We start from the raw sequence: 72,089 nt of genomic DNA on the forward strand, positions 1-72,089 counted from the left end.
GTATTTAAATATAAAGTTCGAAGTGAATTTATTTTTTTGTTTGATGCACATGTGACATACTCCACCGTGTATTCTGTCAAAATGTTTGATAATTTTATCTAATAATTAATAATCTTTTCTATAAATATTCCGATAAACACGTTCCATGCTGTCTTGCACCTCTGTGCTCTTTTAATTCAAATGGTTCAAATGGCTCTGAGCACTATGGGACTCAACTGCTGTGGTCATCAGTCCCCTAGAACGTAGAACTACTTAAACCTAACTAATCTAAGGACATCACACACATCCATGCCCGAGGCAGGATTCGAACCTGCGACCGTAGCAGTCGCACGGTTCCGGACTGCGCGCCTAGAACCGCGAGACCACCGCGCTCTTTTAATTGCTGTTATATTTTTACACAGCATTTCAACGTGAAATTAATAAGAATGTACTTCATTATGAATGATAGTCAACTGTAAAAAAGAATAGTGAAGAAGCGGAGAACTAATTTAAAAAAGGACTATATCTTCCGTAAATATTTCGAAGGGCGACTTTTTCATCAGACGGTACTTTTGTACATTGCTGCTCGGGCGCTCATTACTTCAGCTTTAAATGTAATACATTTTGCAGTAACTGTAGCTCGTAACACGCAAATATATAGACAGATACCAAAGGTTCCTAATTCTGATTCTCTTAAGACTTAAATAAACTTCCTGCCTACATTATTCTTTCACATCCATACTGCTCAACCCAATGAATGCGGCCACTGTAACAGTTTCCAGTTTTATTTCGTTAAGCTCATTGCGGTAATACAGAGAAACAGACTTGTCCTTAAGATAACTATGGTCAAATGGTGGTTACCTGAAGCACACGCATCACTTTTTAAAAACTGTGGTTTGCTGTCAAGCGTTACATTCTTTCACATGAAATTAGTATGCCTATTCCAAATGGACTATTTCTCTTACTTTCAATCTTGTAATATTTGCACCTCTAATATTTATTAACATTAAAATAATATTGCTTGCATTTATCCATGTTCCTGCACACGTAACGTCCAATCATACCTAAAATAGTTACCTATCCTTTCCATAATACGACATTGAATGAAGGAACAATTTACTGAAACTCAACGGCTGTTGGTAGTTATACTTGTGATCACTCTCATAAATTATGCCCACTATAATGGAACAGAACCATAAAAACTTAAACTCACAACATTCAGAATTTTTCCCTCGTTACGAGACATAGCGTCTCAGTCACACATTTAAATAAGTTTAATTTGGTTTAATCGTCATCCTAAGTAAGCATCTTTAACTTGCTTGCTTCATCTGTTTGCAACTGTACATAGTACGAATGTCTTTCTAGCAGTTATGAATTTGAAAAGTACATTAAGGACACTTTTCGATATCAATAGTGCGTCGGAATAGGGGATGGTCAGCCCGACTTCTGCTCGATTTAGTTCTGGATAAAGTGATTAGACAAATGATAAAATGAGTTAAAGCATATAGCTGTTGGTGGATGACTGAAAAACAAAATTCACCTTCATGGCGTAGCTTTTGCTATTGACATTGTACCCTCTACAATAAGACAAGAAGAAACTTCTGTCGAGAAACTTCATGAAATAGCGAAAAAAAAAGCTACACCTAATTTCATATGAGAAGAAGCAGTGCATGGAAGGAACTAAATCGGAATTCAACAGTTAGCCTTTAGTTACTGATTCGGGAAAAACTTTCAAGTAGTCGAATTCAAACACAATGGGAGGTAATTGAGCCGACAGGGCTAAATTGGGACGCTGAAAAAGAACTGAAAAGCTGCAATAAACAGAGTTGAAACAGATATAGTAAAAATAATTTAGGAAATTTATTTCACCTCATAATAAAAGTATCTGCAGCAAAAGACAAAATTACGTCACTATAACACAATGTTTAAAACAGAACTACATAGCGCGTCCGAAACTATGATAAAACAGTTCTCAGACAAAAAAAGTCGAGAAAGTAAAACTGTGAGGAAAACCCTAGGATCAGAATGCAAAAATGCAACTTCAATGAAGAAAAAGTGAAAGGAAATTTATCGAGTTGCACAAAAAAATCACAGATACAAGCACGAAACGGTGATCATCATTTTATTGACATCTGCGTACAATGAATAACAGCAGGCTCACAAAAGAAAATTCTGAGGGAGCTTTATCGATGGAGAGCCGAAACAGCTGGCTAACGGATATTCATGAAGACGTATAGGATGTTGTTATAAATGGAGAAATCTTTCAAGATAGATCAAAATTCATAACCGTAGTTAACTGTCACATATTTGCTGAGAAGTCCCGTCCACAAGATTCTGGACAGTCAGAAGAATAGAATAAGAAGTATTGGGAGGAAAATAAGAAAATAAATACTGCGTAATTTCAGACGGGCACAATGAATTAAAAATGATGAGAGGGTTTATTACTTAACTGCTCACTGAAGCGAATCGGCAACTGATCTCTTCCAGGTTAGAAAGCACAAATACTTCCGATATTAACAATTTTGCTAGCGTAGCTTGTTCATTATGAGACTGAAGTGTTCACATCACTTAGTTCATAAAGAACAGAGGGGAAATTTCGTCGCGAATGTGTGTCAATGTTTTGTACGCTCATCTTTCAATATGAGACCGTATGAGAGAAAACACAAAAATCGTCAGGTAACAAAAAAATACCTACACATCATTCTAATTATGTAAAAAATAAGACGTGAACTGTTTTAAATATATGGTTAACACATGTAATAACTGAAGTGTACACTATCCCAGAACATCCACCGAAGACGACTTTTCTATGAAAGGAGAAACGCATCTGCGAAATGAAATACCAGTATTGCTGCACAAAAAGGCGCTTGTTTTTAAACGATCTGTGGCAGCAAATACTGGAGACTCATGTTCTTTTCGCTAGTAGTTCTTGTGTGCGGCACATTGTTTGTCTTCCGTCCATGAAGCAGGGCGGAACCGTACACACAGTCGATAAACATGCTGGCAGATACTGCTGTACCGAGAAGACGCCCGTTTCCCAAAAGAAGTCCAATAGTAAACCGAGTATTTCCCACAGAATTGTACAATACACGATAGCTGAGCTCTGGGTGCTTTTCTCCTTTACCTCTGGGGTGTAACGTTGTAATTGTATGCCACAGAGGAGAGCGATTCGCATACAGAGTATCTCGTGGAATACAAAAGTGGCATTTTTTCCCTCTAGAATTTCAAAAGACGCGCTCGCATTCAGAAAAGAACTACCTGTCCAGGATGTTGTCATCCCTAAAGAACTGCAGAAAACAAAGGAACGACAAATGCTTACAAACAGAGAGCGCAAATCGAGAAATAAATTTCATTCAAAAGAGTGGGATTTTTTTGCCGACCTCGGGATGCATACTGAGTAACAGGAACCATCAACATCCTGAGAAGAAGGATGAAAAGCCTAATGTATTATAACTTTATTTACTCCTGCTTGGAAGAATGGGGGCTAAGTTGGCTTTTGTCGACTTTCCGCATTGGGTCCTAAATGGCTTATTCTTATGTTCTCGAGCAGTGCGCCGCCTCATCTTGAACGTACTTACGACGCTGGAGAGCGGACTTAACTTTATGTGGCTTTCAGATTGAAATCTCGCAACAGATGCTCTCTTGTGCTAAGTCAGGGTCTACTTTCCATTCTTCTCTTCCCCTTTCTACGCACGTATCCGGTTTCGTCGTGGCCGAAGGAAACTCGGCGATATTTTGAGGTGGGGTTTCTCGTTTATTTGTCATTATTGACTGAAAAGGAACGACAAATAGTAGCAAATGAACGAAGATTGTTTAGAAATACGTAAGCATAGAAAACCTGATGATTTCTAACATACAGAATTTACTTATTGATTCAGTATCCTCTAGTTGTTTTCGTCTGGTTTATTAACCGGCGCTTCATCTACTTCCACTTGTAAATTATGCACTGCGCTTGCTGTACGGCGATCAATATGCGTCGTAAACTTACTATTCATTTCTTTTACTCGATTCGGTATATTCGTTATGATAACACAACTTCATATGAAGAGATTGTAGGTTCTGTTTCACTAGCAATGGAAAATTAATTAAAGCGGGCCACAACTTATTAAATAATCTGGGTATACTGAATACTGAAACATATTTTAGTAACAAGAATATTTATTACACATACTTCTGCTGATGCCCCATCTGAAATAATTTAACTGGCGTAACTGTTTAGAAACTAAAACTTGATCGTGAATTTTAGCGCGGAGACGTTGGCAATTGCCCGTTGGTCCCAGTCCGGCTCAATAAATTGCACGAAGTGCTGCAGCCGCTAGACCATTAGAGAAACAAAGGCTGAGGGGCGTGAAAGTTGTGAGCAAAAGGAATGATTGGTGTCAAGATGTCAACTCAAGTCAAAGAAGCAAAATTCCTTCGCAACGAGGCTACTTTACGTCAACCCCTTTTGTTTCAATTAAGTTCAGATTTCTTGTAGCGGCGAATCTGAATTGTGGGGCTCGAAGACGCGAGCTTGTTAATGAGCGACACTTCTACATTTACATTACATAGGAACGGGTAATTATAGAACATTTCTCGTGACAGCCAAACTGATGCATTACACTACTCTGCGAATGTACTTCAATAAAAGCACTTGAAAAAAGATATATTCGCACTGGCCAAGAAAAGTTATTTTCGGTGTATCACTGGCGTTTCATAAAAGCTTATTATTTCTGGTCTCTGCTGTCGTAGATGTTTTACCATGTTAAATATTTTTGCATCTTTCCGAATTTAAGTTATTGTGATCCATTATTATGGTTCTTCTGTCTTAAGCGCACAACAAATTGGGAGACTCTTCGACGAAACTCGTTTTGCTTTTATTTGTAAATCATCGTCAGTGCTAACGCCGTAAATATTAAAAATGTACAACACTTTCTGACCTTTCAGTCACCGTAGACTTTAGTATGTTTCCGCTCAAGGATGAGACACTTAAGTTACCTCGAAGCGTTTATTGCTCCTTTTAACGTGGAGTGTTGTTAACGGGCATTTCTTTTTTTCGTAGAAGGAGCTGTATCCGAACAAGGACAGAAAAGTGTTTTTCGTTAATCTTCGACTAAATTATACATTTCTTTGGCTTCCGACAATATACCTAGTTTTAAAGCTCAACTCCATGTAACATCTCCAAAGAAATCGTCACAGAACTAATTGCTGAAACTCTGCTTTCCACATCAAAATGATAAAATTACATTTTATTTCGCTTTGGTTGCCTTAGTGACTAATTGATCCCCATATATTTTCGGATCACAGGTCACAATTAATTGAGACAGAATCGACAATGACAAACATACATAATTATACAATCTAATCCAAATCCTAAGAGAATTTCATTATGATCTCTCATACCACTCAACAAAGTCACATACTCCTTTTGCTCTCTTAGCATGCGGGCACGACAAGTTCCGAAAAATACTTACGATGGACGAAATCTATTACTCTTAAAATTTACACCACTGATTTCTCTGAGGTGTGTAGTTTCATATTAACACATTCAGACGCCGAATTCAAAGAAACATTTCGTTACAACCAAAAGTCGACCGAATCATGTCTTACTGTACATCTTAGTTATTAAAACTCAGTTTGTTCAGCTTTTAATAAATCTCAAATAATAAGCAGGGACTAACACAAAATAAATACATTTATCCCATTAGAAGGGAATCGAGTAATGAAAGTGATGTAATTCGTGACGTACTTGTTTCTGTAATGCCCCCAATTTCCATGCCCATTTCGTGTAGGTAGCATGATATCGTGGGAATCAATATTGACGTGATCAGTGCGGAACGATACGGCATCTAAGACTGCTCTGCATCGCGTGATCTAACCCGTTACACCAGCTTCTACAAGAAAACCCACTCGACACTGCCTCTCTTACGTTCCTTGCTGTCTTTAGACTTCTGCACTCACCCAGCCCTTTACTATGGAAATGATAGCTCGCAAGATGAATGCATCGCCATTGATCACAGCACTTTCGTATAGCAAAATGTGGTAAGCTTATCTTCGGAAATTCGAAGCCTTTGTTTATTACTTCCCAGTAGTGCTAGGACCTGTGCTTCCTGCAGAGCATGTCGGTGGACATGTAAAAATGCGAAGATGGTGATTTCTGAGAGAATATTCTTTGCGATACCGATGACAATGGTAGCTATTACTATAGTTTATGGTGTTGTGTTTGTTGTGATCGTCTCGCCATTAGAGGCGAAGAATTTCTGCTTAGGTTAGATGAGACCCTGGAGAAGAAAACAATAACTGCCTTCACGCAAGAGCCACGTGACACTTGTTGGGATTAGACATACAAATTAAGTCACATGTGACTCAAGATTGACTAGCTATATAGCCGTATGCGACTCCGATTACAAAGTCCTTACAGGTGCAGAAAAGAATACAGCGCTCACATCTTTATCTACCGCTAGTTATTTCATTCAAAGCATAAAATATTTCAGAAAACCATCCAGTGGTTCGTATATATCATTGCGAAGAAATTTTCCTGACATTACTGTTCCATCTAACGAGATAATCAGACAGGCTGTCTGACAATCGAACCAGGATCCTTCTAGATGCCAAACCATCCACGACGTCAGATTGCCCAATACGTTTTAAACGAGAATTGAAAGAAGCGACAGACTGATTTTATCTCCAACAGAATACTATGCGAATACAGTAAGTGCAAGAATATTGTTTTCGATGAAAGTGTGTGAGACTTTCTATGAACAAACTAGAGTTCGGTCCATCATCAGAATATGTGTTATCTTTGTTCACGGAACTGCAGATCAACACAGTCGCCTTCGAATTCCAGAGCCGTGAGGTGTCCCTTTAGAGGAGAACACAATATTCTTTCTCAAACATGAGCTTCCTCAGTATCTCTTCTTGCGTGTACTGTGTCGCTCCCAGCCGGTCGTAGTGGCCGAGCGGTTCTAGGCGCTACAGTCTGGAACCACGCGACCGCTGCGGTCGCAGGTTCGAATCCTGCCTCGGGCATGGATGTGTGATGTCCTTAGGTTAGTTAGGTTTAAGTAGTTCTAAGTTCTAGGGGACTGATGACCTCGGAAGTTTAGTCCCATAGTGCTCAGAGCCATTTGTGTCGCTCCCACATGCGTGCTCTCTATCTCTCTCCCTCCATCTCGCCTCCTCCCCTTCCTCCGTCTCTCCCTCTCGCTCTCTACCTCTACCTCTCTCACACTCCCTCTAGTTAACAAATGAGGCCAGACGAACATGCAGGTGCATGGCCCACACACTTGCGTATGAATAACTGAGCGTGCCTCTTATAAAGACAACATGAAATCTCCAAAATTAAAATAAATGCAAGATTAATTGTTTCCTGCAGAATTTCCAGCTGCGTATTTATTATTTACATAAGTCATCAGGTTTTATTATGTTTTGATTAAATCGGTACATGGAATTGTCGGGTCGCCTCTAGGCCGAGTTTTGGATTAATTGAGTAGTCGGAAACAATATAAACAACAACAGCCAAAGCTATTTGGGCTGGAGTTTGTAATTACGAAGAGTTAGTCACATGAAATTTTTTTGGCCTTCGAAATTTAAAATTAATGAAGATACGGTTTGTTTAATATTCATCTGTTGTATCAGTACGCAAACCGACGTGCACGCCAAATTTCGTTAATTTCTGTTCGTACAGAAAGTTGTAAACAACAACTGTGGAGCTGATGAAACTTGGAACGCTTTACTAATATTTCAGCCGGTGTATGTTCGGTCAGATAACGTACATATGGCGTTCTTAATTACAGCGTTTCATGTAAGTATTCATTTCGTCGGTTGCCGTCTCATACAGCTGCAGTACATTCGTAGCTCTGACTCTCAGTTTTCAATCTTACTGAGTTTACATGCACGTTTTATGGACTGCTCCCGCTATTATGCATTTAAATTAGAATAGACGAACACCACGCAACCAGTCAGTAAAATCTGTTACTTCAGTTACGACACGTTTCAGAGTATTTGCACCAAAATTGCCACTAAGTGATGGAGCAAATCCTGAAAATCGCGTTGTAATTGAAGATTTACAGTTCCTTTACAGCTTACCAAGTTTATCTCCAAAGATGGTAGATAACTGAAGCACCAGTTGGTAGTTCCCCATGTGTATTGTTTTGCTAACTACAATGTATAGCTAAAAACAACAGTTAATTCTCCAAAAGTCGTTGTGTTTATCGTGGTAGTTGTATATTGTAATTTGCGGTCACCCATATTCATACAGCTTTCCCTATACGGAATGGTTATCTTCGAAAGAGGAAGGCGAGAAGATATTGGTTCGACGCCCTGTCGATGACGAAGTCACTGGAGACGGCGTAAAAGCTCACCTGCGAAAAGGATGGTGCCTTTTTTCATGGATACATCGAGGTATGTGACTGCAATGACTAGGGAAACTGCGGAAAGCCAAAATCACAATGACTGGAAGGGGGTCTGAACCAAGACGACTGCAGCGCATTAAACATCAACCCCTCCCCCCCTCCTCCCCTCTCCCACACAACTCGCTCGTAGATCGAAGAACATCAGCCACAAGAAGAGAAACTGTGCTTAAATATCACAATCGTTAATAGCGTGTGGAGTTCTGGCAGTGAGCGGAATCACAACTGTTTACTTATACAGAGAATAGGCATACGACGACTTGAGAGACAAAGATACTTTTTCATGACTGCACTTGAGGCTATTCTTTAGAAAACGTATAACATTTTCTCTCGAATTGCAGGTTGTCTTTTTCCTGCTATTGACAGGCTCCTTTTATCTCTAAAGGCCTCTTTTTTTCTTCAAATTTTCTCACGGCTCTTGTCATTCCTCAACCTACTGTGCAGCAGTGCAGAGAGATTGTGTACGTATAGGACGGAGATGGTTGCAGATGTTATTTAGCGCAGACACTGGTAGCCGTGCGCTGCGTTTGTTTTACGACACGGGGTGTCTGCAGCAAGTCGTTGGTCGAAGCGCCCTCTTCTTCGCCGATCCAGCCAGCTTCCCAACTTTTCCACATTCGGCTGAAGTATATGTCTCATAAAGTTTTACCATTCGACATGTCTCCTTTTCCTTTTCGCTTCCCACGGCAACAGCAACAGAATCTGTACTGTCACTTTAAATCAAGTGTAGCAACCTGTTCCTGCTTCTAACCCGTTTAACGCGATTTGTTCAGAAGAACTTCGATTTCTTTCTTTGCTATTCTGTTAAAGTTAAACCCGAAGGAGAAAACTGGATGCGAAAACCAATAAGACGCACAGCTGAGCTATACGCAACACTACAACAGTCGATCGTCGACGAGTTACTTTGACACCCCAATTCTCCCTGGTTGATGACGACAATAGCTCACAGCTAATACAATTCAATATCCAGATTTTTAGTAAAAATAAGAAAGGTGTTTCTTTTCATTCAAACGTCATATTCAGTGGCTATGTTTGTAGAAAAATTGACATTGGTTAGACAGAATTCTCATGCGAGTGCGGAACTGGATGGATGTTGGTTAGAGCGCGCATTAATGCGGTAATTAGACACACACACACACACACACACACACACACACACACGCACACACACACACACACCACCTTGTGAATTTTTCTGTGTCAGGTAGCTAAAGTGTTCGCTGTTTCAAGCGGACTTCATCGAAGATTTCTACGGTTTAAAGGGAAAGCGAAGAAACGTCATCCTTTAAGTCACAACGCGGACGAAACTGTGTTGAATAATTGTGACAGTCATTGAAGAGAATTGTGACGGAAAGTAAGCGGTCTCACTGCAGAACTGAATATCGCACTCGCGAACTCTGTCAGCACCAAAACAAAGCTCCAGAAGCAGGGAATTGCAGGATGAGCTGGAATTCCGAAACCACTTATCAGTGATGAAATTCCCGTAACGGGAAACCTTGATGGCGAAGCCATAAAACCTGGACTATGGAGCAATGGAAGAAAGTCATATGGTAGGATGAATCTTGTTGCACATTGTTTCAAACTTCTGACCGAGTTTATGTCCCAAGAATGAGACATGGCGGGGGTTCGGTGATCATTTGGGCAGTCATATCGTGGTATTCCACGGTCCCCATGGTCGCGCTGCTGCCAAGGATTATGTAACCATTCGACAGAACATGTCCATCCCATAGGACAATATTTGTTCCCCAATGGTGATGCTGAGTTCCAAGACGTCAGGGGCTGGTGTCGTCAAGGGCTGGTTTTTTGTACAGAGTATGAACTGTCGCATTTTCCCTGGCCACCACAGTCACCAGATCTCAACATTATTGAGCCTTTGTGGTCTGCTTTGAAAAGGAGGCTGCGTGATCTCTATCCACTTCCATCATAATTACCCGAACGTGTCACTATTTTGCAGGAATAATTGTATAATTTTCCCTTGCAACAATATGCATATTTTTGGCCACCCCCTGTATTTCTGGCAGACGAGGTGGCGTTGTCACCTGATTCGTATTCAGAAAGAGCGTTCATCTAGATTAAAATTTCGCGTGGTTTCCTTATATCGCTCCGAGAGAATGCCAGGATCAGTTCTTCACAGTCGATGTTATCCGTCAGCTTTAACCTGCTAACCCATCTCGAATCATCACGCTGTCGATGGGACGTTATAAATTAACGAAATTAAAAATTAAAAGCGCTGAATCCAGCGATGATTTTGCCCTAGCTGATTGATTTGGAGCTCGGCTTTGGAAAAGAAAGAAAGTAAAACTGGGCCACGGCTGTGAAGGGCGGCTGCCTCAGTCGGTAAGAGCATTATCCGCGGAACGCAAGGTTTTGGGTTCGATTAACGGCCTGACAAACGGTTCTAAACTGTTTCACTTCCACGCAAGTCAAATACTTTCTGAAAATACTTCTCATTCCCCTCACCATTTTGCCCAATCTGAGGTTGTACCCCGATTCTGGTGACCTTGTCTTGAAATGGACATTAAACGCTCCGTTCTCTATTTCTCATGTTGAGGTTGGAACTCACACTTGCGCCTGTGTTTGCTTACAAATAAATTTGTTTTTGGATAGTTTCCGCCTTGAGCAAACACAGTTTTTCTTCTTTTCTACTTATAGAATTTTAAGTGACGCTTTCACAAATTTGAAAACCGACGGTGTTTTCTATATGTCTTGTTAATACGTTGCGGTTGTTGTGGCTTTCTGTATTTTTTTCTGTTATTTGATAGAACGGAAATTAAAAAATCGTCGATGATGCTGCAACTTCAGCGAAAAATGTCTCAATACAAAAGAAGAAAACATTGTGTTTCCTCGAGGCTGAACCTATCCAAAAATAAATTGCCTGCTTCTAATTTCATTCACATAGGGCGTAAAATGTGACTACTCCCCCCACATCTCGAACTGTTAACTGCGCGAAAGGCAAGAATTCATTAGTCCTCAGCACATGGAAAGTGGGTGAAAATTGTGATCCCAGATGAACTGCATATATTGCCATGCGCCCTCAAGTCAGTCGAATTCACAATAGGAGAGAAAATGACCATCGTCTGGTTGCAAGAGCGCCATACAACGCCTTCAACGGCACCTTACAGGAAGAGCGCCGTGTGCCATTTTTCCACTTCCGCAAGAATATGGCTGCAGCGAATTAATTGCCTAATGACTTCCTCCAACCTGTCGTCACCGGGTCTGCAAATATTTCTATTACTCTCTCTTATGACTAGAATTGTGAAACTACCGTAGCCTATCAAATGGTTCAAATGGCTCTGAGCACTATGGGACTCAACTGCTGTGGTTATCAGTCCCCTAGAACTTAGAACTACTTAAACCTAACTAACCTAAGTACATCACACACACCCATGCCCGAGGCAGGATTCGAACCTGCGACCGTAGCAGCAGCGCGGCTCCGGACTGGAGTGCCTAGAACCGCACGGCCACCGCGGCCGGCGTAGCCTATCATAAGCCAGCATATACTATGGTAGTTTTTCTAGTAGCTTTGGTCAGTTGAGATCGTAACAGCGTTACGTGGATGTTAGGTGCATTGCATACCTATCGGCCGTTACCTCGTTCGATCGCTTTCGTCTAGGCCAGCAGCAGCGAACCTTTTAGAAACTGAGTCAGGATATAAATTGATGAAAAAAAATCGCAACACCAAAAAATTATTAATGGAGAATAATGAAATTTCGGGAATATATTTGTCTAGGTAACATATTTCAGTGATTAACATTGCAAGATCACAGGTTAATTAAGCACGAGAAAGCCATTACAAATGTGGACTGCTGGTCCATTAATAACAGGTGTTATCGCCAGAATATTGAATGCAAGCATGCAAACGTTCATGCATTGTGTTGCACAGTTGCCAGACATCAGTTTGTGGGATTGAGTACGATGCCTGTTGCACTTGGTCGGTCAATACAACAACGATTAATACTGTTTCTGGATGACGCAGGAGTTGTCGTCCGATAATGTCCCATATGTGCTCGACTGGAGACAGATCTGGTGATCGATCAGGCGAAGGCGACATGTTGTGCAGGACGTTGGGTTACAACAGCGATATGTGGGCGAGCGTTGTCCTGTTGGAAAACACCTCCTGGGATGCTGTTCACAACAGGTCGAGTCACCAGATTGACGTACAAATTTGCAGTCAGAGTGCGTGGAATAACCACTCGAGTGCTTCTGCTGCCCTACGAAACCATACCCCAGACCATAAGTTCAGGTGTAGGTCCAGTGTGTCCAGCACGCATACAGATTGGTTGCAGGTCCCAATTGGCCTCCTTCTAACCAACACACGGCCGTCACTGGCACCGAGGCAGAGCCAGCTTTCATCAGAAAACACAACAGACCTCCATCCTCCCCTACAATGAACTCTCGCTTGATATCACTGAAGTCGCAAATGGCGGTGGTTTACGGTAGGTGGAATGCACGCTATATGGCGTCTGGCTCGAACCTGTCCTTCAAGTAACCAATTTGTAACGGTTCGTTGTGTCACTGCGGTGCCAACTGATGTTTAGATTGCTCCTGCAGATGTCGTACGATGCACCACAGCTATACTCCAAACACTATGGTTTTGTCTTTCGATAGTGCCACTTGGCCGTCCGGAATCCGGTCTTCTTGCAACCGTACTTTCTCGTGACCACCGCTGCGGCAACCATATACTGTGGCTACGTTGCTACCAAGTCTTTCTGCAGTATCGAAAAATGCAAGATCCAGTTTCTCGTATCTCTATTACACGACCTCGTTCAAACTCAGTGAGCTGATGAACATGGTCTCTTTGTCGCCTAACTGCATTCTTGACTATATCAACCGACCACGCCCAATCTGAACGGCAGCTGACGCTCACGGCCGTTACAGCGCGTATTTAAAACAAACCTGATTTGCATCCTCATAGTGGCGCTACTGGCGCCGCCACTCTTATGCAACTGGCGTCAAATTTGAACAGACATCATTTTTCAGAAGTAGAAACACATCTGCCAACTTAACTCCTCCTTAGCGTTGGGATTCTTTTTCTTGTCATTGTATAAAGGGCGTGTAACTTATGGAAAATGTTCGCTCTAAGTACTAATCCTCCTGTCTGTTAGTTAAAAATAAACAGTATTAATAGCTAAATTGAAATTGTCAACGTTCAATTCTGTTTATATTCGAAAATTGTTGATTTGTAACGTGAAAGAGAGGGTGGTTGTAGTAAAAATAAAAATAATTCTGATTTGTTATATAGCGCTAGAAAATGGAATTTCCTAAACAAAATAAATAAATAAATAAAATAAAAACTAGAAAATGGAAACATATTAAACATCGCTATAGTACTTCGTCGAACTTATATAAAACATGTTTCTCTGATTCATAAACATCTTCCTCACTTATCAATAACAACAGGAAACTCTTGCCTTTGTTCATGATGAAGAACGTTGTATTGAGTACAAAATACCAACAATAATTATATAGTTTGCTTTATATTGTGCATGTAAACTGTACTTGCATCAAAAGTAACTGTTTTGGTTACATAAAAGCGCAGAAATTACGCGATCAACTAGTTTTAGTACTTATAACAGGTAATTTTAATTTTTTAACGAAACAAATACTCAATGGACCAACACTAAAAGATATGCAGCTCTAATTATGTACAAAACAAGCAAACAAACAGAAAAATACAGAGAAGTCGTCGGCTCCGAGTCCTCGCTCACACATTCTTTTATGTTTCTTTCCCTACCAATGCTACCAATACTACCGGTCTTGAAACAGTGGTTCCTTTTGGGTGGCAGAGGGGTGAGGTGGACTGAGGTAGTCGTCGTGGGGTTGTGGACCACTGCGGCTGCGGCGGGGACGGAGCCTCTCCGTCGTTTGTAAGCCCTCGGTTAATATACAATACAATACAATACTACCGGTAAAATACCATTTACTATGTCACGTACGTACGGTACCAGAACTACCGAACCGTAGTTTTGGTAGAGCGCAACTGTGCTTATTAGTGATACGCAGCGACTTCTTTGGTCAGCGTAAATCGTGTACAACCAATAAAAATTTGTACAGTTTTTGTCTGATTAGTCAAGCATAAATCGCTCTCCGGGATATGAGAACGCACATTTAATGTCCTTACTCTGAAGTTGAAACATCATCTTCTGTCAGAGGAAGAACAGAAAGTTAGCATTTCGCTGTCGCTCGGTCGACGTCGTAAAGACAGTTGAGTCTGTTGCACGCATTCTCCGGTACACAGCCAATCGCTTATGGAGAGCCTCGATATCGAGTCACGGAACGCAGTAAATAATTATAGTGTTTGTTTTACTTCTTTTTAAATACCACTGGCAAGCTAAGTTGGGGAATTTCTTCGCAACAACTTTTATTGGAGTATTTTGACAGTAATGGCTAATAAAAACTTTCATAAAAATCGACCGCGCTGCTTTACGACCCCGGAATGCGAGAAAACAAATGGAAACTGCAACACGACGGCTAAGGCTTTTTGCGCTTCCTTGGCCTCGGTACGACCGTCGCACGCGCGGCTCGCGCTGAGGAGCGGAGATAGCGCGGTTAACTCCTCCACACGTGGCTCGCTGCTGAATCTGCAGTCTCCCCGTTACGCACACTCCTCTACGTGCCTCCCCGCCCCCATTTCCTACACAGTCTGACCCCTGCTCTTTGTTACCACGTATAAATCCTCTTCTTCTCTTTTTCACCAGTCGTCGTAGGATTGCCAGTGAATTTCGTCTCCGTAGTTACGTTCGCAGCAAATACAATTACGTGAATGTGCGACGAACGTGGAATAAATATTCCACTTCAGCGTTAAATCGTAACTGACATGAATAAAAAACTCTTTTCATTTCGATAGAAATAATCTATTATTCGTAATTAAATCTTTCAACACAGTCACAACGTAACCAGTCCATCGCGGAGAGTGACAGTCATTTCGCTACTTTGTTGCACATAAAAATATATTCATCGACTCTGCACCTACATCTGCACTCAGCAAACTTTTGTACAATAGCATACCTGTGTCGACCCCCCCCCCCCACCCCTCATTTTCCATTCGCGGATAGTACGGGGGGAAGAAAGACTAACGGCACCCTTTTGTAAGAGCCCAAATTTGTCTGTCTTTAACGTTGTGGTCATTAAGCGACTCTATGTTAAAGGAGGTAGTATGTTGGAGCCCGGTGTCTTAGAATGCGACGCGCATCGTCTCTCTTGTAACGTTCTCCACTGCATTTCCGTAACACTTTCTCGATTACTTTACATAACTGTGACGAACTGTGCAGTTATCTCTCTCTTCTCTTAACAGAACATGGTAGGGGTTACAGACTGGGGGAAATACTCGAGAATTGATCTGACGGATATTTTGTAAGCGACCGCTTTCGTGCATGAATTATACCTTCTCAGGAATCTTCCATTAAATCTAACATCTTCCTTCCCCACGGATAAGTCTGTGTGTTCGTGCCACCTATAATCACTCTGGATAGTAATTCCAGTGATTCCAGTGATTGATCACCAATCACGTAGTCGTACGATACCGGATCGTTCCGTCTGTTTACTCGTGCCATATTATTTGAACTTGTGATACAAGATACATGCATCTCATTCACATCTTCAATCTACTTTATTTCATTACCTTTGTTTGAATATCAAGTTGAAACCTACTCCTTGTCGGTGCATTTAAACATGTGTTTGAAAAAATTAGCGCTTTTTACAGCGAAAACGAGATGGCGATGTTATCATCGAAAGTTTCAGTATTGCTACACGATAATGAGGTTTCAAATAGCCATAAAAATCATATTAACAAACTGTCCACTGCAGATGAAATTACAGTTCCTAGATAATAAAGCAAGTAAATATGGCTCTGAGCACTATGGGACTCAACTGCTGAGGTCATTAGTCCCCTAGAACTTAGAACTAGTTAAACCTAACTAACCTAAAGACATCACAAACATCCATGCCCGAGGCAGGATTCGAACCTGCGACCGTAGCGGTGTTGCGGTTCCAGACTGCAGCGCCTTTAACCGCACGGCCACTTCGGCCGGCTGCAAGTAAATACCTACGAGATGAGTGTCACATGATTTATGTATCATTCTACGATTTTTCAGAGTAGATGGTACATGATTTATTTTATATTCTGTAGTTTTTCAGGGTACATTTAGATTTTACCATAACTAGCTTGACACTGAGGAAAGGAAAATACTGTCAGAAACCTGAGGTAGGTGGTATTTAGAACAAAAGTACCTACAAATGTGAAGCAGTAGCTAAAGCACTAGATAAGTATACAGCATCAAGAGGATTCAAATGCCCCTCCAGTCAGTCTGATTTAAATGTACTGCGGATGCCCTTAAGCACAGCGGGCGAATGGTGTGGTGATTTCTCTCCCTTAATTTTGGAAAAAAAATTCTTTATACAGTTCTGTACAACAACCAGAATTTCAATAAATAATATATTACGTGAACAGGGGTAACTAAATAGGGTTGAATGTCAAATTTTTTGGGTATGCATACTGAAGAAAACTTGTACTGGGAGAAACATATTACTGAGCCATCCAAACAGATGATTTCAGCAATTTTGCTCCTGGTATGGACGCTTGCATGTCAATATATTATGTCTTAGGGCATAATTTTATATCGTAAGTCATCACTTACAGAGAAGTTATTAACTGCATATATGCGAGCAGTGAAATAATACGCTGTGATCGACTATAATCTTTTTGTAGATATCTTTTTAAGAAGTTAGGTTTATGAAACGCTCCTTCACAATATGTACATTTGAGAATGAAATTCTTTGTAAACAATCCATTGCAATTTGAGGAGAAGTGTGATGTGCAGAATTACGACACTAAAATAATAAATTATCCTTACTGGTAACATTACTAAAGCTGTTGGTTATTCAGAAAGAAGTTCAATATGCAGCCTTAAAATCCTTTCATCATTGGTCCAGTAACATAAAATATCTGACACGTACGAAATAATGTATTAAATGCAAGCTGAAATAATTTCTTTCGGATAACTCCTATTCAAAAGATAAATTTTAAATTAATAACTGGCAGTAACTGTAGTTAAACAAAATAGGTTTATCATTACTTAAATATATAATACTAAAGGCTAATATGGTAATTCTTTAATGAATTTTTCTCTGTGTAGCGGAGTGAGCGCTGATATGAAACCTTGTGGAATATTAAAACTGTACACCGGAGTGGGACTCGAAGACCGGACTTTAGCCTTTCACGGGCGTGTGCTCTACCAAGCGAACTACTCATCCTCTCAGCTTTACTTTCGTCATTACCTTTGCCGACGAAACGAGCTCCTAGGTTCGAGTCCTGGTCCGGCACAGAGTTTTAATCTGCTAGGATGTGCACACTCCACTGCAGAGTGAAAAATTCATTCTGGGAACGTCCCTCAGGCCGTGGCTAAGCCATTTCTCGGCAATGTGCTTTCTTCCAGGAATGCTAATCCCGCAAGTTTCGCAGGAGAGCATCTGTAAAGTTTGGAAAGTAGGACATATGCTCGCGGAACTAAAGCAGTGAGGACGGGGCGTGAGTAGTGGTTGGGTAGCTTCGTTGTTAGAGCACTTGCACGTGAAAGGCAAACGTCCCGGGTTCGAATCCCAGTCCGTCACACACTTTGATATGCGAGGGAAGTTTAATGCTAATTTTTATTAAATTCAAGCCAATGTACCACTTAGCAACTTGCAAATAGCCATCATATAGCCATACACTCAAACAAATTAGGTATAGTTAATTGACTCGTTCAACACAATTACGATAAAAATCCTGCAAGTGATGTATGGAACATGTAACTAACATACTCACTCACTCTCTCTACTGGGCTATTGGGCTTCCCTGCTCCATACAACGGCTTTAAATATCTCGATGCTGACTCATTGTTGAGCTCAGAAGTTATTTCCTTCATTGCATTGCAAAAGAAAAGTGGGATATCTAAAGTGATTAGTATATAAGCAAACATTAGCCGTACAGAACTTAGCAAGTTTAATTGAAAACGGTCGAGGATATACTCTAGACTCTTATTCAGGAGGTCCGATGTTTAAATTGGTCTGCACATTTTAATACAGGATTTTATTCTACCACGTGCGGCGCGTGCCGGAACAGTTTCTACGGCTTCTTCAACATCTATACTCCTCAAGTCACGGTGTGTGGCGGAGGGTACTTTCCGTACCACTGTCGCTTCCCCCTTTTCCTGTTCAGGTTGCAAATGGTTCGCGGAAAGAACGATTGCCGGTAGGCGCCGGGGGAGTTCGTATCTCCGTAATTTTGTCGTCATGCTCTTTTCGCGAGATATACGTAGAAGGAACGCTATACTGGTTGGCTCGTCTAGGAACGTTCGCTTTCGAAAATTTAACAGTAAGTCACATCATTATGCAACACACCTCCCTTCCAGCGTTTGCCACTGCTGTTGGCTGGCATCTCCGCGACACTTCCGCGCTTACTAAATGTGCCTGTAACGAAACGTGCTGCTCTTCTTTGCATCTTCTCTATTTTCTGAATCATTCCTATATGGTACGGATCCCATACTGACGAGCAATATTCAAGTATCGGTCGAACGAGGATTTTGTAAGCTACCGCCTTTGTGGGTGGACTACATTTCCTGAGCTTTCTTCCAATGAATCTGTCTCACATTTGCCATACCAGTGATTAGTGTTTTGTGATCATTCAACTTTAAATCCCTGTGCCTCATACTCCTAGATATTTTATGGGTGTGGCTGCTTTCAGTGATTGTCCTGCATTCATGTAACCGTCTTTCTGTCTATTTATGCGCAAGTACTTGACTTGTTTATGTTGACGGTCAGTAGCCAATTCCCGCGCCAAGCATCAATCTCTACAGGGCTTCCTGCGTTTCACTACAATTTTTTAGCGTTGAGACATCTCTGCATATAACAACTTCATCCGCGAAAAACCTCACAGTAATTTCCGCCGTTATCTTCTAGGTTATTTACATGTATTGTGAAAATGGTCCAGTAACACTCCTTTAGCGTGCGCCCGAAATTATTTTACGTCTGACGGTTTCTGTCCTTTTGAGAATGACATTCTGTGTTCTTCTTGCTAGAAACCCTTCAACCCAGTCACGCAGCTGGTCCGATTGCCGAATGCTTGTATTTTGTGCATTAGGCGACAGTGCAGAACTGTATCTAACGCCTTCCGGAACTTAAGGAACACTACATAAACCTGGACTTAAGGAACACAGCATCAACCTGGGCACCGGTATCTATTTCTTTCCGGGTCTCAGAGATAAAACCTAACGTTTGTTCGTCTGGTCAACGAGCCTTCTTCAAAACTGGAATGAACTATGATTTTTTCCAGTCACTAGGGACTCTTCGGCCCTGCAGTGACCCACGAAACGATGCTGTTAGATGTGGAGCAAGTTCTTTCGCTTATTTTATGTAGGATCGTATTGATATTTGATCAAGTCCAGTGGCCTTACCTCTGTTGTGCGATTTCAGTTGCTTTCCTGTCCTGTGGTCACATACTTCGATAGCTGTCATTTTGAAGTTCGCGCGACTGTTTAAAGAAGGAACCACAGTGCTATCTTCCTCAGTGAAACAGTTTTGGCAAAAGCTTTTAGTTTTTCACCCTCTTCGTTCCGATACCATTGTGGTCACAGATCATGTGGCTGGAAAGATGGCTTCAATCCGTTTACTGATTTAACATAAGACCAAATGTTTTTAGGATTTTGTGTATCGTATTTGTTGTACGCTTCACGCATATGTCTCCTTACACTAACCTTGAATTAGTTCAGTGTTTCTTTGTCTGTGAGACTTTGGTTACGTTTAAATCTATAATGAAGCTCTATTTGCTATCGTAGCGGCTTTTTAACATGGATGTGGAATCAGAGGGTCTCTCCCATCCCTCACAACTTTGCTCGCCACATACCTGTCCAAGGCGTACTCTACAATACCCTTCAACTTCGGCCAAAGATGCTCAACATTTTCAATGCTGAAGTTGAAATTTTCGTATTGGCCGCTCAAGTAATCAGAAATTTGTTTCTTGTCGCTCTGGATAAGCAGAAAATTGTCCTACCTTTCTCTATTTTCTTATTTACATCCGTAATCTGGATGCTGATGATCATTGAGTCCCTGTTCTACGCAAACCAAGTCGAGTAGCTCGGGTCTGTTGGTAACCAGGAGATGTAATGTGTGATTTTCACGAGTCGGTTCTCTGATTAGCTGCTCGATTTAATTTTATGCTAAGGTATTTAGGGTAATTTCACCTGATTTCCCGTCTCCGCGATCCGCCATAATCACCTGAGTTTCCCAGTCTATAGCTGCTAAGTTGAAATCTTCACCTAATACTATAACATGAACAGAAAATTTACGCGAGATATTCGTCCAAGTTTTCTTTAAGACTTTTCGCTATTACGGCTCCTGAGGCATGGGGTCTCAAAAATGGCTTGAGCACTATGGGACTCAACTTCTGAGGTCATTAGTCCCCTAGAACTTAGAACTAGTTAAACCTAACTAACCTAAGGACATCACACACATCCATGCCCGAGGCAGGATTCGAACCTGCGACCGTAGCGGTCTCGCGGTTCCAGACTGCAGCGCCTAGAACCGCACGGCCACTTCGGCCGGCGCAAGGGGTCTAAAAAGCTTACGATGTCCATGTTTGATCCACGTTAAACACTTACGTTCACCCTAATTATTTCGCGTTCTGAAACTGTACATATTATCGATTTTTTACGGCTATAAACACGTTTCCACCACGGGCATTCAAAAATGGAGTTTAATATCGCGTCGACAGCGCGGGCATAAGATATGGAGCTCAAAGGATGGTACAGGAAATCAGACGTGACCTTTACAAAGAAACCATAGTGGCGGAGCAGTTTAATAAAATCATGGAAAACCCAAATCTGGATGGTCGGACGGAGATTTGAATGCGAGTCCAGTGGGCTAATCACTACGCCACCTCCCTCGGTCCGGCGTTCACCCTGTCTCTGCAGTACACATTCCAATTGGAATTAAGAATTTCATTGTTGTTAACAAATTGTTTCAGCCACCTTTCTGTCCGTAGTACTATGTGGACATTGTTACCGTTTACAAGTGAGACTGGTTGCCACGAGTGGGGCCAGCTGACTTCACGAATGCAGCCAGACGTCTGTTGGAACCGAGTATGGCCTGTAATCCAGGCAGCAGGCATCATTCGTGTAGGCATGAACCACGATGTGCAGCCACGTGCATCCAGTGCGCTCAATCGCTGCTGGCTGAGCCTCCTCCATAGCCCCCAGCAAGAAAACAGAATGGACACTCGCCTTATTTCTCAAGCAGTCCTCTGTTTCTCTAAGGGGCCTCGTGACCCACCTAACGTTGGCGCTTCCTATACAAGCAGTCCCAATCTCTGCGCTTGTTTGGACCTTCAGGAAAATCGACCCCAGTCCCAATAGATGAGGCGTCCTGTGCTGTCAGACGTACTATCAGCAGTGGACAATACTTCAGACCTGCTTTTCAAATGTAGGCGGACAGTACCCACATTCGCCTTCCGTCCAGGGATTCACGACTCCGCCACAGTTCGCCACTCACTGACAGATAACTGTCGACCGGCCGAGCCGAGCGAATCGAGAGGCTCTGTGACATCAGGGATCCCAGACCATGCTGTTGGCTCCAGAGGTGCCAAAGCTTTCGTCTCAGATGTCCCAATGCTTTCGCAGGCCAGGGCAGTAGCCAGAGCCAGTGACCGTAGCCAACACAGCTTCCAGCTGTTTACGGACAGTGGCCAATTCCCCCTGCATCCGTACACAACAGGTGCAGTCCCTAGCCAGATTTAATCAATTTTCGTGTATACCACAAGTATTATGACACTAACCCAAGTAGTCGGTGATGCAATCAATGTTCGGATACAACGTTACTTCTGGTTTTCGCTACCTCTTAAGTTAGTTCACACAATACAAATTTATACAGAAACATAGAATAAGTTAGTATGCACAAGTCAACACAGTAAGATACATAGATACAATTTACTTCTTCGTTGAAACATTTGCTAACAAAAACTGTGTATAAATAGAAACTGCTGCTGCTTTACCTTCCAATCACTGTCCATTTGATTTAGTGTCAGTGACCCTGATGTCGCTACACTCGAACCTAAATGCAAGCCTTTGGTTATTTTAAATGTATGTCATTTCCTTTTTGTCAGTTACTCTTCCAAATGTTATGCATCAATTGGTTTAGTTGTACGTTTTAATTTTTCTGTTTTCTTTGACTGATACACAGACCTGAATAAATAATTGCATTTTTCTGTCTAAAAGTGTTTCTTTTTTTTGGAGGTATCTGTTTAAAAATTATTTTACACTGCTGATACATTCCTAGGTTTTGTCTTTGTACTGGAATTTCATTTTTTCTTTTGTATTTTACTTTTGAATTCCCATATAATTTGAAGTTACTGCTCACTCATATAGTAAAAAGAGGCATTCAAAATGTACGTAATTTCTAACAGTGATGTTTACGTTCATGTCTATTATGTCCAATTGTAAGAGGGGCGAAAACCATATACAAATAACGCTAACATACCATATATATCTGAGTGATGCCACTTTCCAGACAAGCGTTCTGATTCGTTGCAACATCATGCTTTCAATGTACTTTTACGAATTATTTTTGATCTTGTTCTGTAGCTGAAAACCGTGAAAAACTGGTAATACTATGCCCATTGTCGGTCACTAAGCGTAACTGCATTTGAGGAAGTTTTAACACATGAGACAATTTTCTTCATAGTTTAGAAAAATAGAATCAGTGAATAACTTCACCGGTTGATGTTGTCCGTTTCGGAAGATTGCAGCTCCATTGACAGTCACATAGTGGAATGATGTATACCTGGTGTTGGTGGGAAAGCAGCCAGCTTTCCCTAGCTAATTCTAATGACAATGATTTTGTATCGCTTCCAGAAAACGTGTTTCAGCACCGAGTTCTCGCCTATCGTGACTCCGTGAGAGAAGAGTTTAATAATTGGGGCGGTTCGCGGTCACGCAAACACCGCAGGAAGCGGAGATTTCTGTGGAATATCTGAACTGTTTCAGTGTCAGTTCGACGTTGCAAAATGTATTTGGCGACTGCCTTCCACAGATGCATGAAATCGTTTCCACGCTATAATATTCATACACATTTTGTTTATCGTTATCAGATGGAAATTACGGGAGAGACTGTGGAGCGGAGCGGGAGTCAAGACAAGTAACTTCGGCCAGAAGAGGCGAACGGTAAAGAAAAAAAAAATGAAGCGGTGGCCTTAGTTTATCACCTCTAGGACCTTAAAGCAGTACGTAAGTCTGTCGCATTTCACGAAACTTCTCCCCCAAGTGAAAATCTCATAAAAGAATCGTACCTGCAGCTATTTGAACCACTATCCCCAAACTAAAGCGCTTATACAACATCGCATAATCAGTAACTAAAATGAGGCTAAAAATCTTGAGCAGAAAAACCACCTCGAAATAACGTACAGGCTGTTCAGCGCGAATTGTGAGATACAATATTGTATTCTCTGCCTCACAAATTCGAAAGCGTCTTGGCTTGCATAGTTGATTTCCGAAACTGCTGCAGTGTCTCAGAAACCGAGAGGGGTAGCGCAATGGTTGGCAGATTGGACTTGCATTCGGGAGGACGACGGTTCAAACCCGCGTCCGGCCATTCATATTTAGGTTTTCCGTGAGTTCCCTAAATGGCTTAGGGCAAATGCCGGGATGATTCCTTCCAAAGGGCATGGCCGCTTTCGTTCTCCATATTTCCCTCATCCGAGCTTGTGCTCCGTCTCTAATGACCATACGCTCCAAGTGTCTCAGAAGTGTCAGCAACTAGTCACAGATCCGTGATTCACAGAAAGTGCACAGGCACTTGTCAACACAACAGAAAGCAACAAATGAATCAGGCGCAGTTTTTCGTGATTGTCGGTGCTGAGATGGCTCCATAAAAATGTGGGAACCGCGTGTACAGCACGTCAGCTGTTTCGGCAGTCGATAACACGATACTTATTGAGTTTTAGAAGATTGTAAGCTGTGCGTCGACACAGAGAATAAGAAGTAAAAAAGATTTAGATTTAATGTCCCGTCGACCACGATATAATTAGAGGCGGTGCACGAACTTGGGTGGGGATGGATGGAGAGGAAATCGGTTGTCACCTTTCAAGGGAACCATTCCCGCATTCACCTTAAGCCATTTAGCGAAATTACGGAAAATCCAAATATGGATAGGCGGATGGTGTTAGAAACCCCTTTTCACCCGAATACGAGTCCAGTATTTTACAACTGCGCCACCTCGCTGGGCTACCAGAGGATAATATCTTATGCCGAGTTACTGAATGTTATTTTATACAATGAAAGAACTGTCTATACTGAACTTTGTTTATCTGTATCAAATGTAAACTTCACTATCATAAAAATAAGTTAACGTAATTTCCTTAGGGTATTGGGCACTGTAATGAGTTCTCGTTGTTAGCTGAACAAACAACACATATTTATTTTAATACAATGGAGTAACATAATTTACTGAAAGTAGTGTTCTTCGGCAGTTATAGCCTTGTCCCACTTATCGGATAACAAATGGAGTTCGCGACAAAAAAATCAGTTTTTTTTAGGTGATTCACTTATGATGCCAGTTTTAGAGATTGTTAAAAGTTGTGAAGTGGTGTTCAGGAAGGCCTTGCTGCCTGGACCGAAACAAATGTGAATCGGAAGCGGCGATGTATGGAGAATATGGCGGGTGGGCTAAGTTGTCCCATCGAACTCCCTTCAAGATTTCCTCCCAACGGTTTGCAACGTTTGGTTCGGCACTGTCATGAAGCAGTATGACTTTCTCGAGTCTCTGAGCATATCGTGGACATTTGTCTTGAAGTGCGCACTTCAGCCTGAGAAATTGTACTTCGTAGGGTTCAGCATTCACTATTCGACCCGGTCGTGGCTGCTCATGGTACACCACACCGATCAGGACGCATTTTGTCACTCGCCTCAAAATCGTTGTCTTCGAATAGTTGAAACCAATTTCTGCACATTGATTAAGACCGAGCATGTTTCTCATAAGCGAAAACTAGCAAACGATGACTTCCCGCACCAGATTTCTTGAGATGAAAGCAGAAGAGTAACTGTTTCCGTAGATGTTCTTTTGTAGGTACAAAATCCGACATGTTCAAGGAACTAAATAGCTATGTTCTTTTCATTCCACTCGAAAGTTGCACACAGATCGGAAAGTTTAATGTTTCTAATGTTAAAAAGATCTCGTGTAGCTGTCCGCTATGCTGCACTAGCGCAACTACTGCCCACTCTTCGTCAAAAGCGAAGATGAAATCGAGCCCCCAATAATTTAAACAGAGAAATCACACTTCATTACAAATTACCAGAAAACAAAGAAAGAACACACACCACGAAGAAAGAAATAATCAATGTAGAAACATCGTCAAATTTTGTTGTGTTGATCAGCTTGTCGTTAAGTGCCCCTAACCCATACACAAATTTTACTCTGAATCATCTAACAATGTTATGTTAACTTCTTTCGTCTTATTTTTATAACAAAATCTTATGATGGCTGTCTGCTGAAACACGTCATTTAAGAGCTGATTTCAATAAATAAAGTCAGATCTAGACAGTTCTTTCATATATGTGTGCACCATGATCATACTATTTATTTTTGTCTTTTACAGTACTCGAATGGTGGTGTGATATTTCTATAAGAGATAAGAAACAGTGTGGGAGATCAAAATGAAATAACTGAGAGAACTTTGCCGATCCTAGTGATCTATACCCGGGCTAGGAAACGAGGTCCAAGAGCAGATTTTTCGCTCTACCTGACGTCGCTCCAACAGCAGTGATCCCGTTGTTGCTGTTCCTCGGCGAACAAAACAGATAGGTGATGCGTTACAGACGTTCAACAGTTCAGAAATTTGAGTGATCTGCGTACTGCTAATTCCAGTATCGTTTCCTATCACTGCAGCGATTATCGAGACTGCGCAACGCTTTCAATCCGCAACACATATCGCAGCAGCATGTTATTCACATATACATCTATGTGTATTCTCCGCAAGCCGCCTAGCGTTGTGCGGTAGCAGATGGGATTTACAGAAGAGGTACAGAGTTATGAAAGAAAAGTGGTGCATTTGTCACAGTCTCATTTACTAAGCGTGGGGGCGTTGCGGAGGTGCTCAACAACCTCAAGCGGCAGACGCTACGAGAGAGATGGTATGCATCACGTACAGGTTTACTGATAAAATTCCGAGACGTCATATTCCAGGAAGGCAACATATTACTTCCTTCCACGTGACGAGAAAAACAGAGAAATTACACGTTACCGACAGTCGTACTTCCCACGACTGGAACAGAAAAAAGCTACTCAGCTTCATGTGTAGAACGCTCTGCATATGAACTCATCGCCATCTCATCGAGACTTCTCCATGTCTTGTGTTCTTCATCTACACGTACTCTTATCGCTCCTGCCTATTTTCTAGTATCATTCACCAACATTCCGAAATTTGCCTGATGTATCAACCACCCAACTTCCTGGGTACACCATGTCTCTCTCTCTCTCTCTCTCTCTCTCTCTCTCTCTCTAGAAATTCATGTTTGGATCGTGACAGTGTACCACTTAACCACTACACAGCACTTAAGGAGCATGGTGAAGCTAGAGGCCTACCAGTCAACTAACTGCGTGTGGCACGAGAGGGCGTCTTGCGCATTGGTTACTGCCCTCTTGCGGTAAGTGAGGCAGCCGGGCGCCGGACCACGCCCAGGGTTACTTAACTGACTCCTGAGCCGATGTCGTCAGCGTAGCGTGACCGTACCTAGATGCATTACACAAGAGAAATTATCCAAACACTATGTTTAACAGTTTGATTAGATGTGACAGGAACGGACTCGTCTGACATCGATAGCGTATTTCTTTCATAAATCAATTGCGTAACCAGCAGTCGACAAAATGTACAAAAATTGCCGACGGTAACTCTATATCTCTTACACGTGAAGTAATGCGACTCTGGTTTCTTAACTGCTAGTCAAATATTAGGGAATCACTGTAAAATTGCATTTTACATGCTCTCTATACTGCTAATAAACTGCAAATTTGGGCAAGTATGACTGTGCAGAAAATACCGACAAAATTAGTGACTCTGTAGACCAGGGTAGGATGCTTTAAACACTGGTTTCCAGAACTGGGTTCTCTTCGTGTCTAAAAAGAAATGTTATTTCTACATCATAATCTACATACACAACCCGCAAGCCACCATACGGTGCGCGGCGGAGGGTATCTTCTAGCACTACTAATCGTACCATTTTTTGTTCAGCAACAGAAGTAGCTTATCGTTCTTACACAGACCGTATAAATCGTTTAGTTTAGTGGCATTCTTATGGGTTTCTGAACAGCAAATGCTTCTTTATCTGGTTTGAGTAGGGATACTTATTTTATTGGAAGAGTCGGCTTATTTTTCGAGTGTTTGTGTCGAGTGAGTCCACCTTCTTAGGCTAGTGTTACATTACGTGCGGTACAGACAAAAATTGATTAAAGATGGATAGGGACTGCGCCTATTGTGTATAGAAGCAGGGGTAATTGGCCACGGTCTGTAAAAAGTCATAAGCTGTGTTGGCCGTGGTCGACAGGCCTCAGGCTTCTGCGCTGGGCTGTGGTGGCGTCGGGGAAACCTGAGACAAGTGGTTTGCCACCTCTCGAGACTACAGCGTCGCCTGAGTTCCCCGGTGGCCCTGCGCCTTCCGATTCGCACGTCTCGGCTGCTCGACACTTGTCTGCTGGTGATTGTCGCTTATACAGAAAATAGACTGCACATCTGGGAAGCGAAAGACATGGAAGGGAGGCAGTAACTGAGGCACAGCTATAGACTATCTGCCGTGTTATTCAGTCTACATTGGAGCAAGTAGTAAAGAAAAGCGAAGGCAAATTTGGAAATGAATGAAAGTTAGTGGAGAAGAAATAAAGGCTGTGACAGAATTACACTGAGGTGACAAAAGTCATGAGATACCTCCTAATATCGTGTCGGGCCTCCTTTTTCCCTATGTACTGCAGTAACTCGACGTGGCATGGACCCAGCAAGTTGTTGGAAGCCCCCGCAGAAATATTGAATCATGCTGCCTCTGCAGCCGTCCATAACAGCGAAAGTGTTGCCGGTGCAGTATTTTGTGCACGAACTCACCTCTCGATTATGTCCCATAGATGTTTGATGAGATTCATGTCGGACGATCTTGGTGGCCAAATCATTCGCTCGAAATGTCCAGAATGTTCTTGAAACTAATCACGAACAACTGTGGCCCGGCGACATGGCTCATTATCTTCCATAAAATTTCCATCGTTGTTTGGAAATATGAAGTCCATGACTGGCTGCAAATGGTCCCCAAGTAGACGAACATAACCATTTCCAGGCTATGACCGGTCAGTTGGACGTAGTCCATTCCATGTAAATACAGCCCATACCATTATGGAACCAACACCAGCTTGCACAGTTCCTTGTTGACAACTTGGGTTCATGGTTTCGTGGGGTATGCGCCACACTCTAACCCTACCATCAGCTACTACCAACTGAAAGTGGAACTCATCTGACCAGACCACAGTTTTGCAGTCGTCTAGGGTCCAACTGACATGGACACAAGCCCAGGAGAGGCACTGCAGGTGATGTAGTGCTGTTAGGAAAGCACTCGCGTCGGTCGTCTGCTGCCATAGCCCATTAACGCAAATTTCGGCGCATTGCCCTAACGGATACAATCGTCGTACGTCCCAAATTGATTTTTCGGGTCATTTCACGCAATGTGGCTTGTCTGTTAGCATTGACAACTCAACGCAAACGCCGCTGCTCTCGGTCGATGATTGAAGGCCGTCAGCCACTGCGTTGTCCATGGTGAGAGGTAGTGCCTGAAATTAGGTATTCTCGACATACTTTTGACACTGTGGATCTCGTAATATTGAATTCCCTAACGATTTCCGAAACGGAATGTCCCATGCGTCTAGCTGCAACTACCATTCCACAGTAAAAGTTTGTTAATTCCTGTCGTGCAGCCATAATCACGTTGAAAACCTTTTCACAGGAGTCACAAATGGCAGCTCCGCCAGTGCGCTACCCTTGTATACTTTGTGTGTGTGGTACCGCCGCCATCTGTATCGCTATCTCATCAGTTTTGTCGCCTTAGTGTAAAGCGTCGTCAGCAAACCTCAGAGAGGGCAAATTACGTAGAACAGCATATGAACGGCGTCTCGACTAGAGGTTATTATGATGAACACCAAAAAAGTAAAACAAGGTTAATGAATATAGTCGAATTAAATTGGTGACATTCTCGGAATTTTATCAGGAGATGAGATTCTATAGCAGTAGATGAGCTTTGCTATTCCAGAAGCAAAAAACAGAAACTATGTATAATCCAAACCGACAATAACAAAACGAGCGTGTTTGAAAAAGAGAAATTTGTTAACATGGAGTATAAATTGTGATAGGAAATGTTGACGAAAGTGAACGGAGACGATAAAAGGTGCCATTTAGGCAGGAGAGTAGAAGCTTTTGAAATGTAGTACTACAGAAGAATACTGAAGATTACGTGGCACATCATATAACTGAATCAAAATGAGGAGTACAAGAAATGCACACCATGAGTGAACGTGGGGTCGGTTGATAAGGACACAACTTCAGGCATCATCTAATCGTCAGTTTGGTAATGGAGGAAAGGGTGTAAGTTAAAAATTTTAGAGGGAGGTCAAAGCTTGATTACAGTAAGCTGGTTAGAACGGATGCAGGCTACAGCAATTACGCAGATACGAAGGGGCTTGCACAGGCCAGACTAGTTTTGAGAAGTTTTTAAGACTTACCAGGTGAAGCGAACTGAGACAATTGCTTGACGATCGTATAGTGAACTGTATGGAAGTGAAGTTTAATTGGTCAGCTTTCAGGTCTTAGCCCTGGACGGAGGATACTGCTTACTCACGGTGCAGTCGTAGAAAATTTGTTCTAGAGTGGCAGAAATAATTCCCATCCTTCTGTATAAACATCTGTATACATGTTCCAGTCACATTAATCTGCCACCACCTATGTTCGACGACAACGTGAAATAAAACGGCACGTGGCAACACTAACAGTGGAGGGTACATATAGCGTGTCGGGGGGACGTAATGCAGAAACAGAGCGATTTATCTGACGCCCGAAAGGGCATGATCATTGGCTTTCGGGCCAAAGGTGGAAGCATTTCAGAAGCAGCTGAATTTGTAAACTGTTCACGTGCCGTTGTGGTTAAAGTACACCGTGCATGGCAAAATTGTATTATCGAACACCGGTGCCATCGCAACTGTGGTGAACCACGGTTCATAGTTGACAAGGGTGGAAAACGGCTGCGGAGGTGTGAACAGGCTAATAGACGTGGAACTGTGACGAACTGCCCCCACAGATGAACTTAAGGACTATCAGGAAAGTCTACTCAACGACTGTTAACCGAATATTGCTGCGTATGCACCTCTGCAGCAGGCGCTGGGTTCATGCACCCATGCTGAGCTCTTCATCGGCGGCGAAGGCTGGAATTTGCACGCCAATACTGCAACTGGGCGTCAGCTGAGTGGCGAAAGTTAGCCTTTTCAGATGAATCACGTTTTATGCTTCATCGGACAGATGGCTGTCAGTGTGGACGGCACTGCAACAGTCGTCCAAAGGCTACAGACCGGAGGAGGGAGCGCTATGGTGTGCGGCATGTTTTCACAGCATTCCCTGGGTGATCTCGTCATTCTGGAGGGCACAGTGGATCGATACAAGTATGCACCCATCCTTGAGGAAGATGGCCACTCCTACATGTAATCTGTTTTTCCTCGTTACGATGGCATCTACTAGGAGAACAATGCAATGTGTCACACAGTTTACGGAGTGCATGAGTGGTTCGAAGAGCACCACGATAAGTTTATCATACTTTTCCGGCCACCAAACTCCACAGATTTAAATTCAATCTAGTATCTATGGGAGCACCTCGACCTGGCTGTTCGTGTCACGATCCCAACCGCAGCTGGCCACGACACTGGATTCGGCATAGCTCCGCATCCCTTTCGGTACCTTTCAGAACTTCAGTGACTCTCTTTCTGCTCGTCCGCACTGCAAAAGGTGGTTATTCAGACTCTTGACAGGTCGTCACATTAATAACATTGGACTGTATATAAAGGATGTTTCCCAAACGGTGAGGGTAAGTGTCAGTGAGTAGCGTTTACCACGGAAAGTGGAGCACAGCACCGTGCACTCGTGTCTGCGAGTCAGTTTGTTCCCGCTAGCGTCTAAAGTAGGTTTTCGGTTCATTTGGCTGTGGCACAACACACAGCAGAGTAACACAGAAGAAAAATGCACTGCGGTATTCTGCAACCAATGAGGTATCATTCGATTCGTGAGCGAGAGCTGTCACTGTTATTAAGGCACTAGACTCACAATTCTAAAAGCAGGGCACAGTCCCCCGTCCACACCACTTCAAGTTTTCAGTGGTTTTCATAGTCGTCGTGGAGGCAGCTACTACTCGAGGGCAGCCGACTCCTTTCCCCAATCTACTTCGACTAAACTGGCGCTCCACGTTGTCTAACGGATATTAATCTTTCTTCAGATCGCACAACGGACTCACACTCAGGAGAGCAACTCGTATACTGTTGCAAGAGCTTTTATGTTACCAGGGTACTATTCCCATCAGTGATACAGTAAGTATAACATACACTATAACAGGAGAAACCGTCGGGAGAGCTCTGAAGTGGAACGAGCAATAAAGTTAGCTGTAGGAAAAATGAATGCCAGGCTGAGATTCAGTGGAAGAATCCGAAAGAAATGTAATTTATCCACTAAAAAAGTGGCTTACAGAATGCTAGTTCGATCGAGTCTTGATTACGTTCGTCAAACCGTTAGCCTTATTAGGTAGAGTTGATAAGAAAAGACAGATAAGATCCAAAGATGAGCGTCACGTTTCTTCATAGATTTGTTTAGTAAGCGGGAGGGCGTTACGGAAATTCTCATGAGCCACCGACGGCAGACGCTACAAGGGAAACCTTGTGCATAGCGGTGTGGCTTACTGTTCAAATTCCGAGAGCGTACATTCCCAAAAGCGTCAAGAAACACATTACTTCGTCCCACATACATTCGTCGAATGACCTCGACCATAGTATCAGAGAAATTAGAGCTCATACGGAGATTTGTCGATAGTCGGCACGGACCATTCGCGAATGGAACAGAAAGAGAGATATATTATTGTAAAATCGGTAGTGCCCTATACTATGTGTTGCAGAGTGTAGATGCTGCAGATGTATGGAACTGTTTTTCTGTGTGTACTGAAAGATACGAAGTTCTAAACTCACTTCGCAGTTGACTAGGAATGGTGAATCTTCGCCGAAGCCATCAGAAAGCTATTAGTTAACCGACTACTGCTTCTTAGCATTATTACACTGCCATCGTTCTTCGCTAGGAAGAATCTAGCTTATCACACAAAGAATCCTTCCGTCATCTCCACTCTTCCAACGCAAGAAAATTCCGAAAGACTTGAATACTGAACGCTGGAGACCAGAGGTGACACCTTAAGTACTACCGTTTGTCAGGGTAAATTACTAGCTAAAAGGGGAACACTTAAAGTTCAAAGTCCTGTCGACAGTGAAGTTGTAGAGACGAAGCGTGAGCCCAATGGGAAAGGTAGAAGAATCCAACTAGCCGTGGTTTGAAGTGTAAACCTCAATTAGGAGGCCGAACGGGGATTGGAAACGCGGTGCTATCGTGAGAAAGTCGTGTTCACGACCACCTACACTATGTTACTGTGCTGGGAAGACACAGAGCTAGAAGACTGATAACATTTATGAGATTACCTTAGTCTTGACAACCACCATCCGCTTACTGAGACACTGAGACTCTAAAATGCATACCTTAAGATCTATGAGCACTTGTTCATCTTTGCTACTGTGTAAAGCATCTCTTCTACTGCAAGCTCTCGGGTATTACGATCGACATACAGAAAGCAGTAAACAAATGGAGAGTGGAGAGTGAAAGCTTGTAAGTGAGATTTTTTCACAAAATGCGTTTCCAGTGTTGCTGTGTTCTGGGTAGTCTGTTGCATGTCCATAGACTTGATCCAGGTGCCAAATCATAGTGAAAGTGTTTCTAGCATGCATTAGTAGACGGCGCATGGTGGGCGTGCCAAGCAGTGCTTCCCTGCGTCAACGTCTCCCCCATTCAGTTGAATCACACTCATTGTGGCAAGCAGAATGCATGTAAGATTTTATTTGTATCAGTACAGCATCCTTGTAATGGAAATGAAACTCTGGATTTGAAAAATAGTAAGAAAAGCTGGAAAAGTGGACAGACACAACTGCACGTGTCTGGAAAATGTTATGAAAAGAGACAAACAAGAGATAGACTTTTTGGTAAACGATCAGTGAGGAATGAGGTTAGTAAGTCTTATTAGTGATTCAGTAAGATAAAATTTCTCCATTTACTTAACCCAGTTAATATACTGAAAGCACTATTCGTGATCTTACATTTAATGCCTGCTTTCATCTATCAGTGCGAATTGCCTGGAGCAGGGTCTAGAGTATATTTCATGTTGCTGTTTGAGGCTTCCCGGAAGTGCAGTTCTAAATGTAATAATATATCGTTCCACTGGAAGCCCGAACTTTTCAGTGAGTATGACCGAATAAAGAATGAAGCTGAACAAGCAACTATTTATTGGGTTTATTACACATCATCGAAATCAAACGACGCAGACACGGTACATAATATGATAATCCAGCAAGCAGTCACGCCAGTGTACATTGTGTTACATAATACTTGATGGTGGTACTAGATGGTGATGGTGGTACTAGACAAGTTTGTAAAACAACTTTCCAAGACATATTTGGTGTCGGGCACAGATGTTTGCAAACTCTTAAGGCTAGCAAAAAAGAGGAAGCGAGATCACAATTTAACGTCCCGTCTACAACGAAGTCATTAGAGACGGAAGAAAAGGAGTATCTGCATATCCAGACTCGCGCAGTAAGAACACAGGTCGTTAAAAGTTCAGTGACAGAGCTAGACAGCAAGTTAAAGATCACATGCAGAGTTTCCCATGCGATGAAAGCCATTATGCGAGTTTCAGTTCGAGTAGAGAGTATTTGAGCCCAGATAAAGCATACATGTACATTGCATATAAAGGTATGTATCTACTGACTTCTGTTTCGTACCAATTTTACGTGTCAAATGTTAAGAGACATTTTCCACATATTGTGTTCTTTCACCGGAATCGTACACACACATACGGACTATGTGATAAGTTCCACGTCCGAGATGATAAGAATATCTCAATTACAGCCAAAGTTGAAACAGGAGATTAATCATAAAAATTAAAATTTACTTTGGCTGTAATGGGCATTGATGTAGCCGACTTAAAACTCCCCAGTTGCGGCGCTACTGTTATGTCTATTGATATGTAACAAGTATTGCCTCTACCCAACAATTTGGGTATTTATGACAGTGATAACGATACTGCTTTTACATGTATGTGGGAGGAAACTCTTCCTGCATAGGGTAACCCTGGGGTTGCTACATGTTTATTTAAGGTCTTCAACATGCGGCTACTTACGCACGAGGGTTTTGTCATCTGGTCAGAAAACTGTGCCAGATAAAATAAAAACAGCACGGTTGTGTTTTTAATGATATTCCTGGGATGATTTAAAGTGATAGCACACAAGTTTATGGTCAGTGGGTGCATCTTTTTGTGCTACGATAGAGACTTTTCGGTTATAGAGCAACGAAGAAAGGTAGCCAGATCCCTTGTTTCGAAAGATTTACACAAGACTATTGACAGCTACGAACTTGTTTCGTGTGATTCCAGTGCAGAAAGCTAACTTATTTGCTTTTAAAGATCCTGCTGCATCATAGTTGTCAATGTAAGTGTGTAAAACCTCCAAATGCAGTACGGTTGAAGTGTTTCGTAATCAAAATCTCAAATAGCTATTAAAAATCCGTGATCTGAAACAGAAGAATGGAAACTTGTCAGTGTAATCAAAGGAGGGAAATCATGGTTAATGTATACTATGCCGTACTTCATCTGAGGGACCAGCCACGTTTATCAGCTGCAAAACAGAAAAATCTGTTGACGATTTTGCCATTTCTTCTTCAACGAGAAAGGGAGTTTCACAGAAAACTATGCAAAATCTAATCCGAAGAATGGTGTTGTGTATGAAACAGAGGTTATACTGAGAGAGCTTTTTCTTCAATTTAATTTTGTTTTCCTCTTGCACTAAATTAAAAAGATATCATAACTGCTTTTGTTGCCTACAGTTGTACTATTTGGAATATTTCTGTTGTATTTCTGTACTTGTACTATCACAAATAAAACGTAGTGTCTCTGTATTAAATGCACCTGAAACAAAAGCTTTCGTATTGGCTCTAACAATCAGTTTCCTGGTATGGCATTTAAAATGTTCTTAATAAATTATTTATTTACTAATTTTTCTCATTATTTTTTTGCAGTGATGAGATGGGCAGCATAATTCTGTAGTATCAGGTTATCTTCTCAATTTCTTGATAAAAATTAGTTACGCATATAGACAGATAAATGGTTCTTTTATACTGACCAATGTGAGATTTGGCACTTGGAAACTTTTCAGTTTCACTCTTCGAATGAGGGCACATTTCTCTGTTATTGTCCATGGATACAGCATGCAGTAAACATCGGTTAGAGTGTTACTGTAAACCATATTCACAGTTCCGAGTAAGCGCTGCACATACATTAGTTCTAAAGGAATCAGTTTGTGAAATGCTTTTACACTCTAGTTTTATCTTTCAACTACCAGCATAATGGAGTCTTATTATTCCTCACGGGAAATGACAGACATTATCTCAGTCTGTTATGGTCTGGCGAATGAAAACAACCGTCGAGCCCGTGCACTGTATGCCGAAAAATATACAGAACGCAGGGTATCATCTGCACAGTTATTCAGTCGTCTTTTCCAGTGAGTAGCAGACTCTGGCTTCGTAGCTCCAACAACGGCTGACAGTGGCAGACCTCTCACATACCGTACTCCTGTTATGGAGGAGCAAGTACTGCAACGAGTGGAGGAAGATCCTGCAACTAGTTTACGAAGAATGTCAGCATCTATCAGGATTAATCATCCTCTACTCTGGGCGATCCTGTATGAATAGTCGCTGTACCCATATCAGGTGCAGCTTGCCCAAACCCTTCGGCCGCAAGATCAGCCTTTCAGAATGCAGTTCTCCCAATGGTTGCAAAGATGTGGTGGGAAACCACTTCTCACAACAAAGATATTGTTCATAGAGGAAGCTGGTTTCACGCGAGATAGCGCTGTTAATTATCAAAATCAGCATGTGTGGCTATAAGCAGGTGGAGTTTTCTTCTGTTGTAGCGCTTAGACATGACAACCTATACGTGTTTCATGTAGATACGAGCATCTGCAATAGGACTGTGAGGTTCGGGTCCAACGGTACTAGAATTCTAGAAATAACCTGGCACATTATGCACAACGCAAACCGTCCAATTAAAAATGGATATGAGTGTTGGATAACAGGTGATCGGCTAGGGTCGACCAGCCACAGATGAGATTCAAGTGATTCACCACTCTTGCACAAGTGAATTCCCGGTTGGTTCAAAAGTTTCAACTCTTCCACTCTATTCGCTAAAATTTTTAACACCCTTTACATTCCACCAACTTGTAATCGAAATGAGACCAGTTGCTTTCCCGATCCAGCCATTCTGACCAAGGTCTTCTGCGCTTACGCCAAATTGCTCTGAGCGAATTCCGACTCGGGAACGCGTAGTAAATTTAAAAATTATCCATCTATCAATGTTTGTCAAAATTAAACTATTGCTCCATCCCGGATACCGAATGAAGCTTCGTACTCGTATTCGGGCTAGAAGGATTCAAATCTTCGTCTTTTTATCTAGGTTCACTTTTTCCGTGGTTTGCGAAATCACTTGCGACGAATGCAGGGTTTGTTCCTTAAATAGGGCTCATGCTGATTTCCACTCTCACCCTCGTCCACTCCGAGTTTGTTTTCCATTTATTACAATCTCGACGTCAATATTGAAACCTAACCTTTGCATTCACTTTTTTTTTTTTTCTTTTTTTTTTTACTCGCAAGCCACATACAGAGTGTGATGGAATTTTCGTGATGGCGCGTGGGAAGAAAAACTGTCGGTACCCTGGATACCTGTAGGATCGTGAACTCATCTAATTTGAGCGTCATGTTCATTGTCATGTACACTGTCTGACAAAAATAATGGAGCACCTGGAAAGGGGCGAGGAAACGAAAGGAAACTTCACGGCTTGAGAGAGTACATGTTGCTGTTTCACTGATTACAAAATAAAATCAGAATTACAAAGAATTATAGATTTGGTAGTATGAGCCCACTTGTCAACATGAAGCGGTATACCATCTGGCCCGGATGCGCGCCATGATTCGGTTGGCAATGGTGTTTTAAAGCCGTTGTATCCTCTCCTGGACCACGGCTGTTGCAACTCGTCCTCGATAACCTGGGTACCGGCACTGGGACGGAGCTGACGTCCGAAGCTGGTCGCACACGTCTTCTGTTGTGTAGGCTTCGGAAGAACCTCAATATGATACAGAGACCAGTGCATCGTCCTGTTGAAAATGGCACTACGATACTGACTCATGAAAGATACGACATAAAGACGCAGGATGTCTGTGAGGCACCGCTGTGCCGCCCTAGTTCCCTCGGTGACTACCAGCCATGACCTGAAATAATACGCGATGGCTCCCCACGCCATGGTGCCAGGAAGACAACACCGTCTACCACTCCAAATCACTGGAAGAATGGGTCCTCTCCCCACGTCGCCGCATTCTCGCCGACGATTGATGTCCCGGGTAACGCAGAACCGCAGTTCATCGCTGAACACAATGCGACGCCATTCATCAGCAGTCCATACCTACTGGTGACCGCACCGCTCCAAACGCAGCCGTCTGCGTTGCGGTGTTAACAGCAGCCCACACGTAGAGCGGTAACTCCCTTGTCTGGTTCCAGCTAATCCCCGACCCATGGTGCGGGATGTCACAGAATGTTGCCGGGAATCTATTACTTGTTCTCGGGTAGCAGTCGCAGATGTGAAGCGGTTACGATTGCTCGCAGCAGAGTACGGCGATGCTCCCTTGTGGTGGTCTGATGTGGTCGACGGGAATCTTGACGTTGAGTATGCTGCCCCCACGTACCCATACAGTCCAACATCGAGTCCCTATCACATCTTAATGCCCCACAAATCTGGATACTGCACGATTAGGTCAGCCGGCCAGGTGGAGACCATAATGAGGCTGCTTCCAAACTCCGTCAGGTGCTGATAACCCTGTCTCGTCCAAGTATGCGGCACTCCGCGTTCTTCACAGTGATCGTTTAACGTCTGAGACTGTTCACGCCTCTTATATGCCCTACCGGGCCTAGTAACAGTACTATACACAACTAAACTAATGTACCATGTTGGCTGTTCTATCTGTCACGCACAATTGCAACTAATCATTCACACTCGATGATGTGTACGTATACGAAGTTACATTCTGGGCGCTTCAGTTTTTTTGTGGAGGAGGAGGAGATTAGCATTTAACTCTCGTCATTAGAGATGGAGCACAAGCTAGGATTGGGGAAGGAAGATGAAGGAAATCGGCCGTGCCCTTTCAAAGGAACCATCCCGGCATTTGCCTGAAGTGATTTAGGGGAATAACGGGAAACCTAAATTAGGATGGCCGGACACTGTTTCTTGACCCATTTGGAAACTGGGCTCTTGGAATTCTGTGAATAAGGCTCTCCATGATTCAAAATGTCTTTTTGTAACGTTTCCCACTGCAGTTTCTTGGGTATTTCTGTGAAACTTCAAGCTGACTAAACACACTCGTGACGTTCGTACAGTTCTCCTCTGCGTCTTTTATATCTCTTTCGTTAATCAAAGTCAGATCATTTGCCCAATTTAAAAAAAGTGTGACAGGTAAATCAGTAATTTTTAGACAAGGGTTTCTCTCCTATAATCGGATTTTTGTTTAATTGTAGTAGCATTCTCAGCTAAAATTAACGAAAAAACTGCAACTAAATGTATGATGGCATACAGGAGAGCTTCTGTGAAGTTTGGAGAGAAGAAGTGGCAGTGCAGCTCTATTGGGAGGTCTTACGTTGTTCCTGGATAGCTAAGCTTGTAGGAGCGCTGCCGGCCTAAGGCAAAGTTGCGTGTTCGAGGCTCGATTCGGCGCACAGTTTTAATCGCCCGTGAAGTTTGAAGTGCGAAACTAGTTTCTTGAGTAGTATTAAAGATTAATGTGTTCATTTTTGTTAAATTTAAGCCATTGTGCTCTTTGGAATCCGTAAACAGTTCAAATGGCTCTGAGCACTATGCGACTTAACTTCTGAGGTCATCAGTTGCCTAGAACTTAGAATTAATTAAACCTAACTAACCTAAGGACATCACACACATCCATGCCCGAGGCAGGATTCGAACCTGCGACCGTAGCGGTCGCTCGGCTCCAGAGCATAGAACCGCACGGCCACTCTGGCCGGCCCGTAAACAGTCAGGGCATATATACGTGCCTAGTAAACTGCCTTCTTCCACATCGATTCGATAATAATCGTACAGGAGATCTACAGAACATGTAACTAAGTATCTTAGGATCTCAGACTGAGGACAATACTCTGTAACTGGTTCAACAAGTGTTTTATAGACGTTTTTCGAACTTCCTTTAGGAAATTTTCTAATAAATCCGAGCCTAGCATGTGCCTTACCTACGGCTGAACTTACATATGCGTTCTACTTTAAATAAATTCGGTCAGAAACTCGTACATACTTGAGGGTGGTGTCTATTTGCGATAGCTGATCGCTAACCGTGTTCTGAAGTAATATCAGATTTTTTTCTGTTTCCGCGCATTACGCTACATTTATTTATGTTTGGAGTGAGCTTCCAATATTAGCACAAGGCGTTGATCAACAAGTCTCTCTTCATGTTGTAACAAACATCTGTATCTGTCATCTTTCTTCCATTCACCCTTAACTACTGCTAAAATGTGAAGTTACGAACAGATTTATCACACCTGCTTTCTACTTGGAGATAAGGTAACACATTTGGATCTGTCACCATAATTCTTCTGTGCCCACCTCTAAGTTGACGAGGCATTAAATTCTAGAACCTGTCGATCATTTTCGTCATGTGGGCCACCACAGCCGTGTATTTGTTGAAGGACATTTTTAAGTATTCCACTTTGGCTGTTTTTTTCACAAGTATTTAGTTTATTATCCTTTGCACGACTGGACAATTTCAGCCTTACAGGTCATTTTCAAGTGCAATAGGTGTCGATGCGTTGTACAAGTATTCTGTTAATAAACAGCGATATAGACGATCTCAAAGCGAGCAGATAACGTGCAAACGTCAGAATTAAAACCAGAAAGCTTAGTGCTTGCAGTAGTGACTAGTACTGCACGCAGTAAGCTTTCTGGTTTTAATTATGACGCTTGTACGTTATGTGCTCGCTTTCAGATCAGCCATATCATCGTTTATTAACAGGCTAATTATACAGCTCATCTACAGCTACTGCGCTTCAAAATCGCACGTAAGGCTGAAATTGACCTTTCGCACAAAGTATAATAAATGAATAGGTATAATAAACTGAAAACTTGTGAAAAAACAGCCTAGGTGGAATAGCTCAAAACGTCCTTCTATCGCCTGCGTCTGGAACTAAAATCAGTCCTGAACAAACTCTCGTCACGACAGGTGTCGTCAAAGAAGACGTGAATTTATTACTGAATTCTATCGTTTGCACCGAAAAGAAACGGGGTTTCTAGACATCCGACGTGAGTAGTGGGTGTTGGGGTCCAGGCAGCGGGGCCGCAGCGGGGTAACGAATTCAATCAGCTCAAGGCGCGAGCCGTCGCAGCGATTGCTACCCGCCTGGAAGGCCGTCGCCTGACACGTTCATTCCGTCTCCTATCGCTTTCCTACTACCGTCTTGCCTTGTGCGGGAAGCGTTGCCATTCCCTTATCTCTCTCTTTAAAAAAATGTTGTAAATAACTCAAATATTTATTTTAAAATCACACGCCTTACAGCGCTGATTTGCGTCTTTCGTAAATGCTGTGGCAAATCTTTTTGTTGTAATAGAGATAAAATATTACTATGTGAATTTTCATCTCCTGACGCCCAATTCAAACATACACGGCGTTTCAGGAGGAATAGTAAATTCTTGAGAAGAAGCTTGTGTAGATATTTCCGTGTTAAAAATTGTATAACACGTGCCCAGTCTTCACCGAGAGTGAAGATACAGTTCCTTGTAATTGACACGCACATTTTCCATGTGTATGCGTGTTTAAGAAGTAAATGGCGAGTGTTCCTGGCTGTGAGGTCTGAGTAAACGAGGCTGCAGTTTCGAGCTGGCTCTTTGTGGCAATAGGAGTTTCGCAAACAATGCCGCCCTTCTTTGTACATACATAATATGCTGGCGTGGTACTTATTTGGAGGTTCTCTTACGAAGTACTATAGACGACTTCCAGAAAGGCAGAGAACAGGATTTAAAAGTGTTTACTAGCGATTTCATCAGTTTTGTGAGTCAGAAGCAGTTATTAACAGACATATTTTCTCGGCGTGCAGTTAAACATAATGTGGATGAATCAGACGCCATTCTTCAATCGGTCGAACGTGTTCTCACGACAAACCCGCGAAGGAACTCCTGAAATAAATACTTTAGATTAATTTATAATGAACATTAGCACTATAATACAGTGTAATTTCATAATATTCAGACATTTCATGGTATTGCAGTGAAATAAAATGTTGATATTTGGCTTCCGTCGACATGCCACTGACTTCTACCCGCGGGATCTATGGTATACAACTAGTGGAACGTAATGTAGCGAACAATTTCACAGGCGATGAAACTCGTGGATTGGAATTTTGTGGACGAGTAATTGATACTTGTCGATTGCTTTAGCTCAAACTTTTCACTGATACGATTGCATACAGCCTTCGGAATCGCATGGATGTCACGCCAGAATTAGTTTATATGCTGTTCTAAGTACTCAATAGTTTTAACTCGTTTCTATATGTGGAGCATAAATATAATTGATCCCGGAAGTCAGCTTCTTTGAACACATTTCGAGATGAGCGTATTAAAACTATCGCCCGGGAAATCACGTATGATGTGAAATATTAAGATACTCACTTACAAAGGGCTACAAGGCTACGAGTATATGGAAATGGGTTATATTTAGTATAGAAAGAATCGTTTCACCTCATAATGAACAAATTTTCGAGTGGTGACTATTGATTTTGAAAAACACGAAAACGGAATTCTAACATAGGAACTTCTTCGAAAAGATATTTGCTAATGTCAGCATTGTACCTATATTCGAAGGCACTGTTCAGCAGAAATCATGCTGTGTCTTAACATGAGATATTAACCGAAAAAATGAGTTATCTTAAACATTACAGCTATATCAGAACACTTGGCGTGTAACTCTTCAACTGTCTCCATCGATCGCTAGAAACTTCATAAGACGGTAAATATCACTGGACAGTTCTTAGACCAACAACTCAGTCATTACCAAATACGTCACGAATTCTGAACTGTGCGTCACGGAGACAAGGACCTGTAAGAGGCCTCAGAAACTCTTAGACTACTTCATTTTTACAGGTGTTACTGGGTGTCCGGGCTGTCCTTACTTGTAATCAATAAAATTCCGATCGCATGACAGTACCAATAACAATTTTAATATAAACAATAGCATTATGGTAAACAGAGAGCTTGGAAACTAGATACTACTTCAAATAGTTATTTATTTGATTGTTTTTGTCGCCTTCGGATGTCATTCATTCACCCACCGCCGATAAGTGAAAATCGAAAATGTTATACTGCATAAATTAAATTGTTGTGGAAGTCTGTCTTTAGATATTGCGTGCAGCTAAAGCCTGACTAACACATTCTGCTAAACTGTCTCTAATGAGATCAAAGTCGACGATACTTTCAATTTCTATACATCCTTCCTATGTTAAAAATTTACATTCGTTTTCGCCTAACTCAAGTAGTTTCTTATCTTTATTCGAGTATATTCGGATGTTGTATGCGCCTTTCCAATAAATGATCAGTCTTCCCCGCCTTTCGGTATTCATCTAACTTCTTTACGTTTCTTTTTGTATGCTTTCTGTTTTGCTCTAACGTAATATATTTCCGTACACAGACCAACGCACTTTTAGAAGATTAAGCGTGCTGAAACAAGACTGCTTTCCTAATAATGAAATAATGATATTCAAAAGAAACGAATATTGTTTTAACGTCTAGTATCTAAGGCTATAGTAAAATAATTTGAGAACTATTCGCAATGAAGAAGCACTTTAAGATAGAAATCAACACCATTCTGCAGCTTTTACAGTTCACGCTATCCGTCCATCAGTAGATTTAGTTCAGGGAGCTCCGTCTTTCCTCTGAATGTATGCTTGTAGCCCCGACTCATGCGTCGGCCCCTACTTAATGAAATAACCTGCCCCTTAAAGGTCAATTACTTTGCGACCTGTTATCGCCGCTCTGCTTCTGTGTTGTGATTTACACTTTTTAAATATTTTCATCAACAGTATTCGCAGCAATGAGAAAATTCTTTTAGGGGCTACAGTGCACTAGATTATTGCTACATGCGAAACTGGCTCGGATCTCTGTGCAGAAGTCTGAGTCATTGTTTCGTATATACGAGTATATTTCGTATACTGGGTGTGAAAGTCGTGACGGATGCTCCAAATAATATCACTCTTCTCACATTATTTCCAGGTTCCTTTGTTTGCAAAAGCTTTAACATTATTATTTACCTTCAAAGATATTCCGACAACTTCGATAGTTGCGTTTGTCATGTTTCGTTTCTCTCTGTTTACACTCAACCAAACTTGCATGTGACACACTGCACGCTGCTACTCGGCTTTGTCGAAGAACAAAAGACTCTCAGAAAAAGGCTATGTCAAACGATGAATAAGTTTATAAGTAAGAAAAATTGCTTAAAATAATACCAGTCATCCAAAAACGCCTTAATAGACACTTATCTGTGCGTGGATAAAGAGCAGTGATATGTTCTCCGACTTAATTTTCAAGCAATCTAAGCACAAGAGCCAAGGCTTTATTTAAGCTAAAACCTGTTTCCCTGCTAGTTAAATTACCTGCTACTGCACTCTCGTTAGCCTCCTTTATTATACGCTCTAGACGTTCGTCGCCTGCGACACAATGCTGGTACTTTTTTATTTCATTTCACGTTTCCAGATGCGATAGTGTTCGACGGCAGTAGGATTTAGTTGTCTGCCTGAACCGCGTAATATGTTTGTTTTCTTTATACTTGTGGTCAACACTTCTCATAGTACACTGAGGTGACAAAAGTCTCCTAATGAAGTGTCGGACCTACTTTTCCCCGGCATACTGCAGCAACTCCACGTGGCATGGACTCAACAAGCCGGTGAAAGCCCCAGCAGAAGTACTGGGCCATTCTGCCTCTATAGACGACCATAACTGCAAAAGTGTTGCCGGTGCAGGATGTTGTGCACGAATTGACCTCTCGGTTATGCCCCATAAATGTTCGATGGGATTCGTGTTCGGCTACCTCGGTGGCCAAATCATTCGCTCGAACTGTCCAGAATATTCTTCAAATCGCGGACAACTATGGCCCGATGACGAGGCGCATTGACACCCATAAAAATTCCATCGTTGTTTGGAAACATGAAGTCCATGAAAGGCTGCAAATGGTCGCCAAGTTGCCGGACTAACCATTTCCAGCCAATGATCGGTTCAGTCGGACCAAGGACCCAATCCATTCCATGTAAACACAGCTTGCAGCATTATGGAACCACTACCAGCTTTCACAGTGGCTTGTTGACAACTTGGGTCCATGGATTTGTGGGATATGCGCCGCACTCGAACCCTATCGTCAGCTCGTACTAACTGAAACCGGGAACACGGTCGTGTTATTTCTAGCGTCATTTTGAGGGGCTTCATTGGGTATGATATCCGATCATCTCTGATACTAATTCAGGCAACTCTGGAGCAGCCACGCGGGTTTAGCCGAGCGGTCTGAGGCGCTGCAGTCATGGACTGTGCGGCTGGTCCCGGCGGAGGTTAGAGTCCTCCCTCGAGCATGGGTGTGTGTATTTGTCCTTAGGATAATTTAGGTTAAGTAGTGTGTAAGCTTAGAGACTGATGACCTTAGCAGTTAAGTCCCATAAGATTTCACACACATTTGAACATTTTGATCAGGCCACGGTTCTCCATTCGTCTAGGGTCCAACCGATATGGACAGGAGCCCAGGAGATTCACTGCGTCGTATTGTTAGCAAACGGCACTGCCGTTGCTCGTCTGCTGCCATATCCCAATAACGCCAGATTTCACGGCAGTGTCCTAATGGATTCGTTCGTCGTACCTCTCATATTCATTTCTGCGTTTATTTCACGAAGTGCTGCCTGTCTGTTATCACTGACAACTCCACGCAAACGCCTCTGCTCTCGGTCGTTAAGCGAAGGCCGTCGGCCACTGCGTTGTCCATGGTGAGAGGTAATGCCTGAAATTTCGCATTTTCGGCATACTCTTGACTCTGTGGATCTCGGAATAATGAATTCCCTAACGATTTCCGAAATGGAATGCCCCATGTATCTAGCTCCAACCATCACTCCGCGTCCAAAGCCTGTTAATTCCCGTCGTGCGGCCGTAATGACGTCCGAACTATTTTCACACGAATGACCTGACTACAAATATTTTCACACGAATGACCTGACTACAAATTTTTCACACGAATGACCTGACTACAAATATTTGCACACGAATGACCTGACTACAAATATTTGCACACGAATGACCTGACTACAAATATTTGCACACGAATGACCTGACTACAAATATTTTCACACGTATGACCTGACTACAAGTATTTTCACACGAATGACCTGACTACAAATGACAGCTCCACCAAAGCACTGCCCTTTTATACTTCGTATATGCGATACTACCGTCATATGAATATTTATCCAACGACTTTTGTTACCTAAGTATGTATGCAAGTACGACATGCCACATTTGTACAGTATGTGGATTTCAACCCGTTTTTGAGCCTGAGATTACGTTTCACACGGTAAAGTACACCGAAACGATTTTTGCAAAGTATTCTCCCAATATTTCCAGAAATGGCGCCATCATATGAAAGATATGCGGTACTGACATCTCTTTCCTTAATGTTGAAACTAAACTGTCCCTATCGCAGCCCACGACACGTTATAATCGAAGTGGTGCAGAGGTAACCCACTGACCGCGTAACCGTGACTGGGTGAATAGCATAACTCAGCTTTCCGCCGTTTCCCAGCATCACTTCAGAAGAATACTGGAATGGCCCCATCAACAAGGCCATTTCCGATCCTTCTGCCCTCCTTGTCCAATCTGAGCTAGTGCCGTGTCTCTGACGAGCTCAACGTCGACAGAGGGTTAAAATCTAAGATTATTTATGTCCTTACTTCCCTCGAAGAGAAGCAGGACTAAAGTAAAAATGCTGTGTAGCGTATCAGTGTTCTGCGCACTTGCAGTGTCGAAGGACAGGAGGAGGAGAGTGTCGGTCTAGCAGCTGGCAGAATGCGTGTCGCTAATGACCGCATGCCTGTCGGCATCCACGCACTATATGCATACTCCACGTCCCTGGTTTCTCCCCTTCCCCTTCGTAATAAGGGCATGACACTAAGTTTAAAGCGTTCCGCTTCTTCTCATTAGGTAGTCTGTTTCTCATTAACATGTCCTTTTACCTGCTTAATGAAATAGTCAGTCGTGAGCCCAGTAGTTTATACGAGGACACACCGGCTTCTTGTCTACATACCTACTCTTACTTAGGCGTCCCAGTGTATTTACCAAGCGTGACGCTTGACATATTTAGCCACCTTGCTGTAATGCAACTAAGCCCCACCCAGTAAGCATCTAAAGCTACATTACGTCAAATGTGTAGCAACAATGTTCAAATGTGTGTGAAATCTTATGGGACTTAACTGCTAAGGTCATCAGTCATTAAGCTTACACACTACTTAACCTGAATTATCCTAAGGACAAACACACACACCCATGCCCGAGGGACGACCCGAACCTCCGCCGGGATCAGCCTCACAGTCCATGACTGCAGTGCCTTGACCGCTCGGCTAATCCCGCGCGGCAAATGTGTGGCAGTGGATACTTTTGATAGTACAGTGTATTAGGATTTCGTCCCGATCCATTGAAGGATGAAGTGCGTGAAGAACGACTGCTTGTACAAGCTGGCTGTACCTTCGCGTCGTCACCGAGATATTGTGGTCTTCACTCCGAATACTGGTTTGGTGCAGCTCTACATGCTAGTCTATCCTGTGCAAGCTTCTTCATCTCCGAATAACTACTGCAAAGCATATCCTTCTGAATCCGTTTATTGTATTCATCATTGTATCTGCCTGCGATTTTTACTCCCACACTTCCCTCCTATACTAAACTAGTGATCCCTTGGCGTCTCCGAATGTGTCCTACCAACCGACCCCTTCTTCTAGTCAGGTTGCGCCACAAATTTCTTTAGTCTCCAATTCTGTTCAGTACCTCCTCATTATTTATGTCAGCTACCTATCTAATCTTCAGCATTCTTCGGCAGCACCACATTTCAAAAGCTTCTATTCTCTTCTTGTCTAAACTGTTTATCGTTCATGCATCACTCCCATACATAGCTACACTTCACACAAATACTTTCAGAAAGGACTTCCTAACATTTAAATTTATAGTCGCTCTTAACAAATTTCTCTTCTCCACGAATGTTTTTATTGCCATTGCCAATGTACATTTTATATCCACTCTGCTTCGGCCATCATCGGCTATTTTGCTGCGCTAATAACGAAACTCGTCTACTGCTTGAAATGTCTCGTTTCCTAATCTAATTCCCTCAGCATCAGTTGGTTTAATTCGACCACATTCCATTATCATTGGTTTGCGTTTGTTGATTTTTCATGTTATATCCTCCTTTCAAGACGCTGTCCATTCCGTTCAACTGGTCTTCCAAGTCCTTTGCGATTTCTGACAGAAGTACAAAGTCATCGGCAAACCTCAAAGTTTTTATTTCTTTTCCCTGAACCTTAACTCCTACTCCAAATTCTTGTTTGGTTACCTTTACTGCTTGCTCAATGTACAGATTGAATACTCTTTGTATACGCTTGATATACCCTGTTAGTATGATCTGATATGTGCCCCATACATTTCACAGCAGTTTGTGTATGCAATCTATGTTATTTTTTTATTTTTTTTTTTAGAGAAAGTGCAATTTCCCAGTATCCTGCCAGGTATTCGTGTCCTGTCGTTTATTTCCTCTAGGGCCGAGCCTATTTTGTCGTTCCACTTCATATCCTTATACACTGTTATCCCCAAATATTTATATGACATGCAGTAGTTGTAACCCATTAACTCGTTAGAGAAAGGATACCACTGTTTTACGTTTCATCATGTATATAAACGTTCATTTTTCCACAGTAAGAGCAAGTTGCCATTCTTTCGACCGGGCTAATATTTTATCGAGATCGAATTAGATATTACAACAATTTTTACCGGATAGAATTTCCTTACAAATAACTGCATCTGTACTGAAAAATCTTGGAGGATCGTGACAGATCGCAAGTAACATAGACTAATTCCTTTTCCATATTCGACATTGCTAAATTTTATTTCGATATGAAAATCGAAAAAGATATGCGATCGACACAGTTCTTATATCCGCTTAATTCGCTACTACGATTTTCATTCTTCTTCTCCTCCTTCTTCTTCTTCCTCTTCTTCAGTCCTCGTCAGTACCGCATCGCCGCACGGTTATATTTTCACCCTGAATTTCATTTCACTCCTGTAGGCACATGCCATTCCTCCATCCAAATGGGAACTAATGTCGTGTAAACCTTCTACCAATGACCCGTGTAAACGTTGTGGCGTGTATTTTCGTGTTTACCTGTATGTACACGTTTCTGAGGTGGAGGTGGGAACCAGTCCTGCGTATGCGTAGAGAAGTTTGGAAAACTGCGTACACACCACACCTGCTTCTCCTACGTATTTCACAACACGAGGGATTTCGCCACTGCTTCCATATGGCGCCATTGCCTACACACAGACAGCGTAATTTTCGAACAACTTATTGAATTCTTTAAGTTTACCCCTTATTTTTCACGTCCCTGAATATTTGTACTTAATGAAGTGGCGACAACTTCAACAGCAGCACCAACATTTGTCTGTGATGTTTTATACACGACTTTCACATGATAAGTTCTCTCTCGTACGAAAGAAGAGAGAATAGGGCTTAACGTCTGGTCAATGTAGAGATTATTAGAGAAGGAGCAGAAGCTCCGAGTGGGGCAAGATATCGGCAGTGTTCCTCTCAACGAAACCATCCCGGTATTTTCCTTAAGTGGTTTAAGGAAACCGCGGAAAATCAAAATCACGATTGCCGGGCGGGCATTTGAACCACCGTGCCACCTAATGCTACTCGAGTATCTTAGCACTGCGCCACCTTCAACTGTCTCTCTTGTACAACTCATAGGTATAAGCGAGCGGAGCATCTGTGTAAACTATTAGTGTAAGTTGACCTTGAAATTCGTCGTCTTCAGGTTATGCTGTCATTGCGCGTATACAGCACCACAGGCAAAATTCATTGTCTCACTAAAAAAAGTAAAGAATGCAGAAAACACGGTCGGAAGTCTAAGTAACTTCCTACACGAACACACCATCGTTGGGTATGTAAATGATTAGAGTTACAACTGTCTGTGACAGGTAGAAAGGCTAAAGTAGTGCATTATTGTTATTCGTGTTTAATATTATTGTGGTGTGCGTACTGTAAGACCTTCGGTACACATACCATCAGATTATTTGACTTGTCGCTCTAATGAAGTGGTCTTATCGTGGCGTGTTTATCTTCTGCCGTTAGGTCAGACGATAGAAATGCCACTTGCACGCTTAGAATAGCAGATTGACGGTGACCAACTTTAAACAGAACTTGATTAATTTTCACACATATTTATCAAAATAATAAAAATCATAGATATTACGTAACTTGATTCTGGATGCTGTTCCTTTGGTCTTGGTACGTTAAGCTTATTCTCAAGTATCTCTGATACTTGCTTGACAAAGTGTCTACATATTTCTCTTTATGGCTATGTACAGGAATATGCTAATCTTATTAGGCGCAGACTGAAACTTGACTATAGACTGGTACAGACTAATGCAGACTGTTACAGACTAATGCAGACTGACTGATCGGAGGTCTGTAAACTCGTTATAATGCCTCGCGCGTTCAGGTATCACTGCGCGAGTGTCATCCGCGAGGAGAAAAGGGTCTACGTTAGCAGCAATCTCACTGGCTGCGTTACATATTAATACGCGGATCTGCGGAAGCAGAACTTGGTCCGTCTCTAAGATAGCGCCATCTCGTAGTGCGGAGACGGACGAGCGCTGCGCCTGCGCTGTTGTGCTTAGCGGGGCGCGCTCTAGTGGGAAAGTTGTGTACGCGCTGACTACGCGGAACTATGTACACAACAATTATTATCAGGCCTGGTAGGTTGTACGGGTATAAGGGGTCTGAACAGCGTCAAATGTTGAGTGATTGCTGTGAATGATACGGAGATACCGTCATGTGAGTCAGCGATATCAACACAACAGTTTGGAAGGGGTCTCATTGTGGGTCTCCATTTGACCGGCTGGTCGCATCGTGAAATACCCAGATTTGTAGGGGCATTCAGATCTGACAGTTTCCCGATGTGGGACTGCATAGGAACGTAATGTCAGTCGCGTTGGTCAGTGTTCATGTTTACCACCACATGGCAGTTGGCCGTACTGGTTACCAAGCATGTCATAGCTCCTTCACATCTGCCCCTGTCGTCCGATGCTCTCTGCAACATTCTGTGGCGTACAATTACAGTCCCAGGCGTAGGCTGCCGTTAACACAACACAAACGTCTGCGTTTGGGGTGGTACCGTTACCGGAAAGCACGGACTGCTGATGATTTCATCGCATTGAGTTCAGTGATGAATCACGTTTCTGCAGTACGACGAATGACCATCGTCGGCGAGTATGACGTCGCCTGGGCAGAGTTCCCATTTTTCCGATGTTTTGGACAGCGACAGCGGTGGTAGTCTTGGCGTCATGGTGTGGGGAGCCATCGTGTATGACTTCAGGTCGTGGTTGGTGCTCTGACGCCACATCGGTATTCTGCCTACTCACGTGCTACCTCTCACGCGATAGTATCTAGATGCCCCTTTGAACAAGACAGTGCTCGTCTACACGTGGCACGAGTCTCCATGAACTGTCTGCGTGATGTTGAAATCCTCCTGCGGACAGCATAATCCCGTGATCCCTCCCCGATGGAACATGTTGAGATTAGCTCGGACGTAAACTCCGTCCCAGGGCCAATGTCCAGGATATCAAGGGCCGCTAAATCTGTTGTGGGACAGATTGCCTCAGGAGAAGATAAAACGACTCTAGACCCCTTTCTCAACCGAATCGGTGCATGCATCCAGACCAGACAGGGTGCAATGTCATACTGATCAGTGGGCTTATACTGCCAAGCTCTTTGTAAATCTGATTGGATTTTGTAATCACTGAAGTAATATCACATATACCCGCCAAGGTAGTCGCCCGTCTTAACGCGACCACTCCCAGGGCGAGGAAGTATGGGGCGTGTGAGAAAAGTACTGAGACTGACTTTTTATCTACCAAAGTTTTTATTGTTTTCAATCAACAGTATTGTCGCCTTCAAAGTCGTTCCCGTCGAAAGCTATAAACCGGCGGAGTCGTTGTTCCCAGGCTTGGTAGCAGCGGTGAAAGGCTTCAAATGTTAGGGCCTTTAACGTGTCGGTCACGTACTTTTGAATGTTCTCCAGAGACCCAAACTGACGTTCTTTGAAGACATTTTCCAATTACGAGAAAAGAAAAACCTAACAAGTACTCAGCTCAGGTAAGTACGGGGAGCTGTGGAACAACAGAAATGCCTTTCGAGGTCACAAATTCCGTTATGGAGATTGCCACGTCACGTGGGGCGTTGTTATGATGCAGCATCCACTTGTCTACAGTGTCCAGTCTCATTTGATTCACCCTTTTCCTGAGCATTTCGAGGACATCTTTGTGAAACATTTGGTTGACAATTTGTCCTGGAGGGACACTCTCACAAAAGCACCCACACTTTCGACGTTTTCGACGGTTTTTGAAGTTGAAGGCCACTATGAGCAAGGTTTATCTGCAACGTGTTCTCGGCCTTCCAAAAATGACTTGTGCCAGCAAAAAACTTGTGCTTTTGATAAGAAATGTTCCCCATAGGCCTCTTCCAAATTTCAGTGGTCACATTCGCAGATTCCTGAAGTTTAACACAAAACTTGAAGGCATAACGTTGCTCTAAATTCCGCATTCCCATTTTCGTAATGCGCAACAAAAACACAACTTCAATGACGACGCTCTCAAAAATCTCGTGATAGCTGTACGGAACATAAACAGGCTGGGTGAATAGGTGGTGAATAGTAGACTGATGACCTTAGCTGTTTGGTCTCCCTAAACAGTCACACTTACTCAACATCAGAATCATCGCATCACATACTGTCTTAACCTGTGATGTTTCAATTCTTTTCCTCCTCTGTTCCTCGGTGCTTCTCTCTTTTTGTCAGGCAGTGAACATGAGAAAGAGAGTAAATTAGTCACATGACCAAGTTATTTGTTACGCTGAGAAACAATAATAGTTAGAGCCGTAAGTGAACCGTCAAAGTGATAGTAGATGAAACTATATCCTTTGGAAGAAGGGCGAAAGTATAGAAATGTGAGAAGCATATTACTGACATTCTACCACTTATTTTAAGTAGTAACGATAAACACAGAAAGAAGTTTTACGGCCATAAACTCCGCGAATGTATCACCTATATTGATGCATAAGCAGTAGAAATTTCTGATGAAGAAGAAAATTTAAATGCGCACATTATGAGGTATAGGGCACTTATTGTAGTAATGTCCGCCCCCGGTAGATGAATGGCCGCCGGCACGGTAGCTCAGCGTGTTCGGTCAGAGAGCTGGTTGACCTCTGTAAGAAAAAAACTGAGTGGAAGGATCAACAAACGAACTTGAACGTACGTCATGTGACGTCCGCAACGACCAAACACAACGATAAAAAAAAAAAAAGGTCAGCGTGACGGATTGTCGATTCCCGGCTGGGTCGGGGAATTTTCTCTTCCCAGGGACTGGGTGTTGTGCTGTCCTCATCATCATCCTATCATCCTCATCGATTGCAGGTCGCCGAAGTGGCGTCAAATTGAAAGACCGGCACCCGGCGAAACCGAGCAAGGTGGCGCAGTGGCTAGCATACTGTACTCGCGATCGGGAGGACGACTGTTCAATCCCGCGTCTGGCCATCCTGATTTAGGTTTTCCGTGATTTCCCTAAATCGCTCCAGGCAAATGCCGGGATGGTTCTTTTGAAAGGGCACGGCCGACTTCCTTCCCCATCCTTCCGTAATCCGATGAGACCGATGACCTCGCTGTCTGGTCTCCTCCCCCAAAACAACCCAACCCAACCCCACCCGGCGAACGATCTGTCCGACGGGGGGCCCTAACCATACGATTAAAAAAATCGTAGTAATGGAACAAGAGAAATTGAAAATGATGTATTTTTGAAGAATGGAAAGTGAAACAATAGGAAAACACGTCGTTTTAGGTATCACTATCGTAGAACGCTGGGAGTCGAAGTGACGTTTTGCTAGAAATGTTGTTCAAGCATGTTAATGTCGGAAGTGAAAAGCGAAAGTGACTCTTGAAGACTAAAGGAAGAACTTGATTGACTGAAAATTGTCGATGCGGATGCAATTTTAATGGTATCTGCTGAGCTAAGGTGCTAGCAGGGGCTGATAACAGAGTTCGAAGTTGTCGAAGCACGTGTATAAACTGAGCCAAGGGGAATCCACGATTGTGGGAAAAGCAGACTCCACGTAACTCATAACTGGACTACTTACGTGGTCGTTCTACACAGCAGACCTTATTTTTCGTTCGTGTTAAAAATAGAGAGAGAGATTAGACGCAGCGGTGATGCCATTAAAGGCGGAGCAGTAGCTCAGGAGGAACAATCATGATAACTGCCTAGCTAGCTCTTAAAAACGCCTCCTTTTGAAACACGATGACCATTAGTAGACAAGAAGTTGCAAGTAACAGATCAGTTTGTAATTGCTACGCATCAGGGAGGTTCGTTCGGGTCTTTGACTACGGTAATAACAAGAATAATATTTTCCTCCTATTGCAGAAAAACAATGAGGCCGTGGTAGGAAATGTATATACGAATTCCATAATAGGAAGCCGAATTATGAAAATTTTGGATACACATATTACTTATATAGAGCTGGTGAAAGCTTTCGACATTATAAAGGGTATTCGGCTCTAGGGCTCTTGAGAAAAGTATAGCGAATTAAAGAGATAGGCCAGTTATTTATTAATGCTTTCAACAGTATTAGCTGTTATTTACCGTGAGTGATTTGTATATATGGGCGAGAGAGAGAGAGAGAGAGAGAGAGAGAGAGAGAGAGAGAGAGAGAAATAGTTGTATGTGTCACACGCGTCCGTGGACGCTCGCACGCGCTCACACACACACACACACACACACACACACACACACACACACACACACACAGGCGCGAGCGCACCCACACGCACACACTTCCAGTATTTTAAATAACTGAATAGCTGCGCCACAAGCAACAAGTAAATAAATGAGCTTCAACAGCAGCATACACTGTAGAAAAAGTGACTTTTTAAAAAGTATGTCGTTGTAAACCATTGAAGTGTAATATTAGCACAAAATAATCCCTGATGATGGCACCCCGGACCATTCCGACGATTGTTGCACGGTGTTTGTTTTCAGACACTGTACGCTGTATAAGCCAACAGCTATCTGTCCGATGGAGCATAACACATGATTCATATTAAAAGTCTCAGTGGACGTCCAGTTGCAATACTGCAAATTACAGCGTTCATCGCAGTCAGCATGGGTGCATGAGCCAGGCGCCTGCTGCGGAGGCCCATGCTTAGTAAGGTTCGCTGGACGCTCGTTAAGGAGACACTGTTGGTTGCCCCTCGGTCATCTAGGCCGTCAGTTATTCAACAGTTGCACGTCTATTCGGCTGTAGACATCTCCGAAGTCATCGTTCACCCCTGCCACCTATGGGCCGTGGTGCACCACAGTTGCCTCGGTGGCGCTTTGAGCTAGTGCCATTTCGCCATCCACGGTACATTTTAACCACGCGAACAGTTTACAAACTTAGTCGTTTCGTAAATGCTTCCATCCTTGTCCCGTTAGACAATGGTTATGCCCTGTTGGATGACAGATAAACCACAAATCTGCACACTACGACGACTGCACTTTTTTCCGCGTCCCAAGACGCGCTTTATATACCCACCACCGCTTGTGCTGCCACCTGCCATCTGTGATGACATCGAAGATAGGCGGTGGTCGCATTACTGTGACTGTACCGTGTGTAATAATAGTACAGATTGAAGAAAATTTCTAAGCTTCCTTTTACCGTTTGATTTTTGTATTGACTAAATAATAAAGATGAGATATAAATCTGAACACATGATAAGACCGCCGGCCGGGGTGGCCGAGTGGTTCTACGAGCTACAGTCTGGAACCGCGCGGCCGCTACGGTCGCAGGTTCGAATCCTGCCTCGGGTATGGATGTGTGTGCTGTCCTTAGGTTAGTTAGGTTTAAGTAGTTCTAAGTTTTAGGGGACTGATGACCATAGATGTCAAGTCCCATAGTGCTCAGAGCCATTTGAACCATTTTGCTCAGAGCCATTTGAACCATTTGAACATGATAAGACCAATAAGCGCAGGGATCAACATAGTTGGAAACGTGTTTTGAACGAAGTGAGACAGAGCTCGTTCAGCTATTCAAAATAAGCTGGATATTTATCGAAGAATTCGACTTACATGTGGTCCAATGCAAAACGAAATTTAACTATGGCTTTAGGAACAAGAAATTTGACTTCCTAAATATTAGTGATGAATAGAAAAAAACAGAGGAAGAGAAGTAAAATAATTTTTAGTCAGAAACACTGGAGAAAAGTCGATAATCCTGTTAGATGAAGTACATGAGCTGTTTTGAACGAATAGAGATTTGGTAGTCAGAATTATTTAAGTGGGATTAAGTAAATATTTCGACGTTGTGGAAGAGGGACGCGGACAAAATATCGGACAATGTGAAAACTGGAAACATCGGAATACGGTACTAAGGAAATGAACTTCACCGAAAGTGATCGGGTTAAATCCTGTGATTTTATACGGAAAGAAAATAGTGTCATGATAGGGAAGGATCAAAATCTGTGCACTTACGATAGGGGATAGGGAAGGAAGGGCGAAAGGGAAGGGAAGGAAGCCACTGGAGTAGGAAATAATGAATGCCGACTATTTAGGCTACACAAGGGCAACGATGGAGAGATCATAACAGGACTGGCAGATTGTTCAAGTGAGTGGCGTCGTCTTTTTATTTGAAACCTCTCAAGTCAAATGAAAGATCGTCATCGATAATATTTCTCGGCTTAGACTTGACAAACGGGCACGTCAGCTATTTGGAATTCTCGTGTCATTCTCCGCCATGCCTTTGAGCACACTATCACCAAATCTCGACCTTGACCTAAATGGGTTTTCGCTTGCCACCCATCGGAATGTAGCCGACAAAGGGTTAAGATAAATCCCAGCTTTCTTTTTTAAAAAAATCTTTTGAATACTAAGAGACTGGCGTTATGAAAATTCTGATCAACAAGCGTTGTCTGAGAGCATACGAGCTCGTGCGCTGCATGAAAGATGAGGCGGCGGAAGATTGCGAGGAGTAAGGCAGGAAGCGCTTGCGCGCCGCACAGCCTAACGCTTCATTCGGTAGCGGTGCCATTTCCGTGTTTAATCAGTTAAGCGCCGTCCGAGTAAAAATCATAAATGACTGTTTCTGAAGTTCGTTTGCACGTAACATTTTCTTCGAATTTTCGTTTGATTATCATCATTATCTTCTTCACAGATTAGTTCCACAGGCTTGTTCCAAACTTTCTTTCTACCTTTTCCTTGATTATGTCGGTGGTTAGTCCGTTGTTTGCTTCAACAATGGTCGCCGTTCACTCTTAAAACATACTTACCTATCCTGCTAAAACCTTTAACGTTTCTCGAAAATTCGAGCTTTGCATCTGGTATTCGACTTACCTATATAACAGCCGGACTTGGCTGCCACACAGATTAGATTGGAACGCCATAGTGTAGCTAGCCGTTTTAATTATTTTCTCAGTTTTGCCCTCCACGCCGATTCCTAATCATGTCCTGTAGGCTTCATTAAACAACTCCACCTTGTTTCTCTTACAACCTTTTTGTTATTACATTTACTATAACTGAAATTCAATATTCAATAGAAATAAGCACTTTCTCCTAACGTGAACCTTTACACAGGGTGTAACAAAAATACTCCAAAACTTTGAGAAACACGTAGAAAAAGAAAATATGTTATGTGGACATTGGTCCAGAAACGCTTGAGTACTAAGCTAGAGCTGATTTTCTGCTTCTCGTCATAACCACATTAATCATGGGAAACACATTGAAACTGAACGTACAAGCATTACATGAAACGTTTTCGTACATGAATTGTCCACAATACCCTCTTTGTTACAGTGTGAAACACCCTCCTAAATGAAATGTTCAAAATGCCGTCCATTAGCAACCATCAATCCGCCGTCGCATTTAAGCCCTGGCGCGCCGATCTGCCCCTGGATAATCACATCATCAACAAATTCTTTCAGTCAACTTTTGGGCTGGCATTGTTGGTGAATGTTTGTTAGGGTCTCATGTTCTTCGACCCAGGCTCAACGGAGAAACTTATAATGCTTTCTTGGAGAATACTGTATCTGTTCTGCTACATGTGCCTTTACGAGTTCGAAAAAACATGTACTTCATTGACGCTGGAGCTCCTCCTCATTTCAGTGTCAAGTTTCGTAGGCTTCTAAACAACAGATACCGTGACAGATGGTAGGTAGAGGTGGACCAATTCCTTGACCTCACTGCTCTCCGAACCTAAGTCCACTAGGCCTCTGTTTGTAGGGGCACTGGATAGCTCTTGTGTACGGAACCCCGGTACAAGAAGTACAGAGTCTTTGACCAGATTGTGGAAGGCTGTGAAACAATACGCATTTCTCCATGGATACATCGGAGTATCAGGGATTCAGAGCAACGATTAGTTGATACATGTATCATTGCTAAACGGAGGGGATTTTGAACATTTCATTTGGGGAAGTGTTTTGTACTGTAACCAAGTTGCCGCGTCGCAAATTTCATGTAAGGAAACATTCGATTTAATACTGCTACATTCTGTTTCTGTGTGTTTCCTACGATTAATGTGATTATGAAGAGAAGCAGAAAATGAGCTCTAACACGAAAATAAAGCGCTTCTGGGCCCATGTCCATAAAATATATTTTCTTCCTCTGCGTGTAAATAATATTTCCTGAAAGACTGGTCATAGCCTCTTGTTACACCCTGTATTTTGGTCGCTAATCGCTGGCACATTGGCTCGGTAACGGCGTCTCTTTTTTCACCTTGGTCACTGTCGAACTTCTCGAAAGGTACACGGAACGACCTATAGTAAAAATCGCTTTGAAATGAACTGAAGTAGATACACTACCCTTGATAGACTTGTACTCATATTATAAGCGAACTTAAATGTTGTTTCCAGACATTTGATCTGGGTAAGAACGGTTTTCTTCCAGACATCGTTTCGACAAATACACCTTGAGACCTTACAGAAAATCTGTCTATGTACTCAACATGGAAAGACACTGAACTCGGATGAGGGAGGAGAGAGGATCATATTCGTGTTAAATCATACAGATTTAGCTTCTCCGTGGTTCTCTTAAATCGATTAAGATGAAACGCAGTATGACATCGTTAAGAAGGATGCTGCCAATACATTTGACTATCCTTGAACCATCGGAGCTTGTGCTCCATGTCTAATATATCTACATCTAAATCTATACTCGGCAAAGTCACCTCACGATGTGTGACTCAGGGTCATGGCGTAACAGTGTCACTTCCCCTTATTCCTGTTCCAGTCGCGTATTGTTCGCGGGAATGACGATCGCTGGTAAGCCTCCGCGCGGGCTCGACTCGCTCTCATTCTATTTTCATGGTCTTTTTGCAAGATATATGCAGAAGGAAGCAATTGGTTAATACGCGAAGGAAAGTACGCTCTCTGAACTTTAAAGGTATACCATACCGTCGTGCAGAACGCCGTCCTCGCAGCGTCTGTCCTGAGCATCTCCGTGACACTTTCGAGCGTACTGAATGAACCAGTTACGAAACATGCTGCTCTTCTTTGGATTTTTTCTACTTCCTGTATCAGTTCTAGCTGATACAGATCCCATACTGACGAGCAATATTCAGGTATTGATCGAACGAGTGTTTTGTAAGCTACTTCCTTTGTTGATCTCAATCTGGCATCTGCCTTACTCGAGATTAGACGCGAAAGAAGGAAATCCGTGTACCCGGCGTGTTTATACCAACTTGGTCGGTCACAGGTTCTAATCCTGCCTCATGCATGGATGCGTGTGATGTTCATAGGTTAGTTAGGTTTATGTAGTTCTAAGTCTAGGGGCTGATGATCGCAGATGTTAAGTTACATAATGCTTAGAGCCATTTGAACCATCAGTGGGTCGTGCGCATTACAGGTGTTTTCGTTTATGTATTCTGACACATACAGCGTCATCTATTGATCAATTTTCACCCTATTTGTTTTCTTCTGCCATACGTTTTTCCCCTACTCCGATAATATTCCGTAGCCATTTGACATCGTTCTGACCAGTGGTGTTATTTCTACAGCGTTTTGAAAGTTTAACTTTAATTATAATCACCCTGAACACTATGAAGCCAACTAGCTGCGAATATAAAACCTAACCAAATTTCTTAAGAAATGTCGTTAGATGGTTGGCTCTGAGCACTATGGGACTCAACTTCTGAGGTCATCAGTCCTCTAGAACTTAGAGCTACTTAAACCTAACTAACCTAAGGACATCACACACATCCATGCCCGAGGCAGGATTCGAACCTGCGACCGTAGCGGTCGCGCGGTTCCAGACTGTAGCGCCCAGAACCGCTCGGCCACCCCGGCCGGCTGTCGTTAGATGGGAGTACATCTTCAGCTGTATTAGAACATCACAACACAGATGCGAGAAGGAAGTGTTCTTGCGGTTCAACATGAACGTCACTGCTCTCCCGAAAGGAATATTAATGTGGGGATAACAGACTGCCGGACCTCCAGCTCCTTTGTTCTACTGTTAGACCAACTCTTTTCACGTGCGTATATTTTTTTTTCTTTTTTCGAGCAGCAATTAATCATTTGCCAGCCTGACCTTACGATGATACTTAAGGTACATTTATAATTGTTTACATTGGCTTTCGGATGTTCTCAACGCTACCTAGCAAACAGCACGCTCTAATTACGTTTACGTCGTCACAGGTGAGCAGGGTACGCAGCTGCGGGCTGTAAAATGCGAGGCACGTTCGGAGACGGACGCAGAACTCGGCACATGCAGTTTTTCCTCGCAAACTGGCTCCCTGGGTCCGATCGGTCAAGTACTCAATTCCCTCGTCTCCAGTCCGCAGGGAGGGAATTTGGATTGTAGATCCGCCGCCCTGGCCAGTGTTTCTTGGGAAGCGCGCTGATATATAGGCGGGGGACGCCGGTTATCAGATCGTTAATGTGCATCGTGCGAAAGACGCCTACTCGTCCGGTGTACGGCCCAGTGATCTCCGGCGGTCATTTTGTTTTCTTTCGTCGCTCCACTGAAGCTCACGGGTTGTTTGCCTACGTTATAACCCCAAGGTGCGTGTTAAGCGCATTTAGAATTACCCGTTTGTCGCGGATCATTATGCTATTTCCTGTACCTGATTTCCCCCGGGTGCACTGGACTTCGGGGAGACTATATATGGCTCGTTTTTTCCTCCCCGAGGGTCGTCCGCTGGCCGAGAACGTTCTCAACTGTGCGAAAATCCCTCACCGACACGGCTTAGGAAATTCGACTCTATTTATAGGCCATAAATATACGACAAACGTCATACTAGTGCATCACTCAACCCCTTACGTAATCCATTACGGCGGGACAGAGGGAGGCTCTGAGAATTGATTGTTCCGAGCAACTTGTTTATCAGATTGCACCGTTGCTAAGCAACTGCGGTGATGCCGAGGATCTTTGTTTACCGTGCCTGACAGACGGAGCGCCGGGAGCGCTAAGAGATCCCGAATAAAATTGAAAATGAGCACAATGCTGTTGTTTATCTGCCGAGGTGGCGGCCAGGGGAAGGCGGGGGCGGGGGAAGGGGAAGGTCGGACGTGGCGCGTTATCAAACTTGCAGCGCGCCGTCGAGTTACGAGCCCCCCGATTCGCGGAAGAAACAGCTAATAAATATGTACTGGCGAGCCGGCGGCGCTTGCTTTGCGTGTACTATTCATTCTGGCGCTCCCCGTCGCTCCGCCTCGCCTTGCAGTTTTCCGAGACGCAGTTAGCACCCTAGCTGCCTTTCCAACTAAAGCCCCAATCACCTTCTGTACTAAGCACCAGGAAACTTACAGTTTCGACATTCGATCCGAGGAGGTATATTTTTTCTCCTTCGCGTTCATCGTTGAGTCTGTGAGTGACTGCCAGATTACAAATCCAAAGGTTTGTGGTGCGATCCTCGGTTAGTCGTAAGACTTTCTCTTTCACTTATCGCTTGTTTCACCTTCGGTAATCGGTTGTTAATGTGAAAAATACCAAGTTGCACCGTGGTTCGAAGAGAAAAAAATTGTATTCCCCGTATCACTGGCTGGGTAAGTCAGTCCAAAGATAAGTTTTAGGGCACTGAACTGTTCATACCAACAGTAGGGTTGGGGACAACTTTACTATTTACGTCACATAAGTGGATTTCATCTCTGCCAATGCTCTGTCTGTGGATACGTACGTGAAGTAGGTATCTGAAACTGGCTGTGAAAGTGAAGGAAGGCCAAGTGTGTACCGCGTCCAGTAAATCCATTCATTCCATAGGATTACGTCAACATTCACACACGAACATCGAGAATGTCACTCTACAAAGTAAATACAAAAAATAAATGCAATACAAAAATAAATACAAAATACATACAGTGAAAGAATAATAATAATAATAATAAGACGGCAGTTGTTTCGTATGTGTATCTATTTCGTGTGGGGAGTATTTTTAGAAGTTGGTTTATCATATTGATAAGAAGAGCATAGAGATGAATAGCTGTCGACAATAAGGTCTGCTTTTAATAATACATTTTTTGTTTTATTTCTTTTTTGTATATGCCTCCTGCTGAGCGTCTCTGTGGGACAAGCTCAGTTTTCGGCTGCGTTTTGACCCAATAGTTTTCCAGAACGAAAGATCAGTACCTAAGGACTGAAAAGTTACACAGATCAGCCAATACCGAAGAAAGTAAATAGAAGTAATTCGTTGAATAGCAGACCCATGTCACTAAAGTCGATTTGCAGTAGGATTTTTGAACACGTATTGTGCTCAGACATTATGAATTATCTCGAAGGAAACGATGTATTGACACACAGTCAGCAGGGATTGAGAAAAAATCGTTCATGTGAAACAGAACTAGCTCTTTATTCACACGAAGCAGTGAGACCTATCGACAGGAATGTCAAGTTGGTTCCATATTTCTAGATTTCCAGAAGGGTTTTGGCACAGTTCTTCACAAACGGCTTCTAATCAAATCGCCTGCCAATGGATTATCGTCTCAGCTGTGCGATAGGACTCGCGATTGTGCGAAAGGACTCGCGATTTCCTGACAGAAAGATTACATTCCATAGTAATTGGTGGAAAGTCATCGTGTAACACGGAAGCGATATCTGGTGTTCCCCAAGGGAGTCTTATAGCCCTCAGCTGTTCCTGTTCTATACAAACGATTTACATGTAGCCCTCTTGTTGTTTGCCGACGATGTTCACGTTTTACCGGCTAGTAATGATGAAAACCAATTTCAAAATTATGTATGTAAAATACCTATATGGTGGGAAAAGTGGAAACTAACTCTAAATAATTAAAACTGTGAGGTCGTCCACATAAGTACGAACAGGAACCTGTTTAAAATTTCGGTTACGCGAAAAATAAGGCGATTCCAAATGTTTTCAACTCAACTAAATATCTATGGATTGCAACTACAAACAACTTAAACTGAAACGATCTTTCAGAAAATGTTGTGGGGAAGGCGAACCAAAGACTGCGTTTTATTTCCAGAACACTTAGAAGATGCGACAGGTCTACTTAAGAGATTGCCTACACTACGCTTGTCCGTCCTCTTCTGGGATCCTTACCAGACAGGATTCACGGAGGACATTGAAAAAGTTCTATGAAGCGCAGCTCGTTTTGTATTATCGCAAAATAGGAAAGTGTCACAGATATGATACGTGAGTTGAGGCAGCAATCTTTAAAGCAAGAGCTTCTTCAAAAAATTTCAATTACCAGCTCTCTCCTCGAATGCGAAATATTTTCTTGGCGCTCACCTACATAGGGAGAATGATCATCGTTATAAAATAAGAGAAATCAAAATTTGCACGGAAAGATTTAAGTGTTCGTTTTTCCTACCCGCTGTTCGAGAGTGGAACGGGAGAGAAATAGTCTGAAGGTGGGTCGGTGAACCCTCTGCCAAGGACTTAGGTGTGACTTGCAGAGAAGTCATGTATCTGTAGATGAACCCTTGCAATACATCTAAGTTTTCCATTCATACGTACTCCCGATGTTCGCAACTAATCTTGTAATCACATTGTATCCAGTTCTTTCTTTTTGTTATACTCATTATTTGCATTTATCCGCATGCAAAGCCACAAAAATTTGAATTATGTCCATCAGTTTTAGCGCCCCGTCGACGACGATGCCATAGAGACGAATAACAAAGTCGAGTTCAGGAAGAATGGTGAAGGAAACAGGTAATATTCTTTACAAGGAAACCGTGCCGGAATTTGCCTGAAGCGATTTAGGGAAACCACGGGAAAAGTAAACGTGGATGGCCGGACGGGGACTTGAACCAAAGTCCTGCAGAATGCGAGTCCAGTGTCTTTACCTCTGCACCACCTCTCTCGGCCACATTCGTTACGCCAAATGGAAACTGTATCCAAGTCATTCTATATTTCCTTACGAACACTTTCATGTCGACATTAGCATCGTCAGCGATCAACATGATAGTTCTGTTCACCCTATCTCTGTTCACTCTAACATTCCAGTCGGTGACCGCACTACTTTATATTATGCGTCGAGACTAGAAACATTTTTTTTTTTTTTTAGTTTACATCGATAAAATACTAATTACTTCTTTTGGAAATTAATATTTCAATACTATTGAACAGGACAGTATTAAATGTTAGAATTCCATTATTCTTTATATATTTGCTAAATTTTATAGTTTAAACATTATGTGTGCGTGCAGTAACGTATCTGAAAAAGCATTTGACAATGCATGTTACGATCGTCACTGCCACAAACTACCCAGAGCTGGAGCCAGTCGTTCCTGGTGCACTCTCCGAGCTGCAGAATAGGTCTGAGTGACGACGCCGACTTTCCTCGCGCGTCGTTTACACATGTGTGCGGGGGCGTCAGAAGGTATCTTTAAAAAAGAGCGACGGCCCAGCGCGTGACGTTGACAAAGTCGCGACCGGGGAAGGGGGCGCGCGCCATCTTGGACAGTGGTCAGTGCGGTTGGCGCTTTTACGCCAGCCCGTATCGCCTTTCCACTCCATTAGCTGGCCAATGATGATTCGCCGACTGAACAATACACAAACAGCCCAAGTGACCGGCGATAGATGGCGTCCATTTCTCAGCGCCGTCAGCACATCTGCATGGCTGCCCCCGCGTATGCTCCAGCACAACATGCGCCTGTTTATTTACGTTAAGCTCGATAACGGCCAACTGAAAAAAGAGCACTACATTCTTACGACAAAAAAGACTGCCGCAGATAGCGTCGCGGTCACTTAGCACGCTACACAGATATGAAAATTTCGTCCGTTCTTTGCGGCCGGTTCTCCCAGCTTTAGGTCGAGTTCTGTTCATTTTTGTGATACCGTGACCTAATAGCTTAAAAAGCATGTTTTAATATATTCATTGATACAAACGATAAGCACCGAGAAGGAGAGACGGAAGTGAAATGAAAATCCACATGTTCAGAAGCTATGTGGTATTATTTCAGTGATTACAAAAACAAGTTAAATGAAGAACGAAACTGGCAGTACGAACACAATGTATGACCCTTGTCAGTAAGATGCTGGGCTGGATCCACGGAATGATTTGGTTGAGAAAGGGGTCATCCAGCTATTGCACCCTTTCCTGTGGTATATTGTCTCACAAGTACTGTAGCTGTTCCCCGAAATCCTAGATGTTGCCACTGGGATGTCATAGTCTCACATAGGATGGCGACAAATCGGGGAATTTTGCTGGCCAAGGAAGAACCTCAACATAATGCAGGCAGTTAAAAAAGATGCATTGGTCAGTGGAAAGGTGGTATCAGGATACTGTGTCATGAGAGGTTACTGTTATGCTCCAGAGTCCAAAACAAAACAAAAAAAAATGTTCAAATGTGTGTGAAATCTTATGGGACTCAACTGCTAAGGTCATCAGTCCCTAAGCTTATACACCACTTAACCTAAATTATCCTAAGGACAAACACACACAACCATACCCGAGGGAGGACTCGAACCTCCGCCGGGACCAGCCGCACAGTCCATGACTGCAGCGCCTTAGATCGCTATTTTTTCTTTTTTTTAATCTCATTTTGTTCGTTGAATCTGATCGGGGCGGACGTCGTAAGACATCCTTTTGAGTTCGTTGTTGATCTATTAACTCAGTTTTTTTATTACAGAGGGCAGCTAACCCTCTGACCGAACACGCTGAGCTACCGTGCCGGCGAGACCGCTCGGCTAAATCCGCGCGGCTGCTCCAGAGTTGCCTGAATTAGTATCAGAGATGATCCGATATCATACCAAATGAAGCCCCTCAAAATGACGCTAGAAATAACACGACCGTGTTCCTCCTAAGCACTTCCAGAATGTATCCTCGGGGCCGGAATACTCGCAAACTATGACCATTCGCAGTATTGCAGAACCGAAATTCATTGCTGTAAATAATACAATGCTAGTCATCAGCAGTCCATGTTTCAAAAGTATGGAACCATCCAAAGACAATCGTCTGTGTTGTCTAAGCAGCAGCCTACTCATCGTAATGCGTTTTATTAGCCCGCTTGCTGCTATTTAGTAACCGCTGGTGAGGGGATGAAACGGAGTGTTGCTGTGAGTCCATTACTTGTGTTCAGATGGCAAGTGCAGATGTGAAGTTGTAACGATGTGTTTGGTACACAATATGGCAATAATCCCTCGATTTAGTTAGACTTCGTCGACCATAACCTTGACGACACATGTCATTTCCCTCATATTCCCATTTAGCCCAACATCGAAACACTGTCACGTGTAAACACCTACATGCCTGGATGTAGTACAGTTCGATCAACTGTTCATATATAGATCTACAATAACATCCCTTTCAAACACTGACGCACGGCGCATCCATAACATAACTTGTTAAGTTCTAATAACATGCTCATATGGTGACAACACCAATGCACTCATGTGGTCATTCAGGCCCTGACAGATGACTGCAATTCTGGTTATTTACGTACTCCCAGATGGGATGTATGAGAACGGAGTTACGTCTTCATTGAACCATTCCTTCAAAGTACCTTCTTTTTGTTAGTGAGTTATCTGTTTTCTTTTTTTTTTTTCATTTATTTACAGAGATGTCCACGCCTGTTACTGTCAGGCAAGTAGTCTGCGAGAAGAGCAACATACAAGAGTTGTTAGCTTCGGTTTCTCCTTCGCGATAAAACGTGACTACAATGCTAGCGTCTGCGAATTCGGAATAGTTGCTTAATGTAAGGGGGGGGGGGGGGGTAGGCGCCGTGCTTTACCATTTAGAAGCGCGCACGAAACGGGGAGTTGTCTGCTCCGTGGCACATCAACGCAACGACCTGAACCCAGCTGCCTGCTCGCTAACATTTCTCTCTGAGATAAAGGTACTGGGACTCCGAAAGCAAATTACCAACGCTGAGCCATTATCGAACGGAAAACGGACGCTGGAGCTCCGACTGGCATTTAGTGTTTGCGTCCGAATCGATCCTTTACGACTGTGACGCTGCTCGTCGCTTAATTTGACTCCGATATTCTAGCTCAGCGGTAAGAGGTCAGTTTTCAGCTTCCAGTTGGCTTTCAGGGCGTTTGTAGTCGCATTTCTACTGTGTTGTCTACTCTGCACGAATTCAAATAAATATCGAAACTACGTGAAATATAATTATCTGAAACCTAGATCCTTAGTGAGATGATAATACTGATCGTCGGTGCTTTCCGAAGGTCAGTTCTTGTCGGAAGGAAGAAATCGGACTGCTTTTCGCTTTATAGTGAGCTTGAATTTGTGTTCGTAATTCATCGGTCATAAGAAATGATATGAAATAGGACGAGCACTAAAAATCTGAAAATACATTTCGAATGAAAAACTTAGATTTGTTGGAAGGGTTCAGGGAAAGTGCAGTGCAGTCACATACAATAAGATACTGTGACCAATTCTAGAGTGCTGCTCCAGCGTTATCCGGTAGTCATGGCAGCACACACGGGCTGCTAGGATCCTAACAGGTTAGTTTAAGTGTAACACAGATACTCAGGGAACTTAAACGGAAATCTCTGGAAGAAAAACGACGTTGTTCTCGTAAAATTCCGCTGTGGAAATTCAGAGAACCAGTACTCGACAAAGGCTGTGTGACAATTCTGCTACAGAGATTGCATATGAAGCTTAGATGTTGTTAGAATAAGGCAAGAGGGGTTAGGATGTTTAATTAGACGTACATATAGATGTTTTTATTTTCCTCAATATGTGAATGGAATTAGATAAACAGCCGTTAATATTGCAAAGAAGCACACTTCTGTATGCTCTGTACAATGACTTGCGGAGTATATTGTATATGTAGACTGATTTGACTACTTGACACTGAAAGCCTTCTGTTAGATCTGTAACAGTACTATGTTCGTGTACTTACGAAACCAGTTCCCTGCTGCACCTGCAAAAGGTGCACACCTGGAGGGTACTTAACTGCGCCGAGGACAGGAGATGCAGCCATAATACCCATTATTCCGCAGGTTGTTTACTCCTGACCGCCTGAACGTATACTTTAAAACAAGTGCATAAGGTATTTCTGTGTTGGGGCTTTACCCCTTAGTTTGTCTTTTATGTTGTTGCATACATTTAGTTTACCATCAGCTGTAGTAGTGTCCCGTTTTCAATAAGATGATAAAAAGTAAAAAAAGGTAAAATACAATGAAGAGTGGACTTAATGATTAACGAAGACTATAGGTCTCGACCATGTGTGAACGGCAACCGTCGGTCCAGATCGCGTATGACTGAAAACCGTGGCGGTGTTTACCGCACGGTTACATGCCTTATAACACATTGTCATCTCCGACTTTTATGTAACTGGTACATGATTTCATTGGGGAGGCGGTTTATGGAGAAGTTCGAAAGCAGGGGTACAGAGGTGAGTAAAATTGTCGAATTGAGCTTTGGGTGGTATGGATTCTTTTGGCGTTCACCATTCGCAATACTTGCTTGCTAGCTTTCGAAAACGCTGGCGGTAAAGCAGTCTCCCTCATCGGAAAGGAAGTTCATTTCCGACTTGCGGGGCCATCATCTTGCAGAGGAATCTGCGACCAGCTTCGCCGGAGGCAATTTCTCGCTCTCCTGCGATCACAGCTTCCTATTTCTCAGCCGCTGTGCGTCATCCTGCTACGGAAATATTTCCAATGGGTGCTGTCGTTCCATATTGTTTTGTCCTCTACGACACATTACTATACATTCGCGCCACCAAGTAATGTTTTATTTTGTTAATTTTTTTCATTCTACTTCATTCTTCTCTATGAAACGCAACACAGAGTAGTCATTTAAAAAATCTGTTCTTACCGGAAGGAAGGCGTTGGAAAAAATGCCTAAAGAAGGACTCGTAAAAATGTGATACCAAGGTACCGAATGAGAATGGAATCATAAGATACATATGTTTTCGCAGGGATTGAATAAAGATGTATGACGCGAATTTTTTCGTCTTTTTTTTAATTATTTGAGAAGACAAATAACTTGCTCATCAGTTAATGTATTCATCAGTATTAGGTCTCAAACCATAAAGAAAACATATATACCGCGATTTAAATTCAGTAATAACAATTTAAAACGAAGGCTTACTCGTGGAATGTCAAGTATTCAAGGCTGCCACTAGTTTTCTACACAATTACTCTTTGCAGCAGTACCCTATGATTCACAAAGGCACTGAATTCCGGACCCTGATGTTAGATCATTTTCTTCATGTTTGATAAATGACATTTTGAAGTTCTCAACCTCGGCTGTTTTCCACAAGTAATCAGTTTATTATCTCTTGCACGATTGGTCAATTTCGGCCTGACACGTCATTTTCAAGCACAGTAGGTGTCGATTTGCTGTACAATTATGCTGTTATTAAAAGGCGGATGTCGACAATCTGAACTGAGCACATTATGACGCTTGCATGTTATGTGCTTGCTTTCAGATCAACTATATCCGCCGTTTAATAACAGGATAACTGTACGACACATCGATACCTGCAGCTTGAAAATGGCCTGCAAGGCCGAAATTGGACAATCGTGCAAGATATAATAACTTGAATACTTGTGGAAAACAACCGAGGTGGGAAACTTCAAACTGTCCTTAAACTTATATAAGAAACAAAAGCGCTTTGGCTCAATAAAGGGACAAACTAGTTGAATTATAAAGACCTCTAAAATAAAAAAATTCTAGTAATGTCTCTTGAGTTTCCTCCTTTTGACATGTGTTTTGGTATACGACATAGAAGTGCATAACGAAGACCAGAATCTTAAGTACTACGTAGATAGCGGGGTTTCCTTTTTATCCTTACTTCACAATGAAGATGTACGTGTCTGCTTTAAAACGTGGCATTTCAGCAGTCCATCTGAAGAAACAAGTTGCAGTCGCGGTGAATTCATCTCCACATGCAATGTATCAGAACAAGATTGATGACGAGGAGACCACAGATAAACGGACTTCCTAATATTTCTGAGTCGAGGAAAGGCAGAATAGGATAAGATCTTAGAGGCCATTTCAAACCGACATCAGTTGAAGTTCGTGCTATGAATATGCCTGCGAAATTCTGTAGACATCTAAATTCATTTTGTAACTGAGAGAAGCCTTGACTGTTTCATACTTGATACATGACATGCACAAAATACAGAGAGCCAACGGTTATCTATAATGTGCATAATGCCAGACTGCAGTTGTAAGAAACGAAGATCATGAGAAGCAAACGGTACTGAAGACGGAAGAAAGACAAGGTTGTAATTACGCCCACTGTCATTCAATCTGCATACGGACCAAGCAATAAAGAAAGCTAAGGAGAAATTCTGAAACGGAATGAAAGTTCAGATGATCATTTTTTAAATGAATAAATGAAGCAGAAGAAAGGGGCTTTTAGCTTCTGTAGTGTGGAAACTGTGCCCTTTTTTTCATGTTGATTATGGGAGCTGTCTCCTGGGAATACCAAACACGTATATCCTTCTCCGAATTTCGTGGAAATTCCTTCCGGTGTCGACTGCGCAACTACAGTGCGGTGACGACTTTATAAAAGAAGCTTCTCAGTCAATTAGAAAACAACGGATTTTAATCTCTAGGTCCGCAGCTCACACCAGGCTCACAATAGCAGTTGGCTGTGGCGCGCTCTTCAGCACACAATGAACGTTCACACCCCTCCGAGGCGTCTGTGCCGTAAGAAAAATTAAAACTAAACAGACCGGATAGGCTGCGCCTCTTGTGTCGCGCTGCTTGCGGCTTTCAGGGAATGTCTGTCGTTTTGTTGCAAGCAAAGTACGTGCCACTCGTAGTGTGCAAAAATAATTAAAAATGCCGCGCTCATCCAGACACAATCAAAGGCATTGTACTCGGGTCATAGTGCGCTGTGATACAAAACTCAGAAGCGACTTCAAAAAAACCGTTTGAAGTTTTGAACGTTTTTTTTTATTTATTTATACTTTTATTTCTCCCTTAAGTCTAACCAGGCATCGTCAGAGAGTTACCATTCAGACGAGCGCGGTAGATGATCTGTACATAATAATAATAATAATACTTACAATAATAATGATAATAGTTACAGTTGTTGCATAAAAGAAAAAAGCCCCAAGAAGCAACCAAATTTTATTTTATTTGCGTAAAGGTTTCAGAGTACTACAACTCCATTTTATGTAATAATTCATTTAATTAAATTAGAGTTGTGTTAACGCCATATTGGAATGTTTACTGTCGACATTGCAAAACGCTATATGTACCATTGAATATTGGCACATGTTAATCTAAGTACATTCAAAAATGACACTTTCGGAACTGAACCTCAATATTTTATCTTTTTATTGACACTCATGTATGTTCTTGGATAAACATAAGCAAATTTTCACGGCCGTGTGTAAGCTGTTTCATTGCCAACAGTGTCTAACATGGTTTTGGTACAATCCTAAATTGTTATGGCATTAATACAGCCCTAAATTGCTTAAAAGAGTAAATGGAGTTACAGTACTCATAATCCAGTATGCAAATAAATAAATTTTTGGCAGCTACCTGGTGAAAAAAATTCTGTTATAGTATGAAGAATTTAATTTGAGACCCAGTGCATTTCACCACAACGTGGAAACGACTCAAGACAAAAGGACAA

This window comes from Schistocerca piceifrons, chromosome X, assembly GCF_021461385.2.
Source record: "Schistocerca piceifrons isolate TAMUIC-IGC-003096 chromosome X, iqSchPice1.1, whole genome shotgun sequence".
Taxonomy (NCBI): domain Eukaryota; kingdom Metazoa; phylum Arthropoda; class Insecta; order Orthoptera; family Acrididae; genus Schistocerca; species Schistocerca piceifrons.